The sequence below is a fragment of the Leptidea sinapis genome, chromosome 29 (genome assembly GCF_905404315.1).
Source record: "Leptidea sinapis chromosome 29, ilLepSina1.1, whole genome shotgun sequence".
In the NCBI taxonomy this organism is placed as follows: domain Eukaryota; kingdom Metazoa; phylum Arthropoda; class Insecta; order Lepidoptera; family Pieridae; genus Leptidea; species Leptidea sinapis.
Genome location: NC_066293.1, coordinates 5,132,692 through 5,204,780, shown reverse-complemented (window position 1 = coordinate 5,204,780; position 72,089 = coordinate 5,132,692). Strand labels below are relative to the sequence as shown.

Here is a 72,089-nt window from a genome sequence, read left to right as displayed (position 1 = left end):
TCAAGTTACATGCCCTCTGATTGGTCATTTACGAGTCATTACGGTCATTACATGGATTACAATATTCATATCAATATGGTTTTATAGCTATAGAAAAATATAAAAGAAATAAAGAATTTAAATTGTGATCAAGTAATATTATGCACACAAACAACAATCTACTGGACTCATAGTCTTCCTCCGACATATACAATATTTATGTAATCACTTAGAAGTTTACTTAAAACTATAAATATATAAATTAAAGGACCTGGAAGTTGTTGACATTGTGGTAATGCATCAGAGTCATCGGAGTAGGTTGTGCTTTCAAAACCTTCATTGCTTGAAGGTAGTTCAATGCTTGAATGAATTGTATCTTTTAATTCTTCCTTCACATTATCTAAAGTTACGGTATTTTTATCATCTTCGGTACGAGGCCTTGATCTCATACTCGACTTTATTCTGACCATACGTTTCAGGCCCTCATATTTTAATCTCAATGTTTTTATGGATCTGAACATTTCCCTAGATCGAGCATTAAACGCGTTTTGTATGTTTATCCAAGCGGCTTTTTTCTTTCTCCACATAGCAGCACTACTTTCTTTGCTCTCCAAGATTGATTGATATGGCCTAAGAAGTGATAACAAAAGGTCTCTCTCTTCTATACTAAAATTTGCACTCCTTTCTCTTTTACTTTTATCCATGATAGCTAAAACAATAAAATCGCACACCATCCAATAATATCAGTTTTCAACCAAAGCTACTCATTTGCCGCGGAATTTGTTTATGTTTACTATTTTATAATTAAATAATATTAAATTTTATTTTATTGGTAGCTTATTTTGCTTTAAATTTTGCCTCTTTTTTGTATATAAATTAATACAATAGTAAATAAGAAGTTTGCGTGAAGTTGGTATGATCACAAAATATTAGGTAGGTACCTATGTCCGGTTTAACACATGACAAGTGACAACTGATAACTGACATTGGCATTCAAAATCATGTTTTATTATATAGGTAATCAATGATATGAAATCACTAGTCCCGGATTAACCACGTAGCAAGAGTAGCAATTGCTACAGGCCCCGCTTAATTCGGGGGCCCCGCATATCCCCTCCGCCTGATCGTTCTTTGAGTGAAATATATTAATTCGTAGTAAATACTACATAATATTAATACGTATCCTATACCTATCGCTACAATTGACATTACTTATTTTTTTACTTTAATCTTATAGCAGATCAAGAGACAAGACCTCAACACAATCTGCAACGGGTCCCACGCTTACTTAATCCGGCACTGAAAGTCAAAAACGATCTACCTACATATTCGAAAAAGTATTTCTCAGACTTGAGAAGAACGGGCGCAAGAAACTTAGGGCTTCTTTTTTTTCATAAAAATATCGTTACAATGTAATATACTAAATAAATTTTATTATTTAATAGCCTGAGGCCGATCACTCCATTCCTAAGCCCGGCTTCCATCAAAGCGGAGAGGGGAGGAGACGAGATATTTATTTAAGTGAATACGGATTGAATGGTTTTTTTACTGTGATAGATTAGGTATTGTCGAGTAATATGCATAAACAAAAGCTCATCTATTAGAGTCTGACGCATAATTCAAACAGTATAATAATACCTTTGTAAATTCGCCTCCCGGAGTGCAACCCATTTCTTGTTTTTGTATAAGGGATCAGGAGATCTCCTGACATTTACGTTAAACCTCTCAATTCTTTTGTTTGAATATAAAATCAGAAGATGGAGGGTAGGTTAATTATTATAGTTTGCTTTTGTGGAAAACTGAGATTATTGGATAGTAGGTATGTGATTTTATTGTTATTGTGGTACGATTTCAAGTATATATATAGCGTATGTTACAAAATTTTAAAGATGTTTTTGAGTGTCAAATGCCACGCACACAAGCATCTAATAGTTGCCATAAAAAAATTATTGTTCTGAGGTAGTGCGGAATCTAGTTGGAGCGCAGCGGAGAACAATCCTTAATTTTTTTTGACGAATTTTTGAAAATTAAACTTTGCCACGCTTCTCACCAAAGTTGTGTTTTTACTATAGTAGTACTTTGCCCTTTTTAGGCTTCCGTTTTTTGCCATGTTGCTACGGCTGTGGCCTGCCTTTCCTCCTCAAAACGGGGAACATAGTTGATCATTATTAGTGTGAAAAAATGTTTATTTTAAATTTTGAAGTATATAAGACTTAACTTCCGCATAGATTTTTTTATGAAGAAGGACGAAAAGGTTCACCAGATGGTAAGTGATCACTACTGCCCGCATTCTTTGAGCAGCAGAGCTTACTATCTCACGTGATACCTAATTAAGAAGACCGTAGTGACCACAAGCTGCAATAATATTAATATGTCATTTATTTCAGGCATTTAAACCCCATTACAGTAAAATTAATAGATTATAATAATACAATAGAATAATATGTAACAAAAAAAATTATTATACATGACAGTACTCAATAAAATAACTTAAAACTAAAATTGCCCCAAAGGGTGGTTCGTACAAAGAGTAATGTACTGATAAAACTATACAATCTCTTGTCGTCTATAAGTTCGTTGCTTTGTACTGTGATTGGTGTAAAATACCATGTTTTTTACTGTTAAGATGAACCCTGTAGTCCACTCCTACAAGTTACAATCGAAGTTTCGCGTTTTTCCTACTACGGTTCCATTCTTTCCGAAGTTTCGTTTTTTTATGACAATACGGGACGAGACGAACAGAAAGTTTAGCTGATGATAATTGGTACGCCCTGCCCATTACAATGCACTGCCTCTCAGGATTCTTGAAAATCCCAAAATTTCAGAGTGGCACTACAATTGCGCTCGTCACCTTGAGATATAAGATGTTAAGTCTCATTTGCCCATTAATTTCACTAGCTACTAAGGGTGCCTCTTCAGACCGAAACACAAAAATGTTTACACATTACTGCTTCACGGCAGAAAAGGTGCCGCTGTGGTACCCATAATCTAGCCGCACCCTGTGCAAAGGTCCTCTCACGTCCCGAAAGTTCAAACAGAAAATCTTTAGTACACAGTTGACATTTTTTTTTGTGTATGTAATTAAGATATATTTAGTTGTCTATTTTATCGTTGTCATGAAATAGTATTAATAAAATTAATCGGATAACAAAGAATGCTGGGAGAGTTTCATGCGCAGCTTCTTCTCTCTCAAAGCGCCATTTGTTTCCGAAGCGGTAGTAGTGTCTAGTATATTATAAATGACATCAAAAAGAATTGTAATGGAATTTTGAGAAAATAAATTCCTTTTATGCCTTTTAACAATGAGATTCATTCCAACTGTTCACGAAAATTTTCCATGGTTGCAAACTTCGTCGGTGTGTCCGAAAACAAAATAGAGTAGGGTCAATATCGAAACATAGTTTAAATTTGACACTACCCTTGTTCACGTTATCGTCTTTATCTGCACTTCGCTTTATTTACATAAAAAGAAGCATCACAATGAAATCTCATGGCTATTGTCAATAAAAAAGGTAAGACGTATTTTTAGCCTTGAGGCTGATCAAACGCCTCATCATCTACTCTGGGATTGCGGCCCATGGCACCATCCTTGGCGACTATACCCTGCTGTTTGTAATACTCGCGTCAAGAAGACACTGCGGTTTGTAAAAGCGGCAAGCATGACGACGAGCTATATGTATGAGTGACGAACACAATAGTTAAATTTTGGACTCGGTGTTACTAGGAATCATTAGCACTAGATAAATAGCCACCCTCTTCAAATAAATAAGAATAAAAATAATAAGACGTGTTTGCTTGTTTGTTATTGCAAAAAAAAAAATTGGTGTGTCCGGTAGTCGCCCTCCGCAGTACTAAAGCAACTCGTTCAACGGTATGTCGCTTTTGTTCGAATAAGGTAGGAAACCATTTAGTTACGAACAGATTTTTGAGCAACCTACGATCTACAAAAGGAAATACCTTATATTATTATAGGTTTTGTTTTGTAACCCGCTATTGTTAAATTATCAGCATTAAATGGCTACATCTTTTATTTCGGTGAAGTAATAAAACAACAGTTTCATGTTTTTAATTAAGCCACAAAGAACTTAATTGTAAGTTTAACCCTTCTCCTCCCAACGTTCACGCAATAATAATATGATATGTTATTACCATAAGAGGAAAGAATTACTTCACAAATTTTAAGAATCTCTCACCCAAGCAAGCAATAGAGTTATCATTTCATACGACTTGGGTAGGTATACGCCCTTAAAAAACCTGCCTTAAAAGCCATTGACGGCCGAACAATAATAGACGTTCGGACTCCTTTAGTGAAAAACTGTATTAGTAAATAAGCACATTTAAAAGATCATTTTTACGAAATAAACATAAAACATCGAAGACGTAAGAATAACGCAAAGACGCCGTCATTTTCAGCCATGTTATGATTCACAAGTTAGTCATTTTGTTCCATCGTATTCACAGAACACTTTCCTTGATGTCCACATTTTGTCTTTACCGAAACTTCAACCCTTTTTTGAGATTTGGTCGTAAGAATTGGCATCTGAGATGGTTTTATCACATCGGCAGTGTAGGGTTTTGTGATGTCAAACTTTGGTTTCGTCCAATCGGTTTTGGAAAATCTACGTGTGAGCAGCTGTGTAGAACCACCTGTTTGTTGAGAATAAGCATGTGGGAATTTTATAATCAAGGATGTCTGAATTTTCTTAGTGTGCCCTATCTTTCTTCCTCAAAACGGGGAGCATACTTGACCATTACAAGTGTGATGAAACATTTATTTTAAAGACAAATTTTTTTTTGCTAGAAACAGCAAAAATACATTTACAGCTAAAGTTGTTATAAATTTAAAACTAGGCACATGTTTCGTCTTGACAGACATGCAAATATATCAGTGGTTACATTTTATAATTAAGTATTATTCTAAACTAACAAATCAATAACTATTTCATTCAAATTGGCCAACGTAAAGCCATACCTAAAATGTTAGGAGATAATGTAATAAAAATAATCACTAAATTAATAATATTAATCATTAATATTAAGAATAAGATTGGTGCCAGTTACCATTTCGTTTGATAATATTCGTGTATTGAGTAAAAACAGTATTTTTTCATAGTGTTAATAATTTTAATTTAAATTTATATAACACTGTCTGCTCTCTTATTACTTTTGGTAATTTATTAAATATTTTCACACACATAGAATGACTTTTATTTGGTACAAAGTGGTTCTAATGTGGGGTACTCGAAGCCTAGTAGGATCACGATATGGAAACAAAGAACAGTTGCCAAACCGAGTGAATAAATTTAAAATGTTCTTTAAAAATAAATTTTAATTATGAAGTATTTAGCTTCAGCATATATTTTTTTATGAAAGAGGAAGAAAATCGAGCGTGAGGTACATCTGATGGTAAGTGATTACTACTGCTCGCTCTCTTGAAATACCACAATGATGAGACGCACTTATTTTAAAGTTACCCATGTCGTATCGTCCCGGAAACACCGCACAAGGCAGCTCATTGCACAGCTTGGTCGTACGTGGAAAAAAGTTCCTTGAAAACTGCACTACCCAGGAATTCAACACGTCCAGATGGTGGGGATGATGTCCTAATATGTAGCGTGCCGTGAGAAGATGGAATTCGGCGGCATTAATCAGCTCTTCGGAACACTTTCCCTGATAAACGCGGTAGAAGACACACAATAAAGCGACGTCCATACGCAACGCCAAGTTATATAGCCGCTCACAGAGCACTGGTTCGCAATATGGAAAATGTAGACTTGAAGCCGTCGTATACGTCGCGTCGTCTACCCCTTTGCATTCCAAGTTTACAATTTTTTATCAATAGTGTATCAGAGCTTATGCGTGAGAAGACGGCAGCAATTGCAAAAATGGCAACAGAGTCATACCTGGCCGTTGCCTTGTCCGGTGGTTTTACTGTGTCATAATATACAAGCTGGCGCTAAAAAAATTTAGTTATAAACCTCACGGCTTACACGCCGTAAGCATAAGCAAAGGTGCTATGAATAAGAATTCTTGGCAATCATCATGTTGTTCACGACTAATTCTTGACGTAAGGTCCGGGGAGAGACATTACAAACCATCAAAAATGTAATTTTTATATCCTAGGTATTGAAATCTTCTTGAACCTACCATTGGGAGGCGATTATGGGTATCACAACGGCGCCCATTTCTACCGTGAAGCAGTAAAGTGTAAACATAAGTGTTTCGGTCTGAATGGCGCCATAGCTATTGAAATTACTGGGCAAATGAGACAACAACTTATGTATTAAGGTGACGAACGCAATAATTGTAGTGCCTCTCAGAATTTTTGGGTTTTTCAAGAATCCTGAGCAGCACTGCGTTGTAATGGGCATGGCGTTTCAATTACCATCAGCTGAACATCCTGCTCATCTTGTCCCTATTTTCATAAAAATATATATTCAGGTTACAAAAATATCTGTAAAACTAGATTGGCAAAAGCTTCAATTCTTTATTTATAAGTGTGATTTAGTTGATAACATGAATTACAAATAATAATAATGTTGGTACATTGTCCTGATTTCCGAAAAAAAACTTTACTTGTATATTCTACAATAATTCTGACAGTGAAAAAGTTCTCTTAGGAAACGATCTACATGGCGCGTTTGGGCGGCATCTTTCGTTTGGGTGTGGAGGTGGTATTTCCTTACAGCCTTCCTTGGGACATACAAGTGGGTGGTTTATTTTCTTTTTGGGTATTGGCCACGATGGTATAGGTGTCCACGGCTCAAAGTTTTTTGGAAATATGTAATCGTTGACTTCAATAATCTTTCGAGTATTATTACCACAGCTTAAAGCTGTCTTCAACCTATTCTCTGAATAATGCGGACTTGACAAAGTAGAATAACTTCTTTGATAGTTTATCATGGGTGGCTCTGATAGACCAGATAAGAATCTAGGAATTTCAAAAGGTAGAGACGAAATGAATTTAGCACATGGACTTTTTGGGGCGCAGGGATCCTTTTTCTTATCTGGACATTTAGGTGGCGGTGGAGGGCATTCTTCTTTGGCCTTCGGCTTACAAGGTAGAGGGCAAGGAGCTTTTTTATCGGAATCTTTACATTTTTGGTTCGGTTGAACAAATTGAAATGTATAATCTTTTAGAAAATTCTGACAAAATTCTAGTTGATGACGCCTACGAACTTTTCTCAACAATTCCTTCAAAGAAAGAGTATCATCATTTGATAGATCCGATAAAGGTCCCGTAACAGTTGTTATTTTACTTTCAATATTAGTAGCCTGAGTTCTTAAGAACTTGTCATTTGTTTCATTTTGAGATCTTTCCGGCGAATCAAAAATAAAATTAGCTAATAACTCTCTTTTGTCAATAAATTCATTTGACATCTCACAATTCACATTCAGTTTTTCTTTCTCCAAGGATTCAGTTTTTGAAGACCAAGCGATATCCTGCATTTCGTTATTATCTTGGAAGTCAGCCGAAATGAATTGTTTAAAATGTTCATCAGGGGATTGATTTGCTGATATAGCAGTATTGGACGTGTCTTTTATTTGCTGGTTTTTATCTGGTGGACGCTGACCAGATATTGATGTGTTTGGCTTAACTTGTATTTCGAATTTATGGTCAAGTGATTCGCCTTCAGGTGGAACTTCTGATGAGTGGTCCTTTTTTACGTAAAGATATCCAGTATTATGCGAAATTTGCCCAGATTCGTTGGTTTTTAAATCACCAGTTCCCTCTACAACGAACTGGGAAATAGCTCCGGGGCTGCATGTTTCAAATTCAAGGTCTGCCTCAGCTGGTGGTATCACTTGATTATTACCAATAAATTTTTGTTCCTGCTGACTCATGTTCAATGGCTTATTATTCTTAAAACTATAGTCATAAAAAGACATCGTTACGTTATCTTTAGGACTTACGGAAGGCTCTGTTAGTGTCGATACATCTTCTACAAAAAACCCCTTTTCTTTCAATTCCATCAACTGTTCTTCTTCTACTTCAACTTCATTAAATACATAATCATAAAATTTAATGCTTTGATAATCATATGGTTTTAGCATAGATGGTCCTGCAATCATTGATTGAAAGTCCTCATTTTTCATTGCATAAAGTGTCACTGAATCCAAAAGCAAAGGTTGAATTCTTTCATCTTTATAAGTACATTGCTCTTCTACGTCAGTAGCCAGGTAATAATGTTCAGTTGCTATGGGGTAATCTGTTATCCCTTTCTCTGTATAAGTGCATGTTTTAAGCGTTTCGTCAAATTCCACCTGGTCAAGTTTCTCATTATTTCGTAAATAAGCTGCCCTTTCCTTCTTGAGTTCATTTAAGATACGCTCATCAACTTTATTAGGTGGTGCATCAAGACATCTACTTGCTACCGCGTCATAATCAATGTCATTAAAATTATCCCTGTGACTCATATCAAGTATATGTTGTTGTCCGAGAACCGTAGGCGCTACGTTAGGATTCTCTAATTGTGGTGCTGCTTCAAAACTTGCATGCTCCTGCAATTTTTCAACTTTCTGTACCAACTGTTCTTCATCTTCTTTGCTTGTAGTGGCCTGCACGATTGCCTCTTCTTTCTCGTGTTCTGCAGTTTGACTTTCATATTGATTTTGCCTTATATTAAATATTTGGTTTATTAAATGATTGCAGATTTCACAATCAATCTCCTTTCTCATTGCAACGCTTCTTTTTATATCATCATCATTTACTGAGCTCTGAATATTCGCCTTTGTGTTATTGTTGGGGTCTAAGTTATCCTGGTTTATGTCTGTTGATTTCGTGGTCTTGTTTGCCCGAGATCCATATAGAGAATCTGAAAAATAGCGATTACTTGGTTATTAAAGTACACAATTCTAAAATAAAAATGTTAAGAAAGTGGCATAAGTATAACTTATTGTGACTTAATATCGCTATTTTTCAAATTTAAGTTATTACCTATAAATCAGTATCTGCTTATGAATCTCAGGGTCAAAATTGGACCCAAATTCGGTTATACTGCGGAAACTTCTGAACCGATCGAAATAATACATAATATGCTATAAAATACAACGAATTTTGGTGATTACTTATCCGGAAACTATATTTTTGGACTTTGAAATACCTATGTATTTGCAATACAAATAATTCAGTTAATGACATTTCATTACTTAATTTATATATGGCAAAACAACGTTGCCCGTGTCAACACTTGTAATATAATAATTTAACATTAGGGTTAGTTTAGTACTGGAAAATAGCATAACATTATTTTAAACTCTTAAAAATCATGCCTTAACTTAGGGACATACTTTTTATTCAAGTTGCGAATTGAATTGTCATATATATTTCTATTTTGGTGGGATAATTTATTTACAATGTTTTTACTTCACCCAAGCGTGTTGTAAAGCAGTGCACATCATAGATAATACACTATATACTTGAGATAGTTGTGCCACTGATGTTTTTATTTTGTAAAATCAGTGTACTCAGGCTAAGAGATGGCGCTGCGTTATTTTTACGCTCGTAGCGTACCGTCGTTTTTTGCTATCACTAGCGATATCTTAGATAGCCTATCTATCCATCTATCATGTATGTAAAATGATCACCATCGTGATGAGGTTGCAGCATACCTAATAGAATAGATGGTTGCACTTTCAATGCAAATTTTTTTCCTGTGCCAATGTAGGGAAGTTGCACCCCCCTGGTGCACATGCACATACCAAAGAATATTTTTACTCTAATAAGTCATAATGGCACATACAGTCTAATGATGTCCAGAGTCCATAGAGTCGGAAGAAAATGCGTCCGGAGAAAATATTTATTGTAATGAGAATAGGTCCGCGTTGTCGGTATGTTGTCCCGACCTCTTGTTAATAATATTCATGAAAAATTTGAATTAAATCTATTCAATGCTTATTGCATTTTTCCCGGAAATACATACTGACATACAGATACAATTTCTATCTAAACATTTTTTTGGGTTCGGCAGTTTTAGGAGAACACAAAAAGTATTATTTTTAAAAAATCATCGATCAGTGTCCAAAACTTGGCTATTTTTGGAGGAGGAAATAACCGAGAAACCATAATTTTTGAGGTTACTACTTACGGTGTTTAGTCGGAGCTGCAGTTGCCCTTATCGCACTTATGATTGTCTCGCCCGCGTTAGCAAGACAATATAATGTTTTAGAATTATTAAATTTAAAATAAGCCTCAGCTAATGTTTCCTCTCTCAGAATTAATTCTCTTATTCTTTTCTGAAATTGTGTGTCTTCTATTTTTTTCATCTGATTCCTGCCCCCGAATCCCACTTTCACTCGACATGCCACAAATTAGGATATCATCCCAATAATCTGAATGTGTGGCGTTACTCCACAGTGCGATTTTCAAGAAACTTTCTTCCACGAACGACCATGTTGTGGAATGAGCTTCATTGTGCGGTATTTCCGGGACGATACGATATGGGTACCTTCAAAAGAAGTGCGTACTTATTCGTACTTCCTTAAAGGCCGGCTAAGGTCTTGTGATTCCTCTGTTGTTGCAAGAGAATGTGGGCGGCGGGGATCACTTAACACCAGGTGACCCATATGCACGTTGCAATTTGAAACAAAGTGCTTTTACATTTCTGCATACCGCATCCGGCACAGTAAGGAATTTCAGATTGGTATGCTTAGGTACTTACTTTTGCACAACGGTTTCAGAGTTCCATTTTTTGTTTCGCCCTGTATAATCCTCGGTATCAATATGATACTGCACACTTTTTTAATTTTAGCTACTGTTGTCGACAACATTTTGCTGTTTATATTTTGATTTTGAACATATTACTTTGAATTTGTGTGAAAATTTCTGTGATGGAAGCTGTTGTGTTTCGTATGTTCTCTTTGACAATTCAATTTTTGATGATAGAAAAAGAAAAATTTGCAGCCAGAGTTTTTATGAATATAGGAACTTGCATATAGGATGTAAGCTTTTTTATTCTTTTTAGTCAGGCCGCACACCAGAGCTTCCATAGACTTACAGTATTACTAGCGTGTATACGAACAAAGAGTGCAAGAGAGAAGTACATCTCTAACGGAGAAACAGCAAGATAGAAAAGGAAAGCGAATCTATTGTTGCTGTAACCGATGATGATTGACAAGTTGTAAACAGCTCTTGAATTCTGTCAGGTCAATACACATGCTACAGACAAGCGATGTTTTACTTCGTTACAACCAAAGTTCTAAATAAGAAGGTACTAAAAATAAATTTAAATTGAAAATAGTGTAATAATAATATATTTTATTGTTAAAAAAGCGTGGGGTGCTTTTCAAGATATTACCCACTATTTTCAATTTACATTTATTAAAAAAAATCTATTTTTTAGTTGAATTTTATATAAAGCGTGCTTTTTAGTTTTTTTAAACTATAATTTACTTTTCATTTTTTAGTTAATTTTTCTATATAAGCGTATGTTTAAAACTATTAAGTACTTTAACATCAATTCCTGACTTATTGACTTTAGATAAAAATTATATAAATTGACAAAAATCTTAGTTTGCAAATTGAATAATGGAATAATCTTATCAAATTAGTGTATTTTCATCGGTCCTCGATAAATCTACAAAGTATGAATGCCGTTTAAAGTGTAAAGTGTATAATAACAAAACACCGTTGAACATTTCACGGTTCACCTCATACGTAACTTGAAGAACTTTTACGTATTTTTGTTGCATCACTTTACATATATTGTAATTCAAATGATTTGTAAAACGATGAAAATGTAAATGTTGATTTAAAAGAGTGAAAATGAGTTTCTTGCTATTTTTTTCATTAGTCTATCCTTTACGAAGTAGCGGTAAATTCAATAAGATTTTTTTTTTACATTCATAAGTCAATTCCGTGATCTACCTACATAATATATAAAGTGATTTTGATTTCATTTGAACACCAAAGAGTAAGCAGTGATTTAGTATTAATTGGAACAGCGGACGTGAGACAACAACTCTACGACAACCTGCAACAAAAGATTTTCGTCGGGTTATTATTTAATTTAGTTTAGCTGCGGTTTTTTTTAACGTGATCATTTTTCACTATGAGATTCTTAATTATTCATATCATGGTACAGTCCAGTATAGTATGTGACAAACACTCAATATCTGGACCGTTGGAGACGTATGCATTCTTATAGGTAGGTATAAAAGGCATTTATTTTCTCAAAATTGATTCCTTTAGAATTCTTTTTGATGTCATTTCTAATAACTACTAGATACTACTACCGCTTCGGAAACATATGGCGCTCTGAGAGAGAAGAAGCGGCGCAAGAAACTCTCCCAGCATTCTTTTTTTGCGCTCTTTTCAATAAAAAATTACAATATTGTACAATCATTTCTATCGCTATAAAATAATCACAATCTAGTCCCAGGCTGTCCGATCATCTAGATATTCAGCAGTGGAGTAATAGGATTTACGACATAGCCATTTTTTTACAAAACATTTAAATTTATTTATAGAAAATGCCTGAACAGTGGCTGGGACTTTATTGTAGAAGTGTATACATTTACCCTTAAAGCTATTATGTATCTTATGAAGCCTACTAGAAATCGTTACAAGCAATCCCTTATATAATAATGAAAATAACTAGTAAGAGCAAAAAAGGTGACGATTTTTGTCAACGTATATTAAATTTTCATAAATGTACTGAGAATGAACAGTCATAATGTTCATTTCTTTAAATTTTTCTTTGAGAGACTGTCTATAACCAAGCAGATAAATAGCACGAACAGCTCTCTTTTGCAGAGCAAACACTATATCAATGTCAGCAGCATGACCCCATAGTAAAATACCGTACGTCATGATGCTGTGAAAATAACTGAAGTACCTACACTAATCTAGCGGTCGCAACATTCGTGTACTCTCTAATCTTTCTAACTGCATTTGCCACAGAGCTTAGTCTATCTGCTATATGTGGACCCCACTGAAGCTTTTTATCTAACGTGATACCCAAGAAGACCGTAGTGTCCACAAGTTCCAATCTCTGGTCATTTATAAGTACGTTGGTTTGTACCTCCGCTGTGTTTGGTGTAATGAACCGTAAACACTTTGTTTTTTACTGTTTACAGGAAAAATTTCTGGTGATACCGTTTATACCGGCTATGCAGGTATATCTAGGGGAATTGGCAGCCCACAATAACCGCTCTTCAGCAAATTTAAACTTCCAAATTCGCGGTCATTTAGAAGGAAAAATCAATTTGGCTTCATCAATAATAACTCAAGACACGTCTTCTGTCTCCTAGAGCCGCTCACATCATTCTAACGCTCTATAAAGCGCAGGTCTGGCCACGTATGAAATAATATGGATCCCACCTCTGTGTTGAGGTCCCTCCAAAAAACAGCTCAAACCGTTTAAGCGTGTGCAAAGAGGGCTACAATATCGTCGGAGTTTCAAAATTCTTTGAAGAGCTCGAACACTTGGAAAACGCATTTACCACGCGGTGTTTCGAAGGGATATTTTATTTGAAAATTGGAATTTTTAAAAATTAAAAGATTAAAAAAAAATCCGCTGGCAGGAAGCGGATCCCTCTGCGGTATGGACGGGCGTTTGCGTTCCGACCCAACTTCTCGCGCAGGATCTTCATGTGTGGGATCCATACGGGCATTTCTTCAACCGTCAGCGTCGGCATTTTTCCCTTTCGGGTGGTGGCGGCGGCCGTGGGGCCGGTGGTGGCCGTGGGGGCAGTCTGCGTCTCCATTTGGCGGCCGGGAGACGATGCAACTGCGGCGAAGCTCGCAGTTGGGGATGTATTCTGTGGCGGCATCTCAGGTGTGCTCGCCCGTATACGGGTGTGCTCATCTGTTGATGAGCGCTGGCTGCAAGTCGATGGAGGTGCGCTGTAGGTCTGCATCTCCTCGAGGATGCTCTCCACACTAATAGAATGATAGTTTGGAGAGAGCTTCTTTTCAACCGCGTGGCAGGCGGTCGTGACCAGACGCGCGTATTCCGCCTTACCACCCGCGAAATCGATCCCCAGACCAAAGTGCGCAACTGTGAAGTTGAGCATGCTCTGGCTACACAACATAATGTTGTGTGCTAGGGATTCGGTCTTGGGCTTCAGGGGAGCGCACTGGATGGTCTCGACTGCCGTGTCGTCGCGGGTCTGCTGTGACGTCTTGCTGGGCGCAACGCGTGTTTTAGACGCGGCGGGCGCTCGCGGCGGTTCTGCGCTGATGTGCGGCGCGGAAGCGATAGGCGTCGTGTCTATCGGCGATTGTGGTCGCACGACGGACGGCTTTTTTTTCTTGGACTTCTTCGAAGACATAGCGTCGGGCTTCAACGTCGGTGGAGCTGGGACCGTACTTCACTGCTCAAGGCTAGCAGCACATCCCTCCCTGCAGTTGTGCCGTTCTCCGGGGGATCCTTGTTCAGACGTAACAAAGGGATGAAAAATTATTTGGGGGTTGGTGCTTGCAATCTTGACTGATTCTTAACCAATATAAAAATGAATGCCAAGAATAAACGTTCCACATTCAATTCCGAAATTTAGAATAGAAAAGATCACTTTTTTGATTGGCCAACTTTACTTTTTTGACATCCACTTACAGCATTAAGGAAACAATTACTAAACAATCATTACTCACTTTTTTTAAACTATAAAAGTGTGGTTGTAATTCAGCCGCAATGAAAATTTCCAAAGTAAGATTTAATCTTCGTATTTTTTGTCGAGTTTTGGGAGAATTGCAACCTCAATATTGAACCAGAACCAGCAAAATTTTGAATGTGGTTTATGAAAAAAAGAAGTCTGGGAACAACTGGTCTAGATCAAAGACTTTGAATATAGTAGCGTAAAGACGATGTAACCGGCCAATAATGTGTGACCAATTTTCATTTGCTAACGCACACAGTTAGTGGTTAGTTCAATTATATCTCTTAAATTACTGAATTTACCTCAATATGTTCGTTAATAGTTAAGTTCGTGAGAAGAACATATAAGAAACTTAAAGGCCACTCTTTTCAATCAATAGAGTATTTTACAATGGCTGTAATATACATAACAAATTAGTTGACTTGCCAATCATAATCGGTTACAGTAACTACAGACCTTATTATACCTTACCTTTACTATCTTGCTGTAACGCCGTTAGAGATGTCCATCTCTCGAACTCTCCCGCTTTGTTTGTCTATACGCTATTTTATTGTAGGTCAATGGTCTAACTCTAAACTCGAAACGTTCTAGAGATTTAAAAGCCTTGTATGGCTGAATGTGTGAACTGTGCAGTGCCAAAGAAAAAAAAGTCTTGTCAACCGCTGTAGATTGGTGAACCGCTGTCAAGTGCCAACTGATAACAACGGAGAAGATCAAATGCGTGAAAATAACAAAAATGGCTGAAGAGCAAGTGAGTATCATAATATTATTAATTCTGTATTTAGTATAAGAATCTATTAGCTTTATTGGAAACCAGGACACTTTTAAACAGCAATAATCTCTATGCACTTTATTTTTAGAGTTGACTATCACTAACATGTTTATTTTCACTATGTTTAGGATTCCTCTGTTTTTGTTTCATAAGACGCAAAAAGCTTTAAAATTATGATGAAGGTTGAAATAATGTATCAGAATGCCTTAAAATTAAGTGAACTATATCTGCGATACAGTGTTATGTCTCTGTTTCAACCGGCGCTTTGGTTATATTGTTTTGACCATGTTTGACAGGATATTACAACAAGGTTAAACGAAAAGATCAGTAAATAAATATTAAAAAGATTAAATTTAAATAGGAATTAGTGTAGTATTAAATTCTATTGATTTTAAATTAAGAACTATTACAATGTAAACAAAACACAATATGGTAGACTCGCCCATAACATTTCTTGTATGTTTACTATTATTTTAACTAGTAAATGATCCCTTTTTATTTTCTTGTACTTGCGGCAAACATACAAATATAACTGATAACTTTGTTACGTCTATGTTCTTTTCTGTGAGCAAAATATATGTATGTTTATTCCCATTAGTGAATAGTGGAGGGTTCCCATTGTGGACTGTAAGGTGGTAAAAGGGCACATGTTTTCTTAAGAACTTCTACAAACAATGCGATATTAATATTTCAGTTGCGATCGGATTGTAATATATGCATATGAAATATATTACCTTATTTTAAGCACTTTCTTCTATCCCTCACGATTTCCCAATAATACGAGTGTTCTGAGATATACAAGTATCAGAGCAAGACGCTGTGATAATTATGTTTTCTGATTGAAAATGTAGACAATAGTCGTAACATATTTAAGAAAGTCTTATTTTTTGACCTTCACCAGTGAGGTTTCCAAAAGTAAACATGTTTAGTTTAAAGGTAACAATATAAACCACAAATCAAAAAAGGGTATACATACTGAACTAAAATGCTATAATAAATTACAACACTACTACAAACTCTTGTTACAAAAATCTCAATGAATAGAATCATCAGAGAAAAATAAAATAAAATGGAAATGGGCAGAACAGTTAGTATTTTTCATTATCAGTAAGCAGCAATCTGAAGACTTTACCGTTTCTTAAAATATATCAGTAAGTTTCACCAGTGGGAGGTTCCTTTGCACAAGATGATTATGGGTACTAAAACAGCATCTAGTTCTGCTATGAAGCAGTAATGTGTAAGCATTATTGTGTTTTGGTCTGGAGGGCGCCATAGCTAGTGAAATCACTGGGCAAATGAGACTTAACATCTTATGTCTCAAGGTGACGAGCACAATCATAGTGCCACTCAGAGTTTTTGGGTTTTCAAGAATCCTGTGGCACTGTATTGTAATGGGCAGGGTGTATCAATTACCATCAGCTGAACATCTTGCTTGTCTTGTCCCTTACTGTCATAAAAAATATATCAATATGACTGTATATTCTATTATAACAGCTACATGGCCAAATTATAAACATTCCATGTACTGTTCTCGCATTGGCAACATAAAAAAAATATCTTTGCACCGCTATGTTAGCATAATCCTATTACCCTTAACAGGTAGAGAATTAGTTATATTAAATGATTATTTGTATAAAAATAGTATATAGGTGCAACAATCTTTCAAAGAATATAAATTGTTGGGTTGAAAATAAAACCTGGGATCTAAATGTTTAGTAAATTGAATGTGAATATGTTCTAAGCATTTAAACAAATGCTATAGCAGGGGTTACAAACCAATAACACATACTCCATAAGTCTTGTATCTGAAGAGGTACTAAAGTACCTTTTCAGCGGTAGTTGCATATTTTAGAAAAAAAAAATATGTATTATGCATATTTTTACGCTTGATCTCACCCATCGTTCGATGATTTTCATAGTACGCCCAAATATTGCACTCTCAGTAGACATAGAACGCTCCTTTTCCGCTTACAAAAATTTATTAAGAGATCCTAGACCCAATTTGTCTACAGAACATTTAGAACAGTACTTAGTAGTACATATTTTTAAAGGTAAATCTTAAATTTCATTGTTACCTAAGTAGGTATATCTTGTAATAGTTTCTTTCACAAATACTATTGTCAGTACAAGCCTTTATAAAATAAATTAAAATATGACTTTTTATTTTTTCCTGTTTAATTGTATGCATATTTTGGCCCTTTCTAAGGATTTTCGTGCATATTATAGTTATTTTACTTCCATATTTTGGGCATTTTTTGTAGCATATAATCCGGTCTCTACACATCACTGTCTTAAAAAAAATTCTGAAAAACTGACTTTTACTTAATGTCTGTTGATTCTGCTGTGACATATGATGATAGAATAAGATATAATAAAAGAAGAAGATATAATAAAGAAAGAATGCATTTAAAAATATAGTTTTTTAAATTAGTGCAAACATTTCAAAACCAATACCAATGTTCAAAGCGAATTTAATGTTTGACAAGCTATTCTTCATATTTGTGTTTGTCAATCCGCATGCCCACCAAGCGAACCATCACTGCAGGCATCTAAATTGTTGCGTTGTCCGGTTGATTATTTTTAACAATTTAATTATTACTCTAAGTTGCCTTTTCACTGCTAATAATTTTTTATCAGTATATGTGATGTAATATTTTTATCTTATCTATCAGATCCCACTGCTGGTCAAAAGCATCCCCTACTATACTGCATTTATCGCCATCCTGTACCAGCTCCAACCAGGTCTTATTATGGGCATCCGATCGTAATGCAGTTGTTTTCAGGGGTGTTCCACAACATCTTAGCCTGTCCTGAGGCACCAAATGCCTGTGCCCATCAGTCTGTGTGCATTCGACATACATGCCTAGCCCAGTTAAACTTTAGCCTGGTGGTTTAGCTTGACTCTAAAAGTGCCCTCCATAGCTCACTGACAAACCTCGAGTTTGGACTTCTGATTTTCTGTAAGGGACCATGTCTGTGCACTATTAGTTGGGATGGGCAGGATGCATATGATATAATATATACATATCCTGGACCTAGATATAAAATATTAAAAAATTGTCTATTAATAATAATAATAATAAATTCTTTATTGCCATACAAATCATTACAAATATAAAATGAACAATTAGGATACGCGATGAAACAAAAGGCAAAAGGAAAAGGCTCAGCTTCACCTGACATGGAATCATGGATTTATGTTTCCATGCAGCAATGTTTTTCAGCCATCCCCTCCTCCCTAAGGTGTTGAGCGGGAGTGGATGTATTGTGGCTCCCAGATTACCTACTTAAGCTATCTTTTTTTTTATAAAATGTTATATTAGAAAAAAAAAGTGTTCTGATTACCCTTGCAAGTGTATGTAAGTGCGTGTGTGTATGTATGTATGTGTGTGTTTGCGTATGTGCGTGAGTGTGTGTTTATGTCCGTACACAGAAAAAATCTTTTAGAGAAAGATATTTCCAGTGGAAGTGGTTCAATTTCTCCGCAGCAAGTTGCTTTTTTAGTAGAGCAAAACGGTATTTTTTTTTAAAGGACTTGATTACATACAGGTTTGTTATAACGTAACTTACATTTACAGGAGGTGATACAGGTAGAGCTGTTATGCAAGCAGCTCTATGAGTCACAGGATCCATTGGTTCGAGAACAGGCTGAGAAGGCAGTTGTCGCATTCCAGGTAATTTTATTTCCCTAACGGTCTTGCCCGTATGGAAATCACTAACCATAATAATTATACCGTATCCCATTGTGTTTATGTTTTACGGGGGTTGTTCAATGCTGACCGCATAGTGGAAGACAATGTGTTGGGCCAGCAACAAGATGGACCGACGATCAGGTCAAGATTGCTGGAGTAGGTTGAAAGAGGGCAAGAGACCTATCATCCAGACTAAGAGCTTTTTCCAGGAGTGGATGTGTTTCGTTTGAAAGGATGATTCCATTATATCTTAAGCTTATTGTATACATCTCAATCATCCATTCTCAATTCTCATCAAAAGGATGATAATCGCCGTTAATTAGGCAGGCGCCTAAGAAAAGAAAAGAGCAACCTTAGAGTTTTTAATCATTGTTCTCTAAGGAAAACTGCCTTCCGAACGAGTTGTAAGAAAAAAATGACATATTTCAAGTGTAATGCAATTTGGGTGTGAAAGGCCCAGGATAGAACAAATCACAGTGTCTGGAAGAAGCCTCCATTTTAGACAGTTACTCAAATAATCTAAAAATTAAAATGTCTTCCATAATATTTTAAGTGGTAAGCCAGAAATAAACAGCATAATTGTTATTACTGCATTCCTTTTTCAACATACACCATACACATAACTTTATTCCCTATGGTATATTGTTATGGGGCAGTGCAGCCGATATTAATACTATCTTTGTGCTGCAGAAGAGGGCTATTTGCTCTATTTATAACCTAGGTCCTAAAGAATCTTAAGAGAAAATATTAAAAAAATAAACATTTTGACTGTTGATAATTTTCTATATGTTCATAAGAAACTGTGAGAATCATAATGTTAACACCAGGAAGAAACATAAACTTGTTATACCTACTCGGCTAAGTCGAGTTAGTAAGTCTTTTGTGGGGCGATGTATATGGTTTTACAACAAGATCCCAGAAAATGTTCAAAACAAAAGCATTACAATATTCAAAAGAATTGTTAGAAAAACGTTTTTGTGGTAAAGGTTACTGTAACATAAATGACTTTCTTAATTATTCCACAGATTGGGAAAGGAGCTCAGGCTATCAAATAATAAGTTTAATTGTACAATATTACTTTGCAAAGATATTTTTTGATGAAAAACAAAAACCCGCTGAGTTTGTTGCGCAAATTCTTCTCAGGCCTGAGGCATTCATTTTGGAATGGGTGGTAGTTTCTTTAGTTTTTTTGACTGTCGTCTGAGTGATGTCACATCCTACTTTGAATAAAAATATTTGAATTTGAATCTAGTCATCACACTTCCATACATTTAGTATGAGACCATATGTATGTATGGGAGTGCTTTATATTAAACTTTCGGATACTTCTACTTTAATTTATAAAAAGTTATTGATGTTAATTTACTGATTACATAACATACTTTTGACATCAGTTTAAACATTTTTGATATCTGTAATAGTAATGTCGCCTGGTCACACTTAACGATTATATCTTAATATGTATATTTCTTTTGTGCGTCTGTTGTAACTGAACTCCTCCTAAACGGCTGGACCGATTTTGATGATATTATGGTTCCAGTGAATTCGAGATTGGTTTAGATTCCCAATTCCGTCCATAAATTATAATTTTACTGCTCATGTGTATGTTAGTGAACTCCTCCTAACGGCTGGAGCGATGTTTCAAATTTAAGACGTGTGTACAGGACATCGTCTGTCGGGTCCACTAGTCTAATATATAAAATTTTACCAAACTCCGAAACGGCTAAACCGATTTGTAGGAAATTTTGTGTGCATATCGGGTAGGTCTGAGAATCGGCCAACATATATTTTCCCCAATTGATGAGGGTAAATACAACTCCTAAATATATTTTTTTATATTTTTGACAATTTTATTTTACCGTCTACTATGAACACCTATTTTTTATCGCGATTTTTATATTATTCTGATGAACTTTTATGTACGATATATTTGGTAGGTCTGACAATCGGTCCATCTATTTTTTATACCCAAAAATTTCAATTATTGATTTTTTTTCTATAACCTTTATTGGCAAAACACCGTTTGACGGGTTAGCTAGTATTTTATATAAATTGTATATAAGCAATTACGGCCGGATAAACTATTGTGCCAAATTTAGAACATTGATGGCGAAACTCGATGTAAAACAGCTCCGACTCGAGCGATTACTTCACCATATTGCTTCATGTTCTCTCAACAACCGAATTGGGAAAACGTTTCAACTCTACAGAACCTACATTAAGAAATCATCCGACAAACTTGGCCACAACTAATTACCAGTGTAATTTTTTTTATATGGTAAAAAAAAAAATTGTGAAGAAACAATGCAGGGTGCATTGAGTCGATGAGCCTAGATTTTTACCGAAAAGGCATTGTTCGAAGTAAAACCATCGAACAGCATAATAGGTATTACAAATATTGCTAAGTAGATAAAATTAATTATTAATTGTCCCCATCGGCACGAGTAACCATTTTAACCATTATTACCAGTACCTACATAGTAGAGATGCAGTACGTGGGTAACCATTGATCGGTCCGTTCCCAGTTACCATTAACCATTCGTCTATAACCATTACAGGACCGGCCTGAGTAACCATTATTACCAATGTATAGTAGAGACCCGTGATCAGGCCGTTCCCAGTTACCATTAACCATTCGTCTATAACCATTACAGGACCGGCCTGAGTAACCATTATTACCAATGTATAGTAGAGACCCGTGATCAGGCCGTTCCCAGTTACCATTAACCATTCGTCTATAACCATTACAGGACCGGCCTGAGTAACCATTATTACCAATGTATAGTAGAGACCCGTGATCAGGCCGTTCCCAGTTACCATTAACCATTCGTCTATAACCATTACAGGACCGGCCTGAGTAACCATTATTACCAATGTATAGTAGAGACCCGTGATCAGGCCGTTCCCAGTTACCATTAACCATTCGTCTATAACCATTACAGGACCGGCCTGAGTAACCATTATTACCAATGTATAGTAGAGACCCGTGATCAGGCCGTTCCCAGTTACCATTAACCATTCGTCTATAACCATTACAGGACCGGCCTGAGTAACCATTATTACCAATGTATAGTAGAGACCCGTGATCAGGCCGTTCCCAGTTACCATTAACCATTCGTCTATAACCATTACAGGACCGGCCTGAGTAACCATTATTACCAATGTATAGTAGAGACCCGTGATCAGGCCGTTCCCAGTTACCATTAACCATTCGTCTATAACCATTACAGGACCGGCCTGAGTAACCATTATTACCAATGTATAGTAGAGACCCGTGATCAGGCCGTTCCCAGTTACCATTAACCATTCGTCTATAACCATTACAGGACCGGCCTGAGTAACCATTATTACCAATGTATAGTAGAGACCCGTGATCAGGCCGTTCCCAGTTACCATTAACCATTCGTCTATAACCATTACAGGACCGGCCTGAGTAACCATTATTACCAATGTATAGTAGAGACCCGTGATCAGGCCGTTCCCAGTTACCAATGTATAGTAGAGACCCGTGATCAGGCCGTTCCCAGTTACCATTAACCATTCGTCTATAACCATTACAGGACCGGCCTGAGTAACCATTATTACCAATGTATAGTAGAGACCCGTGATCAGGCCGTTCCCAGTTACCATTAACCATTCGTCTATAACCATTACAGGACCGGCCTGAGTAACCATTATTACCAATGTATAGTAGAGACCCGTGATCAGGCCGTTCCCAGTTACCATTAACCATTCGTCTATAACCATTACAGGACCGGCCTGAGTAACCATTATTACCAATGTATAGTAGAGACCCGTGATCAGGCCGTTCCCAGTTACCATTAACCATTCGTCTATAACCATTACAGGACCGGCCTGAGTAACCATTATTACCAATGTATAGTAGAGACCCGTGATCAGGCCGTTCCCAGTTACCATTAACCATTCGTCTATAACCATTACAGGACCGGCCTGAGTAACCATTATTACCAATGTATAGTAGAGACCCGTGATCAGGCCGTTCCCAGTTACCATTAACCATTCGTCTATAACCATTACAGGACCGGCCTGAGTAACCATTATTACCAATGTATAGTAGAGACCCGTGATCAGGCCGTTCCCAGTTACCATTAACCATTCGTCTATAACCATTACAGGACCGGCCTGAGTAACCATTATTACCAATGTATAGTAGAGACCCGTGATCAGGCCGTTCCCAGTTACCATTAACCATTCGTCTATAACCATTACAGGACCGGCCTGAGTAACCATTATTACCAATGTATAGTAGAGACCCGTGATCAGGCCGTTCCCAGTTACCATTAACCATTCGTCTATAACCATTACAGGACCGGCCTGAGTAACCATTATTACCAATGTATAGTAGAGACCCGTGATCAGGCCGTTCCCAGTTACCATTAACCATTCGTCTATAACCATTACAGGACCGGCCTGAGTAACCATTATTACCAATGTATAGTAGAGACCCGTGATCAGGCCGTTCCCAGTTACCATTAACCATTCGTCTATAACCATTACAGGACCGGCCTGAGTAACCATTATTACCAATGTATAGTAGAGACCCGTGATCAGGCCGTTCCCAGTTACCATTAACCATTCGTCTATAACCATTACAGGACCGGCCTGAGTAACCATTATTACCAATGTATAGTAGAGACCCGTGATCAGGCCGTTCCCAGTTACCATTAACCATTCGTCTATAACCATTACAGGACCGGCCTGAGTAACCATTATTACCAATGTATAGTAGAGACCCGTGATCAGGCCGTTCCCAGTTACCATTAACCATTCGTCTATAACCATTACAGGACCGGCCTGAGTAACCATTATTACCAATGTATAGTAGAGACCCGTGATCAGGCCGTTCCCAGTTACCATTAACCATTCGTCTATAACCATTACAGGACCGGCCTGAGTAACCATTATTACCAATGTATAGTAGAGACCCGTGATCAGGCCGTTCCCAGTTACCATTAACCATTCGTCTATAACCATTACAGGACCGGCCTGAGTAACCATTATTACCAATGTATAGTAGAGACCCGTGATCAGGCCGTTCCCAGTTACCAATGTATAGTAGAGACCCGTGATCAGGCCGTTCCCAGTTACCATTAACCATTCGTCTATAACCATTACAGGACCGGCCTGAGTAACCATTATTACCAATGTATAGTAGAGACCCGTGATCAGGCCGTTCCCAGTTACCATTAACCATTCGTCTATAACCATTACAGGACCGGCCTGAGTAACCATTATTACCAATGTATAGTAGAGACCCGTGATCAGGCCGTTCCCAGTTACCATTAACCATTCGTCTATAACCATTACAGGACCGGCCTGAGTAACCATTATTACCAATGTATAGTAGAGACCCGTGATCAGGCCGTTCCCAGTTACCATTAACCATTCGTCTATAACCATTACAGGACCGGCCTGAGTAACCATTATTACCAATGTATAGTAGAGACCCGTGATCAGGCCGTTCCCAGTTACCATTAACCATTCGTCTATAACCATTACAGGACCGGCCTGAGTAACCATTATTACCAATGTATAGTAGAGACCCGTGATCAGGCCGTTCCCAGTTACCATTAACCATTCGTCTATAACCATTACAGGACCGGCCTGAGTAACCATTATTACCAATGTATAGTAGAGACCCGTGATCAGGCCGTTCCCAGTTACCATTAACCATTCGTCTATAACCATTACAGGACCGGCCTGAGTAACCATTATTACCAATGTATAGTAGAGACCCGTGATCAGGCCGTTCCCAGTTACCATTAACCATTCGTCTATAACCATTACAGGACCGGCCTGAGTAACCATTATTACCAATGTATAGTAGAGACCCGTGATCAGGCCGTTCCCAGTTACCATTAACCATTCGTCTATAACCATTACAGGACCGGCCTGAGTAACCATTATTACCAATGTATAGTAGAGACCCGTGATCAGGCCGTTCCCAGTTACCATTAACCATTCGTCTATAACCATTACAGGACCGGCCTGAGTAACCATTATTACCAATGTATAGTAGAGACCCGTGATCAGGCCGTTCCCAGTTACCATTAACCATTCGTCTATAACCATTACAGGACCGGCCTGAGTAACCATTATTACCAATGTATAGTAGAGACCCGTGATCAGGCCGTTCCCAGTTACCATTAACCATTCGTCTATAACCATTACAGGACCGGCCTGAGTAACCATTATTACCAATGTATAGTAGAGACCCGTGATCAGGCCGTTCCCAGTTACCATTAACCATTCGTCTATAACCATTACAGGACCGGCCTGAGTAACCATTATTACCAATGTATAGTAGAGACCCGTGATCAGGCCGTTCCCAGTTACCATTAACCATTCGTCTATAACCATTACAGGACCGGCCTGAGTAACCATTATTACCAATGTATAGTAGAGACCCGTGATCAGGCCGTTCCCAGTTACCATTAACCATTCGTCTATAACCATTACAGGACCGGCCTGAGTAACCATTATTACCAATGTATAGTAGAGACCCGTGATCAGGCCGTTCCCAGTTACCATTAACCATTCGTCTATAACCATTACAGGACCGGCCTGAGTAACCATTATTACCAATGTATAGTAGAGACCCGTGATCAGGCCGTTCCCAGTTACCATTAACCATTCGTCTATAACCATTACAGGACCGGCCTGAGTAACCATTATTACCAATGTATAGTAGAGACCCGTGATCAGGCCGTTCCCAGTTACCATTAACCATTCGTCTATAACCATTACAGGACCGGCCTGAGTAACCATTATTACCAATGTATAGTAGAGACCCGTGATCAGGCCGTTCCCAGTTACCATTAACCATTCGTCTATAACCATTACAGGACCGGCCTGAGTAACCATTATTACCAATGTATAGTAGAGACCCGTGATCAGGCCGTTCCCAGTTACCATTAACCATTCGTCTATAACCATTACAGGACCGGCCTGAGTAACCATTATTACCAATGTATAGTAGAGACCCGTGATCAGGCCGTTCCCAGTTACCATTAACCATTCGTCTATAACCATTACAGGACCGGCCTGAGTAACCATTATTACCAATGTATAGTAGAGACCCGTGATCAGGCCGTTCCCAGTTACCATTAACCATTCGTCTATAACCATTACAGGACCGGCCTGAGTAACCATTATTACCAATGTATAGTAGAGACCCGTGATCAGGCCGTTCCCAGTTACCATTAACCATTCGTCTATAACCATTACAGGACCGGCCTGAGTAACCATTATTACCAATGTATAGTAGAGACCCGTGATCAGGCCGTTCCCAGTTACCAATGTATAGTAGAGACCCGTGATCAGGCCGTTCCCAGTTACCATTAACCATTCGTCTATAACCATTACAGGACCGGCCTGAGTAACCATTATTACCAATGTATAGTAGAGACCCGTGATCAGGCCGTTCCCAGTTACCATTAACCATTCGTCTATAACCATTACAGGACCGGCCTGAGTAACCATTATTACCAATGTATAGTAGAGACCCGTGATCAGGCCGTTCCCAGTTACCATTAACCATTCGTCTATAACCATTACAGGACCGGCCTGAGTAACCATTATTACCAATGTATAGTAGAGACCCGTGATCAGGCCGTTCCCAGTTACCAATGTATAGTAGAGACCCGTGATCAGGCCGTTCCCAGTTACCATTAACCATTCGTCTATAACCATTACAGGACCGGCCTGAGTAACCATTATTACCAATGTATAGTAGAGACCCGTGATCAGGCCGTTCCCAGTTACCATTAACCATTCGTCTATAACCATTACAGGACCGGCCTGAGTAACCATTATTACCAATGTATAGTAGAGACCCGTGATCAGGCCGTTCCCAGTTACCATTAACCATTCGTCTATAACCATTACAGGACCGGCCTGAGTAACCATTATTACCAATGTATAGTAGAGACCCGTGATCAGGCCGTTCCCAGTTACCATTAACCATTCGTCTATAACCATTACAGGACCGGCCTGAGTAACCATTATTACCAATGTATAGTAGAGACCCGTGATCAGGCCGTTCCCAGTTACCATTAACCATTCGTCTATAACCATTACAGGACCGGCCTGAGTAACCATTATTACCAATGTATAGTAGAGACCCGTGATCAGGCCGTTCCCAGTTACCATTAACCATTCGTCTATAACCATTACAGGACCGGCCTGAGTAACCATTATTACCAATGTATAGTAGAGACCCGTGATCAGGCCGTTCCCAGTTACCATTAACCATTCGTCTATAACCATTACAGGACCGGCCTGAGTAACCATTATTACCAATGTATAGTAGAGACCCGTGATCAGGCCGTTCCCAGTTACCATTAACCATTCGTCTATAACCATTACAGGACCGGCCTGAGTAACCATTATTACCAATGTATAGTAGAGACCCGTGATCAGGCCGTTCCCAGTTACCATTAACCATTCGTCTATAACCATTACAGGACCGGCCTGAGTAACCATTATTACCAATGTATAGTAGAGACCCGTGATCAGGCCGTTCCCAGTTACCATTAACCATTCGTCTATAACCATTACAGGACCGGCCTGAGTAACCATTATTACCAATGTATAGTAGAGACCCGTGATCAGGCCGTTCCCAGTTACCATTAACCATTCGTCTATAACCATTACAGGACCGGCCTGAGTAACCATTATTACCAATGTATAGTAGAGACCCGTGATCAGGCCGTTCCCAGTTACCATTAACCATTCGTCTATAACCATTACAGGACCGGCCTGAGTAACCATTATTACCAATGTATAGTAGAGACCCGTGATCAGGCCGTTCCCAGTTACCATTAACCATTCGTCTATAACCATTACAGGACCGGCCTGAGTAACCATTATTACCAATGTATAGTAGAGACCCGTGATCAGGCCGTTCCCAGTTACCATTAACCATTCGTCTATAACCATTACAGGACCGGCCTGAGTAACCATTATTACCAATGTATAGTAGAGACCCGTGATCAGGCCGTTCCCAGTTACCATTAACCATTCGTCTATAACCATTACAGGACCGGCCTGAGTAACCATTATTACCAATGTATAGTAGAGACCCGTGATCAGGCCGTTCCCAGTTACCATTAACCATTCGTCTATAGCCAGTAGAGGGCCGGTCCGTGTAACCATTTTAACCATTGTCACCAATGAATAGTAAAGCTGCGCGTACTGCCTTACTGAAGGCAACACATGGTTATAGCACAATTAATTTTATCTACTAAGCAATATTTGTAATAATAAAATATAAACGAACTTCTCTGAGATGGCAGAAATGTAACGAGGGTAAAGCGATTTAATCTTCTATATAAATATACATATTATATTATATACATATAAATTCAGTGACCTGATGTTTGTTTCCAGTGAACTTCATAACTAATGAACGGATTTTAATGGGGATTACTTCATGGTGTGCAGTTTAATCCAACTAGAGAGATATTATGATAGTTTTTATTTCGATTAAAGACCCATCATTGTTATTATTTCCAAAAAAAAAAAATTTCTATCCAATCGTACATATCCAATTACATGTTATTTAACTAAATTATGCGATATAATAATATTTTAATTGCCTGTATGTAATACCTTCTTTATTACAATATTGTTTTTTCTACAAACGTAAAATAGCACGAAGTATATTTTTTTAAAGAATTTTTGTTTTAAATCGCGAAAGATTAATAAGTTCTTGCGTGCGTGATATAAGTACACACATACTTTTTTTGACGACCTGTATAGCCGAGTGGTTAGCGATCCTACCTACTAAGCTAGAGGTCCCGGGTTCGAATCCCGGTAGGTGCAAGCATTTATATGATGAATATGAATGTTTGTTTCCGAGTCATGGATGTTTTAATGTATTTATGTATGAATTTATGTATTTTTAAGTAAATATATTGTATTAAATATATCATTGTCTTGTAACCCATAACACAGGCTATATATATGCTTAACTTGGGGAAAGATAATTTGTGTAAAAAGTGTGTGAATATTATTTATTTATTTAATATTCCAGGAGGCGTCAGATACGCTAAGCAAATGCCAGGCCCTACTAGAGAGAGCCGACTCCAGCTATTCGCAGCTCCTAGCAGCCACTACATTGATGAAACTTGTTAGCAGGTAAGCAATTGCAATATTTTAAGGGTCCCCTATCAAATTCAATTTTTTTTATTCAAAACTAGCTGACCCAGCAAACGTTCTGTTGCCATCATAGTTAACAACTGTAGTTAATCTACAACTATAGGTAGCTAAAATTTAGTTTGTTTTTTACCTCCTGAGAAAGTTAAAAAGATACAAAGATCCTAATTAGTTATTCATTTTAAACTATTCTTTCAATTTGATTTCTGAACTACCTGTGTTTATTTAATTCCGAAAATTTTCATAATTATTCACCTTTTAAACCTTCTCTGGACTTCCACAAATAATTCAAGACCAAAATTAGCCAAATCGTTCCAGCCGTTCTAGTGTTTTAGCGAGACTAACGAACTGCAATTCATTTATATATATATATATATATATATATATATGTAGATAGTATTTAAAATCAAATTGTTAACGTCAAATACTAAAAACTACCACCCATTCGAAATAGTAGTCGTTCGACGACTGATATAGCCGAATGGTTAGTGACCCTGACTGCTAAGCTAGAGATCCCGGGTTCGAATCCCGGCAATCATTTATATGATTAATATGGTTGTTTGTTTGCGAGTCATGGATGTTTAAATGTATCTATGTATGTTTTAGTAAGTATATTGTATTCAATATATCGTTGTCTTGTACCCATAGTACAAGCTTTGCCTAGTTTGGGGCTAGATTATGTATGTAAAAGTGTGTCAATATTATTATCTAATATATAAAATTCTCGTGTCATGGTGTTAAACTTTGAACTCCTCCAAAACGGCTTGACCGATTCTCATGAAATTTTGAGTGCATATTGGGTAGGTCTGAGAATCGGACCACATCTATTTTTCATCCCCCTAAATGTTAAGGGTGGTCCACGCCATTTTTTAAATTTGTTTGATTATGAGTCGGCATTAAAAAATACATACAACTTCAAATTTTCACCCATCTACGATCAACAGTTACTTTTGTATCGCGATTTTAATATCGGCAATACAACGTTTGCTGGGTCAGCTAGTTATTATTATGTAGTGTTTTTCAATTTCAATGAATGAATGTTAATTTTAAGATGAGTTAATAAAACGTCGAACAGACATTCTTTGACGACCTTTAACTGGGCTATTGTGAGTGTAGTTGTATTTTTTTTATGACTTATATAAGGGACGAGACGAGTACGACATTCAGATGATGGTAATTGTTACGCCCTGCCCATTGCAGCGCTGCATTACAATGCAGTGCCGCTCAGGATTCTTGGAAAACTCAAAATTTGGAGCGGCACTACAATTGCTCTCGTCACCTTGAGACATAAGATCTAAAGTCTTATTTGTCCAGTAATTTCACTAGCTACGGCGCCCTTCAGACCGAAACACAATAATGCCTACACACGGCACTTTCACGGCAGACAAAGGCGCCGTTGTGGTACCCATAATCTAGCCGGCATAGGAATCCCGAATAATTTTAACAAATTAATTGTTTCAGATCAGCAACGGACCTGTCGGTGCAACAGAGATTGGACATTCGGAACTATGTGCTGAACTATCTCAGGACCAGGCCAAAGTTGGCCAACTTTGTAGTGCAGGTGACACCTTTGTAACCTATATGCACAATATACTAACCCCCTTATTCATAATGGTCCGCTAACTTTAAACAGCCGCTAAGGAGTGTTTTTTCTCATTCTGACTTAGGTCAATAGAAGAAGACAGAGTGAGAATTAGCAATGCTTTAGGTTTTTTTTTATGGAATAGGAGGATAAACGAGCGTACGACCTGTTGTTAAGTGATCACCGCCGCCCACGATATCTTGCAACACCAGAGGAATCACAAGAGCGTTGCCGGCCTTTAAGGAAGGTGTACGCGCTTTTTTTGAAGGTTCCCATGTCGTATCGTCCCGAAAACTCCGCACAAGGAAGCTCATTCCACAGCTTTGTAGTACGTGGAAGAAAGCTCCTTGAAAACCGCACTGTGGAGGACCGCCACACATCCAGATGGTGAGGATGATATCCTAACTTGTGGCGTGTCGTGCGAAGGTGGAATTCGGCGGCAGGAATCAGTTTAAACAGCTCTTCGGAACACTCCCCGTGATAAATGCGGTAGAAGACACACAATGAAGCGACGTCTCTACGCAACGCCAAGTGATCCAGCCGTTCACAGAGCACTGGGTCCCTGGTTAGGGGTTAGGTTAGCGGACTATTATGAATAAGGGGGTAATACTCCAACCACCAATGTCTCCATTCTCCAAGAACTTGGCATAAGACAACACCTTTCGGTGTTAATACAGAGTCGAGATTCTTAAGTTGTTCGGACACGTCTTCCGACACGAGAGTGAGTCTATTGAGCGCCTTGTCGTGTAGGGCAAAGTGGAGGGTACCAGAGGGTGAGGAAGGCGCCCATGATATGGACCGAACAAATTAAGTCTGATGTGGACGGTCTATTTAACAAGTGTACAAGACTGTCGGCCAGTAGGGAAAAGTGGCGGATTCTCGTGGGGCGAATCACATCTGCCCCAAAAGATTTCACTTCGTGATGACCAAGACCGCTCTGTCATGAGTGTCACGACGAAGAAGAAGAATACTAGTGGTGACCCGGCAAATGTGGGAGGCTCCTTTGCACAGGAAGCCGGCTAGATTATGGGTACCACAACGGCTCCTATTTCTGCCGTGAAGCAGTAATGTGTAACATTACTGTATTTCGGTCTGAAGGGCGCCGTAGCTAGTGAAATTGCTGGGCAAATGAGACTTAACATCTTATGTCTGAAGGTGACGAGTACAATTGTAGTGCCGCTCAGAACTTTTGGGTTTTCCAAGAATCCTGAGCGGCACTGCATTTTACCGGGTGGGGCGTATCAATTACCATCAGCTGAGCGCCCTGCTCGTCTCGTCCCTAATTTTCATTAAAAAAAATTGACATTGTTTTGCCATATACAACACGGCCATTTATCTCTGGACCTCGCTGGAACGTGAAGCCCCCTCCCGTTCCCCTTTCAGCCCCTCACATTCGTCCTGTTGCATCAGTACGGTTTGCAGTTTTATTACCGTTAGATACCATATATTATATTAACCCCAAAAATGAACTTTCATGGTAGTCTGATTTGAAAAGTAAGCCGGAGAATAATCGGTCGAACAAGAACTTCTTTCTTATGAATGGTGCCTTAACGATGAGGGCATTGCAACATATATTTTTATTCAACATAGGATATGAAATTCCCAAAAAATGTACAAAACAATAAATTTGTGTTACAAAATTCAAAAGAATTATTTAAAAAAAATCTTTATGTGGTAAAGTTTACTATAACATAATTAATAATACCACAGATTGAGAATGGAGCGACCGCCCCCAGGCTTTTAAATAATAAAGAACATCCACTAAGTTCCTTGCGCCCGTTCTTTCTCAGATCAGAGACATACTTTTTTGAATGGGTGATAGTTTTTGACTTTTAATAAGTAGTATCATATCCTATTTTGAATAAAAATATTTAAATAAGAATTTACGCAGCACTAAAAGATTAAATATATATAATATACCCTTTAGGATTAATTTTCAATGATGTGGAACAGTTTTACAATTAATTAACATGTAAATAAGTTTTCAGTATTGCAAATTATGTCATACTTGACCTTATTTTTGCAAGTCATAAAGTCGAGATTCCCTTACGCTGGTATCTATCGAATTTTATGAAAACGCAAATGTGGCCGTTCAAAGCAGACCTGCGGGCCTACCATGAACTCTTATTGCGATTCAATTGACAACCTAAAATGAACTGCTTTGCTATTTCGTACCACGACGTGATTAGAGCTATCTTATTTAGGTTGACGTCAATTCAACTGATTAAATGGCAATGATGTCAATTGAATGTGAAAAATTATATCAACTGAATCGTAAACTGATTTAGTTCGTTCTTTCATTCGTACCATGAGGTGTTATTTCAACCTAATCTGGATAGCTAATTTGTAAGTTGTAAGCGACCGATTCGAAAAAAGTTGCTACTTCCTTAGAGGAAAGTGAATCGTGTTGTTAATAAACTTATAAAAAATAGTGAAAACATAGAAAAGAAAAATTTTATTAATTACTTTATGAGATGAGAACACATTATTGGATTCTTTTGTAAAACAAAATACTGAAAATAAATACCAAAAATGAAAATACTAAAGACGAGGCAGTAAGGGCCCGGGCCCTGTATAGCCTGTTCGCAAGAACGAATTAAAAAACATGTACTCTGTGCTCCTGTCAAAACAAACAGGTGCGTTCATAACTCGTTATTTTTACGAAAACATTTAAGCAAACATTTAATTTGTAATTCAAAGAACTATATTTATTTATATTACTATTATTTAATAAGTATAGAAAAGAGCTTAATGGTTTATAATTTGACGCAATTGCGCAATTTTAAAATGTATTATTAGTATTTTCTACGAAAAAAAACCGCTAAAATCATATCATTTTAGGTTTCGAAACGCAATTTTATTTCGTAAATTCATTCTTCATAAGCGATCCAAACGCCATTCAGTAAAAGGCACTTCATGGTACGAATTTTAGTGATTCAGTTTAGGTACCTAAACTGAACTGCATCGGATTCGCATCACTTATTAAAGGTTGATGGTAGGCCCTCTGGCGGCGGAATGTAACCCCCTTTAACCAAATATCACAGTTTTTAAGACACAATAGTGAAGAAACTAAAAGATGCAAGTTTAATTTAAACATTTTTATTCCAGGCCCTAATATCACTGTTTGCTCGGATAACAAAACTTGGCTGGTTCGACACGATAAAGGAAGAGCTGGTCTTCCACAATGTGTTGTCGGATGTTACAAATGGATTCCTTCAGGTAAATACAGATATATTTTAATGTACATACGAAAATAGTGTAATTCTACTATTATATAATCCCAGAAATGTATATACAAATTTTATGGATTCGTACCTTCAGAGGAACACCCTAGTGATCTAACCTACCGAATGACGCAAGAACCATAAATGTTTGTTTTAAATAATTAAATTTAAAATTAATGGTATGTTTTTCCAACATTGTGCATAAAATTTTGGTATATAAATTTGTATGTACAATATGTTGTTCCTTTTCAAAGCAACCTTTGAATGGCTTTGATCTGTATGTCAATTACGGAATCAGACACGGACAGTTAAACTCAAGATATTCCGGTCCAACGTAAAGACTGTATTGCTGTATGGGTGTGAGACGTGGAAGCCAACCAGCAACCAAGTCCATCTCTCAACTTCAGGTTTAGGTTAACCACTAACCGATGCCTTCGCAATATCCTCGGTGTTCACTGGCCTGACAAAATTTCCAACGATCATCTTTGGCAACGCTGTTATGAATTACTAATCGAACAACAGATAAAACACCGCAAATGGAGTTGGATGACCACACACTCCTGATCTATATACCAAATCAAGCCCTCAACTGGAACCCTCAAGGAAAACGCAAATGTTGTCGTCCAAAGCAGCTTTGACAAAGCGAAAGACATTGGAAAGACCTGGAGTGATCAGGACCGTTCGCGAAGGAGACGCACTGTGGATGATCCCTGCCCCAGTTATGTGTTAATAATAACAATAGCCTTTTATTCAGACAAAAACTAAACCTAATACATTAAACATACATGACACCTATCTAAATACTTAATTGTCTGTGTGCATCTCAACAAAGGCTTCCCCTGTTCTTCTTCACACTTCTTTATTTGTAGTTAGTCTGGTTCAGTTAGGGGTTACAGGAACTTAAATGATTATGCTGTTCTTTTTACAGGGTCCAGTGGAAATTTGTACAATAGGTGTGCAAATTCTATCTCAGTTGGTCGTGGAGGTAAATCAAATCAATGATTCAGATGCCAGTCGCTCGGTGTGTAAGCACAGGAAGATTGCATCGTCTTTCAGGTAATGTTAACTGTCACTGGAACCAACTGTATTTTTTTTATGACAATAATTGTCGGGGACCCAGTGCTCTGTGAACGGCTGGATCACTTGGCTTTGCGTGGAGACGTCGCTTCATTGTGTGTCTTCTACCGCATTTATCACGGGGATTGTTCCGTAGAGCTGTTTAACCTGATTCCTGCCGCCGAATTCCACCTTCGCACGACACGCCACAAGTTAGGATATCATCCCCACCATCTAGATGTGTGGCGGTCCTCCACAGTGCGGTTTTCAAGGAGCTTCCTCGTAATACAAAGCTGTGGAATGAGCTTCCTTGTGCGGTGTTTCCGGGACGATACGACATGGGTACCTTCAAAAAACGCGTACATCTTCCTTAAAGGTCGGCAACGCTCTGGTGTTGCAAGAGAATGTGGGCAGCGGTGATCACTTAACACCAGGTGACTATAAAAAAAAGATATGAGACGAGGAGGACGTTCAGCTGATGGTAATTGATACGCTCTGCTCATTACAATGCAGTGCCGCTAAGGATTCTTGAAAAACCAAAAATTCTGAGAGGCACTACAATTGCTCTCGTCACCTTGACACAAGATGTTAAGTCTCATTTGCCCAGTCATTTTACTAAGGCGCCCTTCAGACCGAAACACAATAATGCTTGAACGTTACTGCTTCACGGCACTAAACGGCGCCATTATGGTACTCATAATCTAGCCGGCATCCTGTGGAACCACTGGTCCAAATGCCCTTAGTCTTTCCGATGTCTTTCGCTTCGTCAATGACAGGCCAGATTTTCTTTGGACGATCGTGTTTGCAATTTTCTTGATGGTTCCGGTCTAGGGCTTGCCTCAGTATATGGTTGTAATCCCTTCTGAATGTGTGGCCTATCCATCTAATCTAATCCATTTGCGGCGTTATGTATGTGCTGAGATTAGGCACCACTAGCAGGAGCTGCTGATGTTAATCTTAAGAGAACCCAATAAGGCTATGGTCTCCCATTTTACGCTGTACGCGACGTCTCGTTACGCCGTACGCTGCGTCGCAATGCTTACTGTATAAACGTACTGTTGTGGTCTCTTTCACACGTCGACGCTGGCGTGGTGACGCCGTACGCGGCATCCGAACACCATGCACCGCGTCTCTAGTCATTTCGAACAATAGCAGCATGAAGGTTGTCGCTCGCGTCACCCAAAATGATGACGTTTGATAAAGGAAAAGACAAGTTGTTGATTGAATCAGTAAAATCTTATAATGCAGTGTATGACAAAAGTGACAAGAATCATAAAAACAATATTTATAAGCATCATTGTTGCCAACCAATGCCGTGTAATTTTCTCCTAATACGGTCGTCTCGTGCCTCGTCTTCTAGTAATAAATATACCATTAAATGTTTCACCAAATCCATCGCGAAAACACTACCGCTCGTTAGTCGCCACTGATCCACCTTCATCACTCCAGCGGTCAGACGTATTGACCGCCGACGCTTTACGTTGCGTCCAGACGTTGGAAGCCACGAAATTGAACGTTGACGCTAACGCCAGACGCCGCGTACGGCATAAAATAGGAGGCCACAGCCTAATCCTTCGCCCGAGTCAGAAGTCTCAGGGCGCTGTTTGTGCCGGCATGGACCCATAATAATTTGTCACATTGTTACAGAGACTCTCAACTCTTCGAGATATTCCGAGTCTCCTGCTCCCTCCTGAGCACAGCGCGAGGGAATCGGATCGCATTAGCTGATGAGCAGCAGCAGGCATTGCTCCTTGCCCTGCTTCAGTTGGCACACAACTGCCTCACGTTTGACTTTATCGGGACGACCAGTGATGAGTCAAGTGATGATCTCTGTACCATACAGGTATGTTTGGTTCTAGAATATACTGCGTGCTACAATAGCACATTAAATGAACACATGGCTGGAACTACTTAATTATACTCGTGTTTCGCCTCAGCCATAGGCATCCTCATCAGATGTTGACTCGTTGAACTCTGAAACGAGAGTACTCCTAACATTTAGATAATTGTGGATTTTAACAAACGAGCGTGCGGGTCACATGATGTTAAGTGATCACTGCCGCTCACATTCTCTTGCAACACCACAGGAATCACAGGAGCGTTGCCGGCCTGTAAGGAAAGTGTACGCGCTTTTTTTGAAGGTACCCATGTCGTATCGTCCAGTAAACACGCACAAGGAAGCTCATTCCACAGCTTTGTAGTACATGGAAGAAAGCTCCTTGAATACCGCACTGTGGAGAAACGCCACATGTCCAGATGGTGGGAATGATATCCTAATTCAATCGAATCAGGTGAAATAGCTCTTCTGAACATTCCCCGTGATAACACAGACACACAAATGAAGTGACGTCTCTACGCAACGCCAAGTGATCCAGCCGTTCATAGAGCACTGGGTCTCCAATAGTTCGACCTACTCTGCGTTTCACGGGGTCAAATGGTTCGAGCTGATACTGGGGTGCGCAAGACCAGAGATGACAGGGATACTCCTTATGTGGTCGGACCTGCGCTTGGTAGAGTATTGCCGTGCTAATCTGAAATTTGGTGAGTTGTTAATGTTGTGTGCAGGTGCCCACGTCGTGGCGACCCACGTTCCTGGAGGCCAGTACCCTGGAGCTGTTCTTCGCGCTGTACTCTCAGGCCCAGGCGCGGGGCTCCATCGCCGGCCTCGCCCTCGCCTGTCTGGTGCAGCTCGCCTCCGTGCGCCGGTCACTCTTCACCAACAACGAGCGAGCCAAGTTCCTCAACCAGCTTGCAGCTGGAGTACTGACAGTGCTCGATGACACACAGGTATCTATTTACAATTAAAAAGGCCTTAATTTGACCATCGAGTTCATGATAGGTACTATATTGGTGGGAGTTTTACTCGACAATAGCTGAAAAAAGTTACCTTCGTAATTTAGCACTTTTGTAATTACAATATATCACTGCCGATAATCAAAACACGCATCACATACACATGTATGTGATGCGTTTTGCGTTTCCAAGGATGTTGAAACTCCAAGAGACATCTCTTGGATTTTCACCATCCTTCAATCGAGATGTGATATACTGATCCCACTTCTGAAGTACAATATCATCGGGCTATGTGATATAGTGATCCCACTTCTGAAGTCCAACATCATTGGGGCTATGTGATATACTGATCCCACTTGTGAAGTACGATATCATCGGGGCTATGTGATATACTGATCCCACTTGTGGAGTACGATATCATCTGGGCTATGTGATATACTGATCCCACTTGTGAAGTACGATATCATCGGGGCTTTGTGATATACTGATCCCACTTGTGAAGTACGATATCATCGGGGCTATGTGATATACTGATCCCACTTGTGAAGTACGATATCATCGGGGCTATGTGATATACTGATCCCACTTGTGAAGTACGATATCATCGGGGCTATGTGATATACTGATCCCACTTGTGAAGTACGATATCATCGGGGCTATGTGATATACTGATCCCACTTGTGAAGTACGATATCATCGGGGCTATGTGATATACTGATCCCACTTGTGAAGTACGATATCATCGGGGCTATGTGATATACTGATCCCACTTCTGAAGTCCAACATCATCGGGGCTTTGTGATATACTGATCCCACTAATTGGTAATTAACAATGAAACTGGTAGATCGAATTGCCGTAACACCTCTATCTGTTTAAATATTAATAATCGCGTTATAAATTCGGAAATAGAAATTGCAAATGAATTTGATAAATACTTCTCCGAAATCCCGATTGTCACGACCAAATACCTTAACTCTTAGCCAAAAGCAACATATGATATGCTTAAATTACACGTACCAGTATCTTCTACTGACTTGAAATTTAAGTATGTTACAGGTAGCGATATAATAAAAATCTTCAAATTAATTAACCTAAAAAATACAATAGACCTATGGGGCCATTCGACTAATATTGTAAAATACATACTTGACATTATAGCACCTGAATTAGCAATAATATTTAATGAATGCATAGATGAGGGTGTGTTCCCTGACCTCATGAAATACAGCAAGGTTATACCTTTGTTTAAATCGGGCAGTTCTTTTGACCCTGCTAATTTCAGACCTATTTCAGTGCTGCCTGTTTTTAGTAAAATTTTTGAAAAACTTTTGCTTCAACAGCTACAAATGCATTTTTGTAAATTAATGAACAAAAATCAGTTTGGTTTCACTAGGGGTTTATCAACAATTAATGCGGGTACTAGACTCATTGAGCACATCTTTGACGCCTGGGAAGAGTCACAGGATGCATTGGGCATTTTTTGTGATTTGTCAAAAGCATTTGACTGCGTCCACCATGAAACTTTACTCCTAAAACTAAAGCATTATTGAGTGAAAAATAGAGCCCTAAATCTGTTAAAATCATATTTAAGCGAAAGAGTTCAGATAGTCGATGTAAATGGCAAACGGTCTTCGGGTAAACCTGTGCGAATAGGTGTTCCACAGGGTTCTATTCTCGGTCCTTTCTTGTTTCTTATATATATTAACGATCTACCGTTTGTGGTAGATGATAGACATGAGATTGTATTGTTTGCTGATGATACTTCACTTATTTTTAAAGTGAAGCGACGTGCGGATATTGATGACGAGGTAAGCAATGCACTCTCAAAAATAGTGCGTTGGTTTGAGACGAATAATCTGCACTTAAACAGTAAAAAAACAAAGTGTTTACGGTTCATTACACCAAACACAGCTGAGGTACAAACCAACGTACTTATAAATGACCAGAGATTGGAACTTGTGGACACTACGGTCTTCCTGGGTATCACGTTAGATAAAAAGCTTCAGTGGGGTCCACATATTACCCATCTAGCAGATAGACTCAGCTCTGCGGCATATGCAGTTAGAAAGATTAGAGAGTACACGAATGTTGCGACCGCTAGATTAGTGTACTTTAGCTATTTTCACAGCATCATGACGTACGGTATATTACTATGGGGTCATGCTGCTGACATTGATATAGTGTTTGCTCTGCAAAAGAGAGCTGTTCGTGCTATATATCAGCTTGGTTATAGACAGTCTCTCAAAGAAAAATTTAAAGAAATAAATATTATGACTGTTTATTGTCAGTACATTTATGAAAATTTAATATATGTTCACAAAAATCGTCACCTTTTTGCTCTTAATAGTGATTTTCATTATTATAACACTAGAAATAAGGGATTGCTTGTAACTAATTCTAGTAGGCTTCATAAGATACATAATAGCTTTAAGGGTAAATGTATACACTTCTACAATAAAGTCCCAGCCACTGTTCAGGCGTTATGTATAAATAAATTTAAATGTTTTATAAAAAAATGGCTATTACTCCACTGCTGAATATCTAAATGATCGGACAGCCTGGGACTAGATTGTGATTATTTTATAGCAACTGTACAATATTGTATATTTTTATTGAAAAGAGCGCAAAAAAAAGAATGCTGGGAGAGTTTCTTGCGCCGCTTCTTCTCTCTCAGAGCGCCATTTGTTTCCGAAGCGGTAGTAGTATCTAGTAGTATAAGAAAAGAAATGACATCAAAAAGAATTCTAAAGGAATCAATTTTGAGAAAATAAATGCCTTTTATGCCTTTTGCCACGTCTGAAGTCCGACATCATCGGGGCTATCAATCCTCGAATGAATGCGCGGTACGACATACATACAACCAACGAAGGCTAAGAAAAGTTAGTAATTTTGGTTAAAAAAACTTATGATTTTAGAAAAAAACAACCGACTTCAAAAACACTATTTCAAAGCAATATTTATAATATGCACTAAAAAGTATGAAAATAATAGCGTATTTTTGCAAAATCTAATTCTAATAACGATTATTGTTATTTTTGAGATCGGTGTCCTTCCGCCGCGGCCCCACTCTCGCCTCCTCGCGTCGCGCGTGCTTCTGTTACAAACATTCCATGGTTGACACCGACTCTAAAAATAATAATAATCGTTACTAAATGCATAAATTATCAAAAGTATATCCAATACAAGTAACAAAGATTTGTTAAAATTGTAACACCACTATGCATTTTGCAGGGTCTAACAGATCCATCGAACTACCACGAGTTCTGCCGGCTACTGGCGCGACTCAAGTCCAACTATCGCCTGGGTGAACTGGTGATGGTGGACAACTATCCCAGGTTTATCGAGCAAGTTGCTAAGTTCACAGTGCAGAGTTTGCAGGTATGTTCATTTGGAAAAAAATATAAGAGATTTAATATACGCCTAAATGGCATTGCGCGTGGCGACGTCGTGTGACGGGTAAGATATGTGCGAGGAAAGTGATGGCTGGTCCATGCGTCATGCTTGTGAACGGGTGCTGTTCATGCTATGTCCATCTAGACGTATAAATGATCTAAGTATTAAATCTTGCAATTAACAAATAACAGTGTGTCGCGCTAACCTTGAGAGATTGTCAACAGCCTGTGCGATCGGCAACCTGTTATTTCCGGTTCTCGCCGCGTACGCAATAAGCGGCCAATGGACACTCACACATGCATTCATTGTAGTAGTGCAACTATTTCGCGCATTTTCTCTGTACCCTTTAGTTACTCATGCGACTATAGTAAGTCTTCTTTGTTAAAGAACCGTTTGTACCTGATCGAGCAAACTCTAATCTCGGTTATAACTCTCCACTGAATAGGGTGTTGCGTCAATACAACACTATAATTTCAAACAAGCGACCTATAGATGTTTCTGGAGATACAGTAGCACAATTTAAGATAAACCTGACACTCTGATTAGTAAAATGTAATGACCTAATTAATTTATATTAAAAATCGCATTGACAAAATATATTGTATTTTAGTGATTATATTGAAGTGACTGTATTGTAGCTTGTAATGATTTCTGGAATTAATTTATCTTTTTATATTGTTCTGACGTATTAGCGTTATAGGACTTCAATTTAGTTTTAAATAATTATGAACTAAATTGTTGGTATGTTTGTGTGCATGATCTGTTCACCTGTAATTGCAGGAACACGATTTTTGGACTTTATGTTACAAATTTATGAATTGCCAAGTGCTTTCTGTGTTGATTTCACCTTGAATAAATAAATAAATAAAAAGGCTTTAATATATTTGTTGAATTTGTGGTCAGTGAGTCCTAATATTTGTGTGATATCACTGCTGTCAAAGTTACTTGTACTTACTAAATACTCTGTGGTAATCATAAGGATTGTATTGTGAAATTTTGTTACTTTTTGTTATATATTCGTACCTGCTGTCGAGCTTAAACTATCCAGGTCAATTAAAATAATTATTTTAATTAATTAATTGATCTCATTATGTTCATGAGACAACCGGTATGTGCAACTATTTCGCGCTTTCTCTCTGTAACCCTTTAGTTACTCATGTGATCCTTTTTTGTTAAAAAAGCTTTAATTTGTTTCTTGAATTTGTGAGTTGTAGTATATTTGTGTGACCGGTATATTTATGTCTGTGTGTACGTTCAGATGTGGCAGTTCGCGGCTAACTCGGTGCACTACCTGCTGTCGCTATGGCAGCGCATGGTGGCTTCTGTTCCGTACGTGACCGCCGCCGAGCCGCACCTGCTGGAGACCTTCGCGCCTACCGTCACTGCCGCCTACATCAACACGCGCCTCGACTCCGTCGCGATACTGCTCCGGTCACTACACCCTCACTACTAACGCGCCATCTCCACGAGCGAGAGAATCGCGGCGATATTATCCTCGTGCCACGTATTTCTATACCCTGTAGCGCTTTAATGGCGACATAACATGAACACACGGGGTATAATAATTATTCTGAAAAAAAAAACTCAAATCGTCAAGGAAATGCGGCGATTCCGTCACGAGTTGTACGCTGGCGAATAATCGCTCATTCGTGGAGATTACCCGTCGATAGAAGCGCGGACTCGTCGCGATTCGCTCGCTCGTGGAGACAGCGCCTTATTTATTAATTTTTTACTCGCGAGTAACTACTGCTATTCTAAGATTTAAGTTTTTTTTTATGGAATAGGAGGACAAACGAGCGTACGGGTCACCTGTTGTTAAGTGATCACCGCCGCTCACAATCTCTTGCAACACCAGAGGAATCACAGGAGCGTTGCCGGCCTTTAAGGAAGGTGTACGCGCTTTTTTTGAAGGTAGGTAATGTTGTATCGTCCCGGAAACACCGCACAAGGAAGATCATTCCACAGCTTTGTAGTACGAGGAAGAAAGCTCCTTGAAAACCGCACTGTGGAGGACCGCCACACATCCAGATGGTGGGGATGATATCCTAACTTGTGGCGTGTCGTGCGAAGGTGAAATTCGGCGGCAGGAATCATGTTAAACAGCTCTTCGGAACACACCCCGTGATAAATGCGGAAGAAGACGCACAATAAAGCGACTTCTCTACGCAACGCCAAGTGATCTAGCCGTTCACAGAGTACCGAGTAGGTCCCCGACAATTCGAGCTGCTCTGCGTTGCACGCGGTCAAATGGATCGAGCTGATACTGGGGTGCGCCAGACCAGAGATGACAGCAATACTCCATGTGTGGCCGGACCTGCGCTTTGTAGAGCGCTAGAATGTGGGCGGGCTTGAAGTATTGCCGTGCTCTATTAATGACGCCCAGTTTCTTTGAATCCAATTTGGCTTTGCCCTCCAGATGACCACGAAATTTGCAATCGCTCGAGATTTCGAGACCCAGTATTCCGATACTAGGCGAGGCTTTTAGGGAAGTGTTGTCGAAGAGCGGTGATACGACAAATGGGGTTTTTTAAGTGGTAAACGCGCAAACTTGAGTCTTCTGGGGGTTAAATTGGACAAGGTTCAATTTACCCCATTCCGCGATCTTCTCGAGAGAGGACTCGATAGAAGACACAAGTTTCTCCCGGCACTGGTCGACGATTTCCCGAGAGAGACGTGCATGGCCCGTGTATATGGCATCACCAGTGCTGTCGTCTGCATAGCAGTGAATGTTGGAGGTGTCCAACATATCATTGATATGATTTTTTTGCATTTTATCAACAACTAACCTAAGATTTATATGAGTTCTATGATTATACCTATACTATTTTGGCGGTATAAAAGGTTAAATTGAGAATAACAGTTGTTAGAGCCATTATGTCATGTCACCTAGAAGATGAATAAAAATAAACAAGCTGTCAACTTTTGACATATCACTCTATTATCTTACAAAAAGGAATTGTTTATGACATTTCATATCACGTTAGATTTTAGAATTCAAATTTAAATATTTTCATTCAAAATAGACATCACATTATTGAAAGTCAAAAACTACCACCCATTTCAAAACGAATGCCTCAGACCTGAGAGGAATGGGCGCAACAAACTCAGCGGGCCTGTTTTTTTTTCATCAAAAAAATATGTTTACAAAGTAATATTGTACAATTAAACTTATTTTTTAATAGCCTGAGGGTGGTCGCTTCTTTCCAAATCTGTGGTATCATTAAGAAAGTCATTTATAATTCAGTAATACTTTTGTTTTGAACACTTACCTGGGATCTTGTTGTAAAAGCAAATAAATCGCCCCACAAAAGACTTACCAACTCGACTTAGCCGAGTGATAGGCATTATAAGTTTATGTCTGTTCCTGGTGTTAACATTATGGTTATGACAGTTTCTAGCAAATTCACTTATGTGTATTAGTCAAGGTGTTAAAAAACAATAGAACATGGGTTTATATGTTTGTCGGTTTATACATTCATTCGTTGGTTCCTCATTCACTTTTAAACCATAACAATACCGAGATATCGTACTCCGTAAGTACGGATGGAAAAACGGAAACGAAAATATCCGGGGCATAAATACAAAGAGTCAAATTATTCCCTACAGTTATACTCGTGTAACATAACCAGTAGGAGGCTCCTTTGCACAGGTTAAATTATGGGTACCACAACGGCAGCCACAACGACAATTACTGGGCAAATGAGTCTAACATCTTATGTCTCAAGGTAACGAGCGCAAAAGTACTGTCACTCAGAATTTATGGGATTTCAAGAATCCTGAGCGGCATTGCATTGTAATGAGGGCGTATCAATTACCATCAGCTGAGCGTCCTGCTTGTCACGTCCTTTATTTTCATTTAAAAAATAACTATTGCTCGGTTACAGTACACATATCAACACTCTCAAATAGTTCATTTAAAAGTTGCAGGTATCATGGGAGTATTTCAGCACAGAAGCGTTAATGTTTCGTTTTTTGATGTCAGGGAGGGTATGGAGGATCCCCTGGATGACATGGGCGCCATCCAGCAGCAGTTGGAGCAGGTGGCGGTGATTGGGCGATGCGAGTACGCCAAGACGTGTCAGCTGCTCGTGGCCCACTTCGACAGAGCGGCCGCCGCCTACACCGTCGAGACCAGGCCGCAGGAGATGCTCATCCTGCAAGGTACTCCACGCTTTCCTCCGTCCCTGCGTCGTAATCCTCAGTACTGAGGGTCGTGACCACCCCTCTGTATCACTCTCTCTCGTATTATTATTAATAATATTTATTATGGTTGCGTAGCAACCCTTCGAAGTATATGATGAGAGTTGTCAAACTTCAAGACGGAGTATTATTTCCAATCCCTGACCCACTCCCGTGTCTATTTATTCAGAAAAAATTTGATAAGATAAAATAAATAATAATAAACATTAAAAAAATTAAAGATTAAACTAAATATAAGTTACATGCATATACCCTGTTGCATATTCGGAAATTCACCTATATCTATTGATGCAGTAATGAATGAATTAGTATCCATTTTATTATTAATTGTTTTATTAAATCATGCAAAATTAATAAATATATATATATATATTTAGACACTTTTTGAATGGGTGAAATGGGGTCTCGTGAGTTCGCGTCACTGAAATACTTATAGCAGTATATCTATAGCTATACAACTGACGTATTGTGCAACATTAGTGCTGTGTATATCTTATAAGTGAAATTGAATGGATTTAGTGAAAGGTTCAATGTTTCTGTACTGTGTATTGTTGAAATAGTGTTTTTGTTTCATTAATATATTATTGAAAATAAGCTTTAAACATAAATTCAAATTAATAATTTAGTTGTTTTAAAAAATTATGAAATTTTAACGTTCTAAGTTTTAACATCTATCGGCAGTCTCTACAACTGCCAATTTTATTTTAATATGTATGTACTATGGCGACAAATAAACATTCAAATTCAAAAACAATAATACATATTTCACCTATACTCAAGCCAGCGAGACGTGATAAAGAATGTAAACAAACAGACCGTAACTAAGTTAAATTCCGATAGCGAGCGATAATTGTCTCTGTCCTTATCACTTGTACGCAGTAATGGCGTCAGTTGGTCGATGACAGCTGTCGTTGCGTGTTTCGTGGTAGGTACAGGCAAAGAGTATAATAATATATAGGGAAAAGAGAGCCCTGTATACTCATTATGAGCTGTCTATTTGAAAGTTAGCGCCATCTGGAGATTTGCCCCGAAAATAACTATATATAAGCTCGACATTATAAAATTCATTTTAAATGTTCTGACGCAATTAAATAACTAACTCTTTCTTTTTAATGTAGGTATTGCAATTTTACCATGTTGTAATTGCGCGTAGAGTTAGTTATCTAATTTTGTCACAACATAGAACATAAAGGATAGATTTAGTAGTGTAAATATGCAAAATGGAACACGAGAGCTACATACGTGCGCAAACGCTAGGCGTAGCCGCCATTTTATGACCAGTGCGCAGTAACACAATTATTATAGAAAAGTTGAAAGGTTTCAAAGCGAGTGGCAGCTGCCAAAGCTTTCATTTTCGGGCCAACTAACAGATGGCACTACAGTCTTCTGAAAACGTCACTTTAAGGCGTCTGTCCCTACCCTGGGTACAGGAAAGCAGTCACTACCGCAATTGTCATTTGGTCCGCCATTTTGTGGACAAGTTCATGCCTGTTGGGATTGCGTTCGAAGTGCATTCGAAGTGATGCGTATTTTTTCGTTTCCGTATTTAATTTAGTTTTGTTATTATTCATCAATCCGTTACAGTTAGTTTGGTTTTGTTTTGCTGTAATTGTGATATATTATCACATGAGTGTTTTAATACCTAATTATCAACAGTTGCATAAAAGACTTTATCTACACCCATAATATGAATCATCTATAAAAAATTCTGAAACAGTTTACTGCTAAATTAAAAAAGCCAGTCCTAGTAACCATTATCCAAAAGTTATTAGGACATTGGGTGTTTTAATCTTGGCAATAATCTGTTTTAGAATCTTTTACAGAGGATTTAAAGCATGGGTGTAGATAAAATCTTTACACAATCTATCCAGGGGAACTCTGTGACCTGAATTGGTTGGTATAAAGGCTTTATTTTATTTTCTCAAAATTGATTCTTTTTGATGTCATTTCTAATATACTAGATACTACTACCGCTTCGGAAACAAATGGCGCTCTGAGAGACAAGAAGCGGCGCAAGAAACTCTCCCAGCATTCTTTTTTTGCGCTCTTTTCAATAAAAATATACAATATTGTACAGTCATTTCTATCGCTATAAAATAATCACAATCTAGTCCCAGGCTGTCCGATCATTTAGATATTCAGCAGTGGAGTAATAGGATTTACGACAGAGCCATTTTTTATAAAACATTTAAATTTATTTATAGATAATGCCTGAACAGTGGCTGGGACTTTATTATAGAAGTGTATACATTTACCCTTAAAGCTATTATGTATCTTATGAAGCCTACTAGAATTATTTACAAGCAATCCCTTATTTCTAGTGTTATAATAATGAAAATCACTATTAAGAGCAAAAAGGTGACGATTTTTGTGAACGTGTATATTAAATTTTCATAAATGTACTGACAATGAACAGTCATAATATTTATTTCTCTAAGTTTTACTTTGAGAGACTGTCTATAACCAAGCTGATATATAGCACGAACAGCTCTCTTTTGCAGAGCAAACACTATATCAATTTCAGCAGCATGACCCCATAGTAAAATACCGTACGTCATGATGCTGTGAAAATAACTGAAGTAATGTTGCGACCGCTAGATTATAGCGGTCGCAACATTCGTGTACTCTCTAATCTTTCTAACTGCATATGCCGCAGAGCTGAGTCTATTATATATATATACTAGCTGCCCCGACAGACGTTGTTCTGTAGATAGTAAAAAAACAACTGTTTTATATTTCAAAACATCAAAAATTATTTCGTAAATATGCTCCCTGTTGTTAGAATGAAATTGTTTCACAGCGGAACTGACAAACCGTGCGTCACTAAATTCTCTCATAGAAAATATGTCTATACAAAACAAATATTGAAAATAAAAATATTTATGGGTCCTCGAATCGGGTAATCGAAATAAAAACTACCCTATCTCTCAAGTTGGACCAAACTGCACTCCATGAAGTAATCACCATTAAAATCCGTTCATTAGTTTAGGAGTCCATTGAGGACAATCATTGTGACACGAGATTTATATATATTAAGATTATATTCTAGTTGTAAATATAAATTATTTGTCCGCAGGCCAGTTGACGTGGTTGGTGTACATCATCGGAGCGGCGATAGACGGCCGCGCGTCAGTCAACACGTGCGACGAGAACGACGCCATGGACGGAGAACTGGTGTGCCGTGTGCTGCAGCTCATGGACCTCACGGACTCCCGACTGGCCACTGTGAGTCTCCATCATTCATACATACTCTACCCTGTTAAATTATCTCTGGACCTTATGTCGATGACGTCACATAATCGCTTTCTTACACAACAAACATCATTCATTCATCATCAGCCGCAAGACGTCCAGTACTGGACAAAGGCTTCCCCCAAAGATCTGCTCTCAACCAACTTATTCCGGCGATTTGACCAGGTCGTTGCTCCATTTTGTAGGGCCCTACCAACACTTCGTCTTCCGGTACGAGGGCGCAATTCGAGGACTTCTGGCCCACCGGCCATCTGTCCGTCGAGCTTTGTGCCCTGCCCACTGCCACTTCAGTTTTGCAATCAAATCTCGCAAAAACTCCGAGCATCACTTACTTAAGTTTCTGTATCCCCTAACTGGGGCAGAGGGCAGTGCATCCACAGTGCATCTCCATCGCGATCGGTCCTGAGCATCTCTCTTAATTTCACTCCAGGTCTTCCGATGTCTTTCGCTTCGTCAATGACAGTCCACCGCCAGGTTTGCTTTGAACTCCGAGTATAGCCCTCTCCATTGCTGTCTGAGCGATGATAAAACATCAATAAAAGAATCTGAGTTAAGTTAATAAAGGATTTATTATTCTAGCAGATGGCGACACAGAACAACACAAACAAAAAAAATTCAAAACGTAAGATTGAAAACTTCAAAATCAAAGCATGACAGGACGAAAATATCACAACACGTACCTAACGGTAATGAGAGTGAGAGGGGAACGAGAGGGGGCTTTAAGTTCCAGCGAGGTCTAGTAATGTGGCCGTGTTCTACAAATCTGTATAATAAGGCACTAAACGTGATGATGACGTGTTAAGAGTCCCTGAAGACAAGACCCATTCGTGAACACAACGTATGGACCAGTTATTGCTTCCCTCGCACATATCTTAGGGAATGTAATGACCCATGACTTCTTCCGTGAACAGTGCCATTTAAGCGAGCATGACAAACAATGTTAATGTGATGAATGTTGTTGTGGTTTCAGGGCGGGTGCGAGAAGCTGGAGCTGGCGATGATGTCGTTCTTCGAGCAGTTCCGCAAGATATACGTGGGGGAGCAGGTGCAGAAGAACAGCAAGGTGTACCGGCGGCTGGGCGAGGTGCTGGGGCTCAACGACGAGAGCCAGCTGCTCAGCGTCATCATGAGGAAGATGTGAGTCTTACGCCGGGTTTCCACAAAAGCGGAGAGGAGAAGAGAGGAGATTAGCCGCGAACCGGTCAGGTTATTTCCACCAAAGCGGTGAGGAGATGCGTAGCGGGGAGATGTGAGCTGTGCTAAGGAAGATGTCATGTCGTTACAAAAGTTATATTTTAATTTGCTTGAGGAAGGGGAAGAAGAAACACAATTAATTCTTCAATATTTAAACTATCGACGGAAACATGTTCGTCATTCATTTTGCAAAGTTAACTGAAAAAAAAAACGACTTCAACAACAAACACTAAAAGTGAAAAAATAATCTAATTTATTACCGACTACATGTTAATGTAGAGTTAATGCAATTCTATAAGAATGTTTTGGGGCCTGAAAGAAAGCCTGAAAAATGAGACATCTCTCTCTCTCTGCTTGATCAATTTCTACCGAGGCTAAGCGGAGAGGAGATGTCGAAATAACGAAATTGGTTATCAAAACGCATCTCCTCTCCGCTTTGGTGGAAACCGGGCCCTATACAACGGCTGTGGAATTAGCCTGGACGATACGAGATGGGTACCATCCAAAAATAGCGCGTACACCATTCTAAAAGGCCGGCAACGCTCCTGTGATTCCTTGGTGTTACTTAGTGTCGGCATCGGTGATTACTTACTATCAAGCGCCATATTCACCAAAGTCTAGTCAATAATTATTATTTTTTAATTTGCAGTATTACAAATCTCAAATACTGGGGCAGATCCGAGCCTATTATCTCGAAGACCCTCAGTCTACTGAGCGACCTCAGCGGAGGATACTCCTGCGTCAGGAAATTGGTGAAACTGGAAGAGGTGCAGTTCATGTTGACACATCACACGGTAAGTATTAGTGACAGCGAGACTAGAGAAATAACGCAATTGTAAATCTTAGATCATTTATACGTCTAGATAGACTCTGACAGCTGTGAATACGCCGAAAATGATTGAGGTTAGCAGTTAACCTCTATTTTAGGCAATGCACGCACACTTACACAAAGTGACATACAAATCGCGAGTGTAAGACGTTTGTATCTGTTTTCATCAGTTGTCTAGCAAGAGGCTCTATCTACCCATATGAATTATCTTAGTTTTAAATGTTGTTATACAATAAAATAAAAATGTCTGTTCTTATGTACGCACGCAAGAAGTTATTCTTCTTTGACGTAATGAAACAAATATTCTTAAAAAAAAAAATATTTCTAGTGATATTTTACGTTTGTTGAATACACAATATTTATATAGAGAAGGTATTGAATACTATATAATTACTAAACCGCTTAGTTTAGTTAAATATCATTGCATTTGTTAAATCTTAATATATATATAAATTACGTGACACGTTGTTTGTCCGCGATGGACTCCGAAACTAATGAACGGATTTAAATGGTGATTACTTAATGGAGTGCAGTTTAGACCAACTTGAGAGATAGGATACTTTTTATTTCGATTTGGGAACCATAATTATTTTTATTTCCAATATTTGTTTTGTATGGACATATTTTCTATGAGAGAATTTAGTGACGCACGCTTTGACAGTTCTGCTGTGAAACAATTTCATTATATTTAACAACAGGGAGCAATGACGTTATCACTTTAAAAACATAACAAATTGTTTAGATTTACAAGAGCGACATCTCAAGTCAATTTCCTAATATGCAAATATTGGGGTTGAGCAGGTTATCAACTGTAAAGTACATCCTGTAGATGAAGCCACAACCTGAGAGTTGAACAAAGCAAACAGAATTTTATAACGAGGAGGTAATCGAACGGTTAGCTCAGTTGGTTAGAGCACCGGCACGGAACGCCGGAGGTCGTGGGTTCGAATCCCGCACTGTTCATAAAATTTTGTTTTTCAAATTTTATTTGTGTATGGAGCATATTTTACAAAATAATTCTTTGTGTTATGACATATTATTGACAAATTCATAAAAAATAAACAGTATTTTATTTATTATGTACAGATTAACGTCTGTCGGGTCAGCTAGTGTAGTGTTAAACAAAATAATAATCAAAATGTAACTTTTAAGCAAAAACCTAGTGTTGAATTACAGTTTCAATTACACACTTTTATAATCCTTTGAAAAGTATTTCATATAAATGTGTCACACTCGCGTTAGTAAAAAAAACACTATCATTAAATTATTGTTATGCAATAAGTAAGAAATTATTTTTTATTTACAAGTTATACATACATATTATGGAATAGGAGGACAAGCGAGCGTTCGGGTCACCTGGTGTTAAGTGATCACCGCCGCCCACATTCTCTCGCAACACCAGAGGAATCACAAGAGCGTTGCCTCATATTTTGTTGGGGGAAAAGGGAGGGGGGATGGCCTTCGGTCCTCGACACTAACCTATGCGAAACATAGCGGCACTAAGCCGCTATATTGAAATTTATTCAATTTTCGTCCATTGGTTGTGGTTCAGTAGACATTTGAGTTACAAGAGTCTTATTGTATTGGTAAAGGGCTCCTGTTTCCGCAATTGGACCGCTTAATTGGGTCCATTTTGCGTGCAGTGTTGGCCAGTCATTCCAACCAGCCCAGCTCCTTCCAGAAGTTCAGTACACTCCTGGGGTGTTCGCAGACTTCCTGGAGCGACCTTGTATTTACTAAGATTTGTGCCCGTTGGTTGGCCACCCCAGCACATTCCAGGATTACGTAAGTGACCGTTTCATCTTCGGTTAGACAGCCCCTTGCACCTAGGACTGTCCGTAACGCCGATTGTAAATAGGTGCTTGTTCAGTGATGTGTGACCCGTTAGGGTGCCGACCATAATTCGGATGTCGTGTCTGTTTAAGCTAATAAGTCGACGTGTCAGTTTGGGCGATAGTGCAGGAATCGCCTCTTTCGACTGTCTACATTGACATAGTCTTATTGTATCCAATCATCCTTACGCCTGCTGATGCTTCGATTCAATAAAAAACTGGTTGAGCATTAACTAACGCTTTTATATCGTTGCCAGGCCGAGCACTTCCCGTTCCTGGGCATCGGAGCGGGGACAGTGGAGATGAGGTGCCGTACGATGCTATACACAGCGCTCGGGAGGCTGCTGATGGTTGAACTAGGAGAAGACGAGGATAGGTTTCTGGCATTCATGTTGCCGCTCACAGGTACCTAGCTTTAATTGAAATGAATTCCTTTACATAAATCTTTTATCGCACTCAAAGGACCATTATTTGGTGTTGAGATAAATGTATAAATCGGCTCGAAGGACCAAAATTCTTATATGATGCTTACACATCCGGAGCCTTTACCTGAAATGTAACTTAATAGATTCTAGGATAACAGTGTGCAAGCGGTAATGGTACAATCTGTAATATTTTGATACAACCTGGCATATCAATGAGCATCACTTGTATTCAAATGTCACAAACAAGCGAATTTTCGTCAGTATTATTATAATATGGTATATTTTTATTATTTTATGCGTTGGATGAAAACAACATCTTTTCAACCATGTTCGCGTTGACACGCTGTTTAAATCTATTTTAATGATTTTATTAAATCAGTTATTATTTATTTCTAGCCGCAATCGAAAGTATAATAGGTCTGCTGAGCAGTTCAGATAGGTCACTGTACGCTTCAGAAGACGCCAAGAAGACCCTGATTGGAATAGCACGCGACCTAAAGGGACTGGCCTTCGCGTTCAACACCAAGACCACATATATGATGCTGTTCGATTGGATGTAAGTATAAAGTACAGTCAGCGGTGATATTATGTATCTAGTATTTAGGGGCCATCCATAAATTATGTCACACTTTAAGTATTATAGTTTAAATTTATTTGTCGCCTACAAACATTAAATTTATTCTGGCCGAAGACGAAACGGTCGCTCACGTAATCCTGGAATGTGCGGGGGTGGCCAACCAACGGGCAAAAACCTTAACCAATGCAAGGTCGCTTCAGGAAGTCTGCGAACACCCCAGGAATGTTCTGAACTTCTGGAAGGAGCTGGGCTGGTTGGAGTAACTGGCCATTACTGCACGCAAAATGGACCCATGCTAGTGGTTTAATTGCGGAAACAGGAGCCCCTATACCATACCATACCAAACCAAACATTAAATGTTGGGTGTGAGTAAAGCAGCTTCATATTGTGTCGAATAAATAGGCATTGTACAAAGAGACGAGATGTGCAGGACGTTCATCTGATGGTAATTGATACGCCCTGCCCACTACAATGCAGTGTCGCTCATAATTCTTGAAAAACCCAAAAAATCTGAGCGGCACTACAATTGCGCTCGAAACCTAGAGACATAAGATGTTAAGTCTCATTTGCCCAGAAATTGCTGTTTAACCTGATTCCTGCTGCTGAATTCCACAATCGGATGTGAAGCGGTTCTCCACAGTGCGGTTTTCAAATCGCATTCTTCCACGTACTACAAAGCTGTGGAATGAGTTTCCTTGTGCGTTGTTTCCGGGACGATACGACAATGGTTTATTCAAAAAGAGCGCGTGCTTCCTTAAAGGCCGGCAACGCTCCTGTGATTCCTCTGGTGTTGCAAGAGACGGTGGGCGGCAGTCATCACCTAACACCAGGTGAACCGTATGCTCGTTTGTACTCATATTCCATAAAAAAATAATTCACTAGCTACGGTGCCCTTCAGACCGAAATACAATAATGCACATAGGCGCCGTTGTGGTACCCATAATCTAGCCGCCATCCTGTGAAAAACAGCGGTGGGCGATTATGAATGACTATAATCGAATTATTTTGTAATAAATATATTGTCTAATATTTATAATCGATTATAAAATAAGTAACAAACTTATTTTCATAATCTAATGACGTTGCTAATTAGTATTACTTATCCCGTTGCAATAAGTAGAAATAGAGAGACTGGAAGTCCAGAGTCACTGACGGCTGTTTGATTTAAAAACAGGAACTGGATTTGTGATTTTTACAAAATAATAATTAAAATGATTAGTATTATTAAATATTACCTTTAATGTTTTTTTAATAATAAAGACAATTTGTACTTATTAAATTATTTAGTTGTGTTAGGTTGGATTTAGATCCATCACCCGACTGTTGATCCGACCATGTTGTTTTCTTGCTTTGATCTGCGTCGACTCGCAGACACAATTACCTATTTAATCACTAGCTACTAATTTTTGTAATCGAATGACTTCATTAGTATATCTTATAATCGCCCACCGCTAGTGCGAAGTGTGCCTCACACTGGTTAATGAACTGTGCCTCACACTGGTTAATTAACTGTGCCTCACACTGGTTAATTAACTGTGCCTCACACTGGTTAATTAACTGTGCCTCACACTGGTTAATAAACTGTGCCTCCCACTGTTTATTTATTTATTGACACACCAACAGCATATTACATACAAAACATTAAAAATAATTACGGTCTTATAGGTTTATAATCTGGTATGAATGCCAGTTACTGGTGCATACAAAACTCTCATTGCAAGACATTAATTTAAATACAAAATACAGTTCGACTTACAAATTTAACAAGGATTTTAAGCAGATTACTAACAATAATAGACACTGACCCATTTCCTGCACTGCACAGGAACTCTCCAATATTAAATCTATTAACTATTTAAATACATTGTTTTTTGGTTTGTTTTGTACTTTTATCTTTTAATATTTAACTGTATCCTGTGAGTGTTTTGTGAAATAAATGTTTTTCTTTCTTTCTTTCTTACTGTTAATGAACTGTGCCTGTTCCAGCTACCCGGTGTACATGAAGGTGCTGCTCCGCGGAGTGGAGCTGTGGTACAGCGAGCCGGCTGTGACCACGCCCGTGCTCAAGCTGACTGCTGAGCTGGCCCAGAACCGCAACCAGCGGCTCCAGTTCGATGTCAGCTCACCTAACGGCATCCTGTTGTTCCGCGCGCTCTCCGAGGTCATCTGCGCTTACGGTAACATTCACATCTCACCTGCACCTAAAGTCGATGAAACGAGAAAGGAATCATGAATTGATAAGATTTAACGTGGAAGAAAATGAGATAGGAAGCGTTATACAGTGTTAAGGTACCAGGCGATCATAGTTGAAGAAGAGATTGTCTTATACATCTCGGAGATTAATTTGGATTTAAAATCGGGTGTCACCGTGTTGGTATCCTCCATGTTGTTCTAAGTCGATCAGTGCGCACAACCGGCGCGGGCGCTGTCTTGAAGACGACTGCAACTTCTAAATGGGCGCTCAACTGATGGACAGTAATAACTAACTTCAATCACGTCACCGACATTGACGTACACAGTGACAACTTCAAACACACTTTGAAAGATGACGTTCTACAAATGATTTAAGTTTTCTTTAGTGTTAATTCCGCCTATATTTGTTTTTAAAACAATTCGACACGTGTTTCGCCTCTACACGAGGCATCCTCAGGACTTGTTGTCTAATTGTAATAATTGTTCGCGGATCGAATTGTTTTAAAAACAAATATTGGCGGAATTAACACTAAAGAAAACTTAAATCATTTGTATAATTATGGATTTCCGCAAAGTAACGCCTAATTCAATAAATTTTCTAAGATGACGTTCGCCATCAGTTCAGCCCAATACACAGAGTAGAATATAATCATACAGGCCATATTACTTTTATATTCTAATTCTCCGACATACATATATAAGACAAAATTCATTTCCGCATCATAATGCGAGAATATTCTGTCGTCATGCGCACGCCGTATTACACCACAGACACCAGGAGAACATAAATATGGTAGATGTCGGTAGGTGATAATAATGTCCTTCATAGCGGTTGAAATCATGTGTCCTCATGTACCAAGAATTCATATGCAGTGTAGAGGTTCACGCAGAAGGCAGGTTTCATTTCTGACATGTGTACTTTGTAGGCGCGAAATATATTTTTTAAACTCGTTTCGCGATATCTCGTATAACAGTTCGGTTGTCGCCAGGCAGCAGGATCCTGACGGTGGAGGTGGTCAAGAAGGATCTGTACGCCATGAAGTTGCGCGGCATCTCGCTATGCTTCGCCATCTTGAAGGCGGCGCTGTGTGGGAACTACGCAAACTTCGGAGTGTTCAGGTACCTCTATCTCACACAGATTCTAAAAATATAGCCAGTGGGAGTAACTTAATAAATAATCAGGCTCCTTTGCACAGAATGCTGGCTAGATTATGGGTACCACAACGGCGCCTATTTCTACCGTGAAACAGTAAGTAAGAAGGGCGCCGTTGCTAAAGTACCCGTCACGAGAAGCTATAAATTATGTAAACAAACATCTTTTACTAAGTAAACAGTTTATACTGCGAGATAATAATAAATTGACCATATTCAATCGACATGAAATATAGACGGGTTATATGAAAGTAACAACCTATTTAATTTAGTCGGATCATATTTTAACGACGCAAAGCGCTATCGTTTGTGTTTCTTGGTACCGGAACGCGTCCGTCGCAGGGATTGTAAACTATCGGGACGCCATTTTGAAATAAACGCGACATTCGAGTTTCGAATACGCGTACGAGTTTGTTTCATAGCTTTGCATATATCGCGGATCTGGTTGTTATTGTTTCGTTATCACTTTTTTATTGTTGTTACTTTAATTGTTGCGTTAATTTTATTTGTTATTACGTATAATGGAGCCAGTAGCCAGTACATCTAAGGAAACAAATTCGCCACGAAAAAACGTCAAAAAGTGCGTAATACAATTTATCTAAAATATATAATAAGTAAAAAGAGTTGTTTGTTCAAACACACTAATCTTTGGAAACTTAAGGTTAATACTAGAAGTAGGTTTTAAATTGTGAAGTAATTGGTTAGGTTAATTGGTATACCTGGAGATATAGCTTGATTATTCTTAAATAATATATATTAATTAATATTTGTTACTTAATAATTTATTAAATCTTAAACAAATTAATTTTTTTTGTTGGTCCAAATGTTGTGAACTCCTGAACACTTGTTTACAAAATTTATAGCTTCTCATGACGGTTACTTTAGTGAAATTACTGGACAAATGAGACTTAACATCTTATGACTCAAGGTGACGAGCTCAATTGTAGTTCCGCTCAGAATTTTTAGGTTTATCAAGAATCCTCAGCGGCACTGCATTTGAATGGGCAGGGAGTATCAATTACCATCAGCTGAACGTCCTGCTCGTCTTGTCTAGTGTTAGTAAAAGATATTCTCAAAATCTAAGCCTTTCTAATCTAGGATTCGATTGACTTCTCAGCGTATATATGATCAGCAGTAGTTCAGTTACTGACAATCGAACCAGTGCGAGAATTACGCCGCTTACGAAATAAGATAATATGTGTAGCGCATAGGCTTGGACATTGAAACCGGTTCAAACCGGTTAACCATTTAATACTTACATGTGAGCTTTATATTTGGTCTTTTACTACCTTTAACCACAATGTAACGGTTTTAGATGAAGAATTTTAAAGAGCGCTTGCACGGAACGCGAAGGGACGCGGGTTCGAGTCCCGCATCGCTTACAAATTTAATTTGTGTAATCAATCTCAGAATTGAGGGTTATCTATTTAAAAAAAACACATTCTTTACTATATTCTCAAAATTATAAAGCCGGCCACACACTACACCATAATATCTATGAATTCGCTACAACAACAAATTGTTATATATAAAATACTATAATTCATATTTTCTTAATATTTAATTTTATACAATGTTTTCAGGTTATATGGTGACGACGCATTGGACAACGCGCTTAATATGTTTGTCAAGTTACTTCTCAGTATACCGCAGAGTGATTTACTGGTAAGTTGAGTAACAATCATTTATTCAATCTTAGTCCAAAACAAAAAATAGCGACTTAAATAACTTAAGTTTAAAACAGATGTCACTAACAAAAAAGTATCTATACAAATTAAATTTGTAACCAAAATTTATGAACGATGCGGAACTCGAACCGGCGCCTCTCGGGTTCCGTCCGAGTGCTTTTACTAACTGAGCCAACCCTCCGAATGACGCATGGATCGTAAATCGAGTGGAAATGAATCTCTATCTACAGGATCTATTTTACAGTTGGTAGCCCTCTCAACCCCAATAATTTCATATTAGGAAATTGACTTGAAAAATAGCTCTATCAATTTGGTTTTTGAGGCCGAGGGTAAAACACCAAAACAATTACCACCCATTAGGCTAAACGGTAAGATACTCTTTCGAGTATCCCTTTCGGGTGTCACAATTTAAATACCTTGGGCATGTGTTAACCCCCGGCCCCAAGGACGATGCGGATATCGAAAGGGAACGCAGGGCGTTGTCTGTGAGGCCGAATATGCTTACTCGCAGGTTTGCGCTTTACTGAAACAGCCTTAAATAACGTTGTTTCGAGCATATTGCACGAATTTTTACACGTGCAGTCTGTGGGCCAGGTACACCCAAAAATCCTACAGCGCCCTCCGCGTCCAATATAACCCTTCAGGGTGCTACTGGGGTTGCCTCGTTTCTGAAGTGCATCGGGGATGTTCGCGACAGCGCCAGTAGATTGTTTTTAGGCAACGATGCGCAAAAAATGTGGTTCCCTGATGCACAGAATGAGGGGCAGCACCAACGGTGTCCTGAAGATGATTGGTAGAATGTTAGACTGCAAATATATGAGTCACTGTTGCTCTATCTCTAATCGTATGGAGAAATAGTGACTCAAATAATAGTAATAAGTAGTTTAGATTATGTTTTAGCACTAACTAACATTATTTTGAGTCTGTAGTTACTTTGAAATAAAGTTTTATTATTATTATTAATTCTAAACAATTTAAATAAAATAAAAACAAACCTGCAACGGCCCAAACTTGAATTGTTTTGTGAATGTCCATAATTATCTAAATATTACGTGTTAGGTCAAGGAAACCACACTAATAAATGTCAAAAGTTTTATTTTTCTTTTTACATTAACCATTTATTAGATAGTTTTCACCAGTGGGAGGCTCCTTTGCACAGGATGCCGACTAGATAATGGGTAACACAACGGCGCCTATTTCTGCCGTGAAGCAGTAATGTGTTAGCATTACTGTGTTTTGGTCTGAAGGGCGCCGTAGCTAGTGAAATTACTGGGCAAATGAGACTTAACAACTTATGTCTCAAGGTAATGAGTAATGGGCAGGCCTTATCATTTACCATCAGCTGAACGTCTGGCTCGTCTCGTCCCTTATTTTCAATAAAACAAAAAACTAATAAATTTCTTACAGGTTATTCTCAACATAAGCCTTACGAATCGGTTTTAGTGATAAAAGTTGACGATTAGCAAGTTTATTTTATTTGAATACGTAATAAAATAGCATTACTTACTTAATAATAAAAATCTTTTATTCAATATCCGTAACCAGTATTGAATTAAGAAGTTGGCATTAATTTAATAGTGAGATTAAAAGGCCAAATCCTCTGACCCCAAAAGTAGTGAAATCTGTATAATCGGGGTCAGTTATTCCACGACCTCTGTTTTGTAATATATGTTATTACTAATAACTAAAAACAATTGTATTGTGATGTGTTAGCTGACACTCATTGTAGTCATGAGTGCATGAACCAAAAATATGTGTGCATTGATGTTATCATCACAATCTAGATGTGAGGCCTTGACTCCACTGACCGGTTTTTAAACCCTCGTACAATCAAACTGCAATGAGTAGTGTGATCTTTCCAGGACGCTATGATATGGTTACGACCGAAAAACTGCATCAGATCAATCTGTGGTATTAAGTCTGACGTTTCATGCAAGCCCTTTTTCAAGTCACTGAAACTATTGACACTGCCCGATCTATACATTTACGAGATGGCAAAATTTGTAAAGGAAAATCACAGTGTGCTATACTTACAGCAAATGCATATGACCCACAGTACTAGAATACTTAGGAAAGCTGATAGGTTAGTGACTAGAGTTGTTCCACATGCACTTTATTTCAGAAAAATTGCTTCTGGATGAGCATGAAAATTTTCAATAAGATCCCTGATTCATTTAAGTTGTTACCTTTTCAAGATTTAAAGTATCCTTACACAGTTGGTTTCTTCAAAACACATTTTATTCAATAGAAGAGTTTTTTGACCACAAAGAGTAAAGGATTTTGACATTGCATTGTAAGTGGATTATTCTTATCTTGACTTTAATATTTTTTTTTTGTATTGTATAAAATTATAATTTTGTGTTATATAAAATAAATTAATTTATATTGTAATAAAATTTTTGCCCAAGACCAAGTTTGCGTGCTATTGGTAATGGCTAAATAGGAGATACTTTAAGCTATTGTAAGACCAAATTTGTACCAACCTATTTAATAACAAATAAATGAATATGAATTTGAAAAAGTGTGTACACCTTCAAAAAAATTCCGACAACGCTCTTGTAACTGTGGCAATGTAATAGATTGTGGGATGGGGTGATCACACAACTACATGCTATCTGTGCAAAACAGATTACACGTTTTTCCTCTTTTTATATAAAAAAAAGGATAATAACACCTTACATATTTTCCAGTTCTACCCCAAGCTGTCACAGACGTACTACGTGTTGCTGGAGCGGCTTGCACAAGACCACATGCCGTATCTGGCGTCGCTGCAGCCCGATGCGACGCTGTACATCCTGTCCTCCATCTCCGAGGGACTTACGGCGATAGGTAATATTACTATATATTCGGCTCGAAGGACCAATTACATTTTATATCCTATTTTCAGTAACAATATTTGTATATGAACAACGTAAGCATGTTTATAACGCAACCTGGTTTATAAGAATATAACTCAGCCGTTTGGTGCTCATATCACAAAAAATATATATCACGAATAGAATCTGTACAAAAAAAGTTTCTTTCAAAGTTAAGTTTTTACGCAAATAAATATAGCCGCAATGATAGCTATGAGAATAGATTAAAAACATTTCAAATGAGATCTCTGCGAATACGTAGAAATGCTTCACAATTGCTGTGTTTGCTTAAACTTTTAACTTATGAAATGGACTGTCCTTCGCTTTTATCACAAATCGGCCTGCCTTCAATTGTCGGCTTAGTATTTTTTCCCCAATGCACATTAAATTCCACCACAGTTATTATTGCTTAAACTCTCCTCTACAGCTAATGTTACAATTATATAATTGTATTTTTAATATAGATGAAAACATATGATATCTTCTTTTCAAATATTCTTAATTTTAAAAAACAAAATGATATTGCTCTCCAAAATTTATAGATTTTAGATTTTAAAATATCACATGTATTTCGTATAGTAATTTTGTGCCTACCTATAATTTAAGTTCATTTAAACTATTTTATTATATTTGTTAAATTCTCAGTGCATAAGTTAATAAATTGTATTTAGTTGGTAAGCCTTTATGAATAAATAAATAATTTAAGAGCCTTAGGAAGATCGCTCCATTCTATCACAACAACGACAATTTTTTAACAATTCTTTTGAATTTCGTAACATATTTGTTTTTTTTAGTATGGCAGCTAATTCCATTTAATTCGTGTCATCTGCGCTTACAATACAATAAGATATATTTATGTTACAGACACCAGTGTGTGTACGGGATGCTGCGCGACTCTGGACCACATAGTGACGTTTCTGTTCAAAGAACTGGTGCAGAAGAGTGAGTTAACGATTCTCTACTATCTACTCCAACTCATCGACGTACAATAAACAGCAAGACTCACAATCGCTTATCAAGTTTCCCCCATTCCATGCCATTGCCCCTATATAACATGGGTATATGTTCATATAACGCGGGTATTTTCCTCATACATATTTCTGTATTGTGAAATTTCGAACTTTGAATTGATTTCTTTAAATTTTAGAATTATCTTCTTACGACATCTACCCGTGTGTTCATTTAATGACGCCATTGTAGCGATACGCTGTATAGCCGAGTGGTTAGCGATCCTACCTACTAAGCTAAAGGTCCCGGGTTCGAATCCCAGTAGGTGCAAGCATTTATATGATGAATATGGATGTTTGTTTCCGAGTCATGGATGTTTAAATGTATTTATGTATGTTTAAGTAAGTAGATTGTATTAAATATATCATTGTCTTGTAACCCATAACACAGGCTATATATGCTCAATTTGGGGCAAGATAATTTGTGTAAAAAGTGTATCAATATTATTATTATTATTTGTTTAATATCAATAAAATAATCATAATCTAGTCCCAGGTTGTACCATCACTTAGATATTCAGCTGTGGAGTAGCAGAATTTACGACAGAACTATTATTTAATAAAAAGTTTAAGTTTGTTTATAGATAATGCCATAACACAGGCTGGGAACTAAAAAGCCCCCCTTAAAGCTATTATGTATCGTATGAAGCCTACTAGGATTAGTTATAAGCAATTATTATTATTATAGGCACTACTTTGTATATAAATATATTATTAATATGTTATGTTGGTGACCGGCAGCCAGCAACAAGAACCCTCGCCAGCCGCTGCCGGAGAGCAGCAACATGTTCGTCGAGGTGCTGCAGCGGCGGCCCGAGATCATGCAGCAGATCCTGGCGACGGTAACTATCACCAACCACATTGCCCACAAATTTTAACTTACAACCATTGACGTACAATGAAAAACTAGGTTGTTTCGACCGCGCTTTGAATAGAACGCCGCGCAATGACAAAGTGTTCAGTGAAAAAATATAGATTATAGATAAATGTGTCTTTAAGTTTACAAAATTGTTCTTTCTACAACATCAAAGGTATAATTAACATTGTGTGCGATATAATTATACTTGAGTACAGAAAAAATGGCGATCTTTGGGGGAGCCCTTTGTCCAGCAGTGGACGTCTTCCGGCTGAAAGGATGATGATGATGACAGAAAAAATTGGCAAGCATGTCGGTGATGCGAACCAATGGTATTTGTTGTGTTCCAGGTGTTGAACGTGATAATGTTCGAGGACTGCTGCAACCAGTGGTCCATGTCGCGGCCGCTGCTGGGGCTGATCCTGCTGAACGAGGAGCACTTCTCGCGACTGCGCAGCGAGCTGATCTCGCAGCACGGCAGCCAGCGGCGGCAGCAGTTCGCGGTCTGGTTCGAGCAGCTGATGGCGGGCGTCGAGAGGAACCTGCTGACCAAGAACAGAGACAAGTAACTAACACCATACACGTTTTGTGAGAGCATACACGGCCAACATTTTGCCCTGTGCTTTTTTATTATGAAAATAAGGGACGAGACGAGCAGGACGTTCTGCTAATGGTAATTGATACGCCCTGCCCATTATAATGCAGTGCCGCTCAGGATTCTTGAAAAACACAAAAATTCTGAGTGGCACTACAATTGCGCTTGTCAAGTAATTTCACAAGTTACGGCGCCTTTCAGACCGAAACACAATAATGCTTACACATTACTGCTTCACGGCAGAAATAGGCCCCGTTGTGGTACCCATAATCTAGCCGGCTTCCTGTGGAAAGAAGCCACTGGTGCTTCCCCGGGGCATAAAAAGAATAGTGAAAACCCAGGCTCAAGGGTGTGGTAAGAGGCGACTTAGGCCATTGTTGTGTTTTGGTCTGAAGGGCGCCATAGCTAGTGAAATTCTTGACATCTTATGTATCAAGCTTATATAAATATATCTATATAAATTTACTGACTGATTACCTTCATAATCGAGTACAACGTGTAAAAATTAATTAACTTAAATTAATTAAAATGCTAAATAAATAAATTTGTGATTTTTTGAAGCTGACGAGCGCAATTGTAGTGCCGCTCAGAATGTTAGGTTTTCCAAGAATCCTGGGAGGCATTGCGTTGTAATGTCCTGCTCGTCTCGGTCCTCATTAAAAATTAAAAAAATATATGTTTAGTTTTGTTACATACACACACATATATATATAACCAGCGGTGTTGTGGTACCCATAATCTAACCGGCATCCTGTGCATAAGAAGCCTCCGCAGCTCTCTCACGTACTATCTCAATAACTAAAAATAATATTGACAGTTTAATTGTTGTTTCCAGGTTCACACAGAACTTGTCCATGTTCCGACGCGACATCAACGACCACCTGAAGGGCACCGTCAGCCCCGCGACCAGTGTGGCGCCCTCCGCCAGCGACATGATGACGTCATAGTACCCTCGCACCTCACAACCACGCGTCCGTAAGGGACTGGGGTCGTTGACCGAATGGTTAGCCTTTAAGGAGACTGTCCACTGTCGTGCCAGCGCCGTGCCGGGAATGTGTCAGGCAAATAAGTATTATTTCGAAAAATATGAAACTATGCCTGTTTCGAAATCAAATATGTTTTTATTCGACGCTTTTTAATTTCGCCAATGTTAGATTTATGCTCGTTAGTCCTAACCCATAACAAAAGAAATTTTCATTGGGTACGTTCTAGTAGAAATCACCCTGAAATGGTTATAAAAAAAAATCTAAACTACTACCATTCTTTCTCACTATTACTCTATAGTTGGTATGAGTGCACAGACACACGAGTACAAACAAAAGCAGTATGTGCTTAAAATCACATTACAGAAGTAGTAATGACTTAAACGACTCGAGACAACATCAAGAACCCCGAACAAGTGTTACATAGCCGAACATAATGACCCACTGTCATTCAATACCAGTGTCTCTAAAGAAGTTTTTACTTTGAAAAAATCAGTACTAATGACACAATATTGAGGTTGCAATCATAACATGCGACTGTAATAATTGTAAAGTACATGCTTTTTGTCAAAGTTTTCACACCATACTGTGTCGGGGTTAATTTATTGAATTTATACAAATTAAATTTGTAACCAAGATTTATGAACGATATGGGAGTCGAACCCGCGCCTCTCGGGTTGCTTCCGAGCGCTCTTACCAATTGAGCCAACCGTCTGAATAAGGCATCGATTGTAAATCTTGATCAACTCTCATGTTGTGGCTCCATCTACAGTATCTACTTTACAATTGATAACAATTTTTTACAAATTAAATTTATATAATTAATCCCAGAAGTGAAAGATATATTACTTTTAAAATAACAAATTCTTGAATTTAATTTTACTATTTCATAGCTAAAAGACGCTGTAAAAATAATTTTTCTCCGCTACTAGAACGTTCCCAGTTTATTTTCTAGTCCGAAACGTTCATAAAATTGACCCCGCACGGTACGCTATAGTGAACAGTCTTCTTTAGTAGCGCGACTGTGATACTAAATTTACAGCTTATGCCATAGAACGTTTTATGTCATCCTTTATACTGCGTGGTGTTTTTGTATTGTAGGTACATTTATGACGGTACCTACCATAGAAACCAGTACTAAGTAGTGATTTAGTATTAAACGGAATGGTGGACGTGAAACGACGCGTGAATATTTTGTATACCAGTATAACTAAACCAACTTTGGAAACTTCTACAATTTGCAACTATAGCAATCGAAATATGTATTTCATTAGTATATTTTCAAATTTTATATGTAATCAAAATTTATGAACGATACGGAACCACAAACTGAGCCTATCGGTGACGCATGGATCGTAAATCTTTGAACTCTCAGGTTGTGGCTTCATCTACAGTATCTACTTCACAGTTGACCCCAATATTAGCATATTAGGAATGTGATTTGAGATGTCGCCGTTCCGAGTCCCGTATCGTTCTTAAATTTTGGTTATAAACTTTAATTTGTATAATACTCACATACCTATATTAAAATATCACTGAATGTTACGGCTCGTTGGCGGTTACAGACTTATTTGACTCGTACAAAGACATTTAAAGAGAATAGACCAACTTGAACGTGCGGTTTAAAGGGTTATTGTTGGTGATGTGACCTTTACAAAATTACGTTTTTTGATACGTGTTCAGTCGGCATTCAGACACATAACCTGCAACGCGAGACAAATATCGACAAAAATTACGAATTGTTCCGTTTTCAGGTGTAGGAAACGAACAGTGGTCCAAGCAAGCTCACTGGTACATTGCCTTTCACTGTGAGTACAATTGACTTCGTTCACATAATAAGTATCAACATTAAAATCTTAGATCATATATATGTGTAGATAGACTATGAAAGCTCTGAAAACGTCGAAAAAATAGTTGATAGTTAGCCTCTGTTTTGAGCAATGCACACATACTAAAGTAATAAAACTTGCCTGTTTTCATCGGTTGACTAGCAGAATGATCTCTAGACATATAAATTATTTAACATTATGGCTCCGTTCCGATATGCACTGCGAGCACTGCACAGTGCTATCACTGTATAAAAAATCGTTCCGTTATGGACTGCCAGTTTACTGCCGCAGTACCCTAGGGAAATATATGACGTCCTAAATCGTCGCCATATTCTACTGTGAGCACTGGCGTTTTCGAGGTAAGGTACTCGCAGTACTTTGATCACGTGATCAGAAAAAATTACTCGAGTGCCTAATGTTTCATAAACAATACCTACAGTTTAATCCCAAATCCCAACAACTAGAAAACTTTAATACACTCATTTGAAAGCTGCGTCAAAAAATGCGGCTAACAGTATACGGGATTGCGTTCTATTTTAAATAGTAACCAATATAACTGGCTATAAAGGAACGGCTTCACGGTATACTAAATTGACGTCACACTGTACAGTGGTCGCAGTGCATATCGGAACATACAACTTAGTCGAATAATATACAGTTCTATCATACCACTTTAGGCGGGAAGCGATGTGATTGGTTAATTTTGTTTGCGTCACGGCCGCCACGCCCATGTCCCTCGCAAGAATTTGTTGACGCGAACTTTATACTAAATAGTTTGTATTGTCGGTCTAATCTGTTTAAATGTCTTTGGGGTTCAGAATGAAAAAAAAAAATTTTCAAGCTTTCTAGGCTTTGAATTTAGAGGCTATACTATGCGATGCACACGTTTTTAACCGTGTGAGTTTATGAAGCAAAAAAGGAAGCAAACAAGCGGCCGCACTTGCGGTTTTTTCCCTTGACTGATTTACAATGTGAAATGTTACAAAATTGTCGCGAAAACAAATCGCCGCAATATTTGTAATTCGTAGAACTTAGTGGGTAGATTATGTGTTAACCGCGGATTTTTGCTAGTATTCGGCTGACCGTCGCGAAGAATTGTCGTGTTGTTGAAATGCCATTGAAATTATGTCGTCAACCGAGTCGTAGTCTGTTTCAAACGTATAGAGTACGAGTGTTTGTCCCAGAAAATCATAGTGGAAGTACAGAAAAGACCTGCTTAATATGATAATACTTTGCGACAGTTGTTAATGAATGGACCCAATATTTGCAAAATTTTCGTTGATATCTTTTTTCTAATTCTTAGTATCAAAGCAACTGAAAATCGTGGGTGGTTTCGCAGTTTATAATCGTGGTGTGTGCTCGTGCGGTTTTTCGATTAGAGCGGTTAACCGATCTCGGGAAAAAACCGTAGTGCGTAGTAAAACCTATCTCTTAAGAATACAGATCTTTAAATATCTACAGTCACATGTTTAATGGCAACGGATCCCGCGATGTTTTGGTCTGAACAGTAGTTAAGCCTCAATGGTTCTCTTTGCATTGGCTGGTGGCCCGTTTATAAGCAACTAGGTCCTATTTTAGGACTATGTTGAAATCACACAAATCGCACACTTTTTAATTTTTTTATACGATAGTTTTAAGACTTATAATATGAAACCATATGAAGTGTTATATATATAATATAATCACGTGATAATTACCGTCAAGACGATGAGAATCACACAAATTCACGTTCGCAAATGTTGTTGACTGTGAAATGTATTTAAACGTTTCCGCCTCGGATATAAAATCGTGAATCATTTAAAAAGTAAACTCTGTGCTTGCCCGGTTATACAAGGAAATATTTCACTTCACATAACTTCACCATTAATTGGATGTAGTTCCTGAAAAACGTTCCAAGCCACAAACATCACATTTTAAGGAATTCGTATTTAAAGAAATATTAGTGTATTCCAATCATGTGGGTTGGGCTACTAAGTCATGATGTCATTTAAAGAGTGACAGTAGGGCTGCCATTTTTTGTCTGTCCGTTAATATGACTCACGTGACCAATTTTGTGTTCGTAACTCAATTTCGACATGATTGTGGTTTGGAACGTTTTTCTGGAATTACGTCCAGGTGTATGAGTGAATTTTGTTTCGAAACACACAAAAATCTAGGAAAAAAAATTATTTAAAAGGTTTCACACCCTCATGTTTCAGTTTCTACCTATGATGTGGTTTTAGAATTACTAGTTGGAATTTTTGTGACCAAATCGTTAACAATCAAATCATTTTTATTGAACATCTATAAATTTACATGAAAAGGGAGTGTCTCGTAACACTCCCATGAGTTGATTCATTGAAATCATGTTAATATCGACATGTATTGAGAAAATCCCCCAAGAAAGTAATAAATGTCCCCCCTTTGAGTTATAATGTTTTCAAACATCAAAGGGACCTTCTTGATAACATTCCTATGAGCTTTGTAACAAAGAAGAAATAATGTATCGAAAGGGGGGTTAAGTCGCCCCCCCTTTTGCTACGGCAAATATGTATATTTCATATCCTCCTACAGTGTAATCTTAAAATGGATTGTGTCTTTACAATATTATTATTATATCCGCGGTTTTTATTTTATTGTAATCCGATTATAAGATAGTATCAAATCTGACATTTTGCATGAAACAGTAGCGGAAATAATCTGTTCCCCTTTTTAGGTACAGGAGGGGGGCTATTTGTAAGTAGATGTTATGACAAGTAATTAGTTTTACAATAATTGTTTCCTGTAATCGACGTGATGTATTTATGTTGTTATGTTAAGTTGTAAATATTTAATAAATTGTGATTTTTATAACATTGTTTCATTTTTAATACCTAATATTGGCTTCCATGACATTCCCATTCATTTAATTTGACTTCTGTCGGTAATTTGTGTACCTTGAAATTGATTGAAAAAAACACTTAGCTGGAGTCACAATAATCGAGATGTTGTCTGGTGATCATAATATCAAGTCAATTTAAGACTTTAGGCCTTATTTACTACGTAGAAATTATATATTTTTTATGGAAGAGGAGGACAAATTAGTGACCCGTATGGTCACCTGATGTTAAGTGATCACCGCTGCCCACATTCTTTTGAAACACCGGAGGAATCGCGGGTGTGTTGCCGGCCCTTTTAGAAAGGTGTACGCACTTTTTCTGAAGATACCCATGTCGTATCGTCTCGGAAACACCGCACAAGGTGAAGATATAGCTCTACTGGGTATGGTGATTTTATGTCTAGTGTCTGCATTACTTTAACAGTTCACACTCTTTAACACATTTATCTTTTCCTATATTTTATGTACACCCATGCTTTAAATCCTCTATTAAAGATTCTAAAACAGTTAGCTTATTGCCAACATTAAAACACCCAATGTCCTAATAACCATTACATCATCCGAGCGAGTGTTGTTATGAAGTTCAGTACAACATAACAACCTTTGTTTTTTTTTCGATCCCTTGATGCGCAAAGAGTTTCAACAGACAGCCACATTCTTATTGCTCGATACTTGGTATCTGTATGAATTTCAAAAACGAACATTTTCGTTTACGCACGTTCCACACTACCAGAACGTCGCGCGCCGTAAAACAAAATTGGGTTATTCGAATCCCTGCCATTTTTCTTCGATATTTTTATTGTTTTGTTTACAAAAAATGAGCGATTCTTGTTTTGTCAGCACACCGCCAGGTATTTTAAACGATGCAAAAGAACATAATATTCAAGTAAATTTTAATAATTGCACTATACAAAATGTAAATTACTACTAAAAAAATAATTCTTTCATTAATAATACTTAAGTAGTTTATTTGTATATAATCAGTACTGGCTGTTTTAATGTTAGCAGTAAGCTGTTTCAAAATCTTTTAGAGGATTCATATTATGGGTGTAGATAAAGTCTTGTATGCAACTGTTGATAATTAGGTATTTAAACACTCATGTGATACTATTATCACACGAGGCGATGCCGAGTGAACCCACATTCGTGTTTTAACACCCCTGATTACACAACAGTTGCATAAATTAATAACTATTTTCAACACACTTGCTCGTAAAGTGAGCCTTATTCTTAGGGCCATAAACCGATCTACGTAGTTCACACTAAGGGCTTTGCGTAACTTAACTAACAATATGTAATAACCAAAATATTATTTTTATTGCTTTTCAAAATACTCTCCTTTATATTTTAAATTTTTTTTTAAACAGGAGGGATCACAGATATGAAGGCATGTTTATTACGTGCTGACTGAACGCTATCACTTCCTCTTCGGAAATGGTAAAAGTGAAACCTCTCATCAAATCTTTGATTTTTGGGGAAAATACAGAAATCACAGAGTGCTAAGTGGGGGCGATGCCGGATGGGAGATGAGTTGGACTTTTTCGGAAGCTAAAAATGACTTAGTTTTGTTGGCCTTGTGTGAAGAAGCGTTGTCATGATCTAGGAGAACGCGGCTTTTTGGTCGTCTATCGCCAACTTTTTTTAACACCCTGGGTAAACAAATAGTAGAATACCACTCGGCATTAACAGTCTTTTGATCTTCAAGTGGAATTGTGCAGATGGGACCCGTAGCTGAGAAAAAAATGCGATCATTTTTTTACCAGCGTTTCTTGCCTCACTTTTGTTGGCCTGTTCTCATTTTTAAACACCTATTCACAAGATTGCTGTTTGTATTCGAGTTTAAAACAATCAATCCACGTTTTGTCTCCTGTAGCAATGTCATAAACAGCATTAGAATGTCCGTAGTCGTACTTCATTACCATCTGTGAGCACCATTCCACGCGAGCCCGCTTCTGCTCCGCTGTCAGTTCATGAGGGATCCAACGACAACAAAGTTTCCGAACTTTCAATTCTTCGTGTAAAATTTTCTGAATTTGGCTCATACCAATCCCCAATATTCCTTGGATTGTCTTATAGGTAATCCGCGGGTTTTCTTCAATTAGCAGCTTAGCAGTAGCCAGATTATTTTTGTTGACGGCAGTTGAAGGCCGCCCTTCACGAAATTCGTCATGTGAAGAAACCCGACCTCTCTCAAATTCAGCAAACCATCGCCTCACGGTGCTTAAGCAAGGTGCTTCTCTCCCAAAAGCATTTTGAAGACGAGCGGCACAGTCTTGCGGAGTTTATAATCATAAAAATCATAGCTGTAAAATATTTTCGTCTTAATTCCATTTTCGTTGTGTACCTAGAACTTTGATGTGTGATAAAAAACAATTGACATATGATTTCCCGCCAATTGTTTTTTTTAATACTAAGAAGGTTACAACTTTAAAAAAATATAACAATCGAAATTCAAATAGTTTCGATTAGCTAGAAGTGCAAAACTTTTAGCGTGCC

General features: G+C 38.3%; 3 protein-coding genes across 3 annotated transcripts in view; 1 reads left to right on the top strand and 2 right to left on the bottom strand.

Annotated features, from left to right (window-relative positions):
* The window catches only part of LOC126973641 (uncharacterized), a 4,223-nt gene extending 3,324 nt beyond the window's left edge, over positions 1 to 899 (bottom strand). The window contains exon 1 of the mRNA XM_050820987.1: positions 251 to 899. Within this exon, the coding sequence (XP_050676944.1) occupies positions 251 to 713 (463 nt within the window). The 5' untranslated portion in view covers positions 714 to 899. The remainder of the gene's footprint in view (positions 1 to 250) is intronic.
* Positions 900 to 6,446: 5,547 nt separating this feature from the next.
* On the bottom strand, positions 6,447 to 10,830 carry LOC126973584 (uncharacterized). Its single transcript, XM_050820908.1, has 2 exons — positions 10,641 to 10,830; positions 6,447 to 8,795 (listed from the first exon to the last, which is right to left on the bottom strand). Exons 1-2 carry the CDS (start codon positions 10,747 to 10,749, stop codon positions 6,565 to 6,567), a joined length of 2,340 nt encoding a protein of 779 aa, XP_050676865.1. The 5' UTR covers positions 10,750 to 10,830; the 3' UTR covers positions 6,447 to 6,564.
* A 4,430-nt stretch (positions 10,831 to 15,260) lies between these two features.
* On the top strand, positions 15,261 to 69,568 carry LOC126973583 (exportin-7). The gene is made up of 24 exons (XM_050820906.1): positions 15,261 to 15,328; positions 18,928 to 19,023; positions 29,099 to 29,202; positions 30,682 to 30,781; positions 33,911 to 34,021; positions 34,955 to 35,082; positions 36,730 to 36,925; positions 37,648 to 37,869; positions 41,108 to 41,254; positions 42,528 to 42,700; positions 45,252 to 45,430; positions 48,546 to 48,694; positions 49,692 to 49,858; positions 50,565 to 50,709; positions 52,834 to 52,981; positions 53,398 to 53,557; positions 55,565 to 55,755; positions 56,761 to 56,890; positions 58,507 to 58,588; positions 61,302 to 61,440; positions 62,331 to 62,408; positions 63,215 to 63,315; positions 63,680 to 63,894; positions 64,760 to 69,568. The coding sequence occupies exons 1-24, from the start codon at positions 15,314 to 15,316 to the stop codon at positions 64,869 to 64,871; spliced, it is 3,288 nt and encodes a 1,095-aa protein (XP_050676863.1). The 5' UTR covers positions 15,261 to 15,313; the 3' UTR covers positions 64,872 to 69,568.
* Positions 69,569 to 72,089: the final 2,521 nt, after the last annotated feature.

Bases quoted from the DNA above. Each gene is read 5' to 3' on its own strand.
- LOC126973584 (XM_050820908.1), bottom strand. From the start codon at position 10,749: ATGTTGTCGACAACAGTAGCTAAAATTAAAAAAGTGTGCAGTATCATA. The intron at 8,796-10,640 runs GTAAGTACCTAA...GCTATTTTTCAG, and splicing joins TCTGAAACCGTTGTGCAAAA to ATTCTCTATATGGATCTCGG.
- LOC126973583 (XM_050820906.1), top strand. The intron at 50,710-52,833 runs GTAAGTATTAGT...TATCGTTGCCAG, and splicing joins TCATGTTGACACATCACACG to GCCGAGCACTTCCCGTTCCT. The intron at 62,409-63,214 runs GTGAGTTAACGA...GGTGACCGGCAG, and splicing joins CAAAGAACTGGTGCAGAAGA to CCAGCAACAAGAACCCTCGC.